General features: G+C 46.0%; 1 protein-coding gene and 1 long non-coding RNA gene across 2 annotated transcripts; both read left to right on the top strand.

Annotated features, from left to right (window-relative positions):
* Window positions 1–10,000: 10,000 nt before the first annotated feature.
* On the top strand, window positions 10,001–45,768 carry LOC109742272 (O-fucosyltransferase 1). The gene is made up of 9 exons (XM_020301362.4): window positions 10,001–10,152; window positions 10,230–10,365; window positions 15,006–15,087; window positions 15,186–15,262; window positions 15,553–15,641; window positions 30,685–30,808; window positions 30,880–31,163; window positions 32,285–32,414; window positions 44,871–45,768. The coding sequence occupies exons 1-9, from the start codon at window positions 10,145–10,147 to the stop codon at window positions 45,501–45,503; spliced, it is 1,563 nt and encodes a 520-aa protein (XP_020156951.1). The 5' UTR covers window positions 10,001–10,144; the 3' UTR covers window positions 45,504–45,768.
* Window positions 45,769–49,431: 3,663 nt separating this feature from the next.
* On the top strand, window positions 49,432–53,179 carry LOC141021251 (uncharacterized). Its single transcript, XR_012181662.1, has 3 exons — window positions 49,432–49,940; window positions 51,298–51,375; window positions 52,890–53,179. It is a non-coding gene; the product is annotated as an uncharacterized lncRNA (long non-coding RNA).
* The last annotated feature ends 18,910 nt before the right edge of the window (window positions 53,180–72,089 follow it).

Genomic DNA, 72,089 nt, shown 5'->3' on the forward strand with positions numbered 1-72,089 from the left:
TGGTGGCTTTTTTGAGGAAGGTATATGGTGGGTGTATGATACCGGCGAAAGGCGCGCGGTATTAGAGAGGCTAGCAATGGTGGAAGGGTGAGAGTGCGTATAATCCGTGGACTCAACATTAGTCATAAAGAACTCACATACTTATTGCAAAAATCTATTAGTTATTGAAACAAAGTACTACACGCATGCTCCTAGGGGGATAGATTGGTAGGAAAAGACCATCGCTCGTCCCCGACCGCCACTCATAAGGAAGACAATCAATAAACAAATCATGCTCTGACTTCATCACATAACGGTTCACCATATGTGCATGCTACGGGAATCACAAACTTTAGAACAGGTATTTCTCAAATTCACAACTACTCAACTAGCATGACTCTAATATCACCATCTTCATATCTCAAAACAATCATAAAGAATCAAACTTCTCATAGCATTCGATGCACTTTATATGATAGTTTTTATTATACCTATCTTGGATGTTCATCATATTAGGACTGACTTTATAGCCAAAGCAAATTACCATGTTGTTCTAAAGGACTCTCAAAATAATATAAGTGAAGCATGAGAGATCAATAATTTCTATAAAATAAAACCACCACCGTGCTCTAAAAGATATAAGTGAAGCACTAGAGCAAAAATTATTTAGCTCAAAAGATATAAGTGAAGCACATAGAGTATTCTAATAAATTACGATTCATGTGTGTCTCTCCAAAAGGTGTGTACAGCAAGGATGATTGTGGTAAACTAAAAATCAAAGACTCAAATCATACAAGTCGCTCCAATCAAAACACATATCATGTGGTGAATAAAAATATAGGCTCAAGTAAAGTTACCGATAGACGAAGACGAAAGAGGGGATGCCTTCCGGGGCATCCCCAAGCTTAGGTTTTTGGTTGTCCTTGAATTTTACCTTTGGGGTGCCGTGGGCATCCCCAAGCTTAGGCTCTTGCCACTCCTTATTCCATAATCCATCAAATCTTTACCCAAAAACTTGAAAACTTCACAACACGAAACTCAACAGAAAATCTCATGAGCTTCGTTAGCGAAATAGAACAAACCACCACAATAAGGTACTGTAATGAACTCATTCTTTATTTATATTGGTGTTGAACCTACTGTATTCCAACTTCTCTATGGTTCATACCCCCCGATACTAGCCATGGATTCATTAAAATAAGCAAACAACACACGAAAAACAGAATCTGTCAAAAACAGAACAGTCTATAGCAATCTAAATTGTTCGAATACTTTTGGAACTCCAAAAATTCTGAAAAACTAGGACAACCTGGATAATTTGTTTCTGCAAAAAGAATTGGTATTTTATCACGTTCTGGTGAATTTTAATAATTATTTTCGTGAGCGCAAAGTTTCTGTCTTTTTCAGCAAGATCAAATAATTATCACCCAAGAAGATCCTATTGGTTCTACTTGGCACAAACACTAATTAAAACATAAAAACACATCTAACAGAGGCTAGATGAATTATTTATTACTAAACAGAAGCAAAAAGCAAGAAACAAAAATAAATTGGGTTGCCTCCCAACAAGCGCTATCGTTTAACGCCCCTAGCTAGGCATAAAAGCAAGAATAGATCTAGGTATTATCATCTTTGGTATGCAATCCATAAGTGGCTCTCATAATATATTCATAAGGTAATTTAATTTTCTTCCTAGGAAAGTGTTCCATACCTTTCCTGAATGGAATTGGAATCTAATATTTCCTTCTTTCATATCAATAATTGCACCAATCGTTCTAAGGAAAGGTCTACCAAGAATAATAAGACATGTAGGATTGCAATCTATATCAAGAACAATGAAATCTACGGGCACATAATTCCTATTTGCAACAATAAGAACATCATTAATCCTTCCCATAGGTTTCCTAATGGTGGAATCCGCAAGATGCAAATTTAAAGAACAATCATCAAATTCACTGAAACCTAACACATCACACAAAGTTTTTGGAATCATGGAAACACTAGCACCCAAATCACATAAAGCATAGCATTCATGATCTATAATCTTAATTTTAATAGTAGGTTCCCACTCATCATAAAGTTTTCTAGGGATAGAGACTTCTAATTCAAGCTTTTCTTCATAAGATTGCATTAAAGCATCAACGATATGTTTAGTAAAAGCTTTATTTTGATCATAAGCATGAGGAGAATTTAACACGGATTGCAACAAAGAAATACAATCTATCAAAGAACAATTATCATAATTGAATTCCTTGAAATCCAAAATAGTGGGTTTGTTGCTATGTAAAGTTTTGACCTCTTCAATCCCACTTTTACCAATTTTTGCATCAAGATCTAAAAACTCCGAATCATTGGGACGCTTTTAACTAAAATTGACTCATATCCAGTCCCATCATTATCAAGATTCATATTGCAAAACAAGGATTTAATAGGTGACACATCAATCACTTTTAGATCTTCATCCTTATTGTCATGAAAACTAGAAGAACACGCTTTCATAAAGCAATCTTTTTTAGCACGCATCCTAGCGGTTCTTTCTTTGCACTCATCAATGGAAATTCTCATAGATTTGAGAGACTCATTGATATCATGCTTAGGTGGAATAGATCTAAGTTTCAAAGAATCAACATCAAGAGAAATTCTATCCACGTTCCTAGCCAACTCATTAATCTTAGGCAATTTTTCTTCAAACAAAGCATTGGAATTCTTTTGCAAAATCATAAATTCTTTAACACTAGTCTCAAAATCAGAGGGCATCTTATTAAAATTTCCATAAGAGTTGTTGTAGGAATTACCATAATTATTAGAGGAATTACTAGGAAACGGCCTAGAATTAAAGTTTTCTCTATATGCGTTGTTACCAAAATTGTTCCTACCAACAAAATTCACATCCATAGATTCATTATTATTCTCAATCAAAGTAGACAAAGGTGTTAGAGTTATATTGGTGATGACCTTTGGCCTTTTGTATCCTAGCCTTTTGGCATCCTCTTGTACATATGATGGCTTTGGCCTCCCTAGTAATACAAGTTGCATATCTTCCTAACATGGTATCGAGCTTAGGTCCTTTTTTCTGCATGATTGCAACTCGTGCTGGATCCATCTAGTACTACCGCTGCCGCTGTCTTCTTTCAGGCCGGATGAACTTCTCCGATCTTCTCCGGCTTGGCCGCGACGCCCTGGCTGCCATCGCTTCCCAGGCTGCCAGTTCCCCTTCTCTGACCTCCCCGTCTTGATCTCTGGTCTGGCAGCCTGTACCTGGTCCGCTACTTCCTTCTGGCCATCGCAAGATTCTCAACCGACTGGACCTCCTCCACCTGCTGCACATCCCGCTGCACCACCTCCACCTGCTGCACATCCCGCTGCCACCCCTGCTATCTCTGGCCGCCGCTGCCTCTACCTACCGGCTGCTGAAGTCCGGCGCGGATCCGCCTCCCCTACAAGCTCCGGTCACGGTGACCCTCCGTCCTCCGCATCCACCGCATGATTATCCGGCCGCTGCTACTCCAGATCGAGCTGGCCATCCAGAGTCAATCCTACAGGACGTTGCCGCCTCGTCGGTTCCTCTCCTGTGGGTCAAGGGTCCACCCGTTTCCTCACGGGTGTATATGCTACGTGCCTGTTCGCATGGATTGCTAGCTGCTGCCTGCGTGTCTACTTGATTGGGTTGCTCGTGGGCCAACGTGCTATTTGGCTGAATTGGCCTGGCTGTGGACTGACTTGTTAGTCTGTTGTTGCCAAAAAAAGAGAAGAAAAAAGAGGGAAAAAAGAGAGAGCGAGAAAAAAAAAGGAGCACCATGTCTTTGATGTCATCGAGCTATGTCGCCATCCCATACCGCCACGTGATATTCGACGGGGTTCCCTACATGGACCCAGTCTCGCGCATACGTCGTCGCTCGGTGCTTGGTGCTCGTCCGTTTGTGATGTTGTCTTCTATGACGTCTTCAGCAAGTTGTGCCGGTCGCTATTCGCTGACTCCTCTCGCGGCTTCCACGTGCAGCGGTGACCACTCTACGTCGACTCCCCCAGTGGCTTCCATGGGTGATGGCGACTGCTCATCGACGGCAGGTGTTACTACCTCGACCTCTTCTGTCGTGTCCTTGTCTGCACATGAGATTGCGCAGCTATGATGCCTGCTTGCTGCTTGGGATTCTCCACCAACAGGCTCTGCAGTTTCCATGACTGACTCTTCTGGCACTGAGAAACCACCGCCTACTCATTCAGGTACATCCCCATGGATTCTTGATACTGGAGCTTCTTTTCATATGACTTATGATTCTTCCACTTTGACCTCCGTTCGACCTGTTGAGTCTCCTGATCGTGTTCTTACGGCTGATGGCACTCCCCTCCCTGTAGCTAGTCGAGGCACTCTTAGCACTTCTTCATTTCATGTCCCCTCTGTCGCTCATGTTCCTCGACTTACCATGCAGCTCATATCTGGTGGTCAGATTGTTGACTCTAGTTGTAGGGTCATTCTCGACTTTGATTCGTGTTCTGTTCAGGATCGTCGCACGGGCGCTCTGCTTGGTGCTGGCCCTCGACGCCCTGATGGTCTCTGGGAGCTTGACTGGCTTCGTCTTCCCTCCGCTGCCACTGTCGCTAGTCTCACAGCCCCTGTTGCTGCATCCACCAGCTCTTTTCAACAGTGGCATCATCGTCTTGGCCATTTATGTGGTTCACGTCTCTCATCCTTGGTTCATAGCGGTGTTCTAGGGTCTGTCTCCGGTAATGATTCATTGGATTGTTTGGGTTGTAGGCTTGGTAAGCATATTCAGCTACCATATCCTCACAGTGAGTCCATGTCCGAGCGCCCTTTTGATCTCGTTCACTCTGATGTTTGGGGTCTAGCTCCCTTCGCTTCGAAAGGGGGACATCGCTACTATATTATCTTTATAGATGATTTTTCTCGGTATACTTGGATCTATTTCATGTCCTCTCGTAGTGAGGTCATATCTATATACAAAAAATTTGCTGCCATGGTTCATACCCAGTTTTCCACTCCTATTCGTGTGTTTCGCGCAGATTCAGCTGGTGAGTATATCTCCCATGCGCTACGAGGATTCCTTGCTGAGCAAGGTACTCTTCCTCAGTTCTCTTGCCCTGGTGCTCATGCTCAGAATGGTGTGGCTGAGCACAAGCACCGTCACCTTCTTGAGAAGACACGCGCAATGATGATCGCCGCCTCTCTTCCACCCCACTTCTGGGCTGAGGTTGTTACCACTTCCACCTATCTCATCAACATTCAGCCATCTGCTGCTCTACATGGTGGTATTCCTCTCGAGCGTCTTTTTGGTCATTCTCCTGATTATTCGGCACTTTGTTCGTTTGGTTGCGTTTGCTATGTTTTGCTTGCCCCTCGTGAATGCACCAAACTGACCGCTCAGTTTGTTGAGTGTGTCTTCTTGGATACAGTGATGAGCATAAGGGCTATCAGTGTTGGGATCCTGTTGGCCGTCGGATGCGTATTTCCCGGGATGTGACTTTTGATGAGTCTCATCCCTTCTACCCACGTCCATCATCCTCGGCCTTTTCCACAGAGGACATCTTCTTTCTTATGTTTCCTGATACACCTCCCTCTGTACCCAGTATTTCTACTCGTCCCGTTGTTGCAGTTCCGACACCGTCCTCTCCTATGATTTCTTCACCTCCCTCATCGCATGACTCTCCACCTTCATCACCGATACCTCCCCCTTCTCCACCTTCATCACCGATACATTCCCCGTCTCCACCTCCAGTGATTCCACCTCTTCCCTCCTTTCCTTTCCTTTCCATTACACTCGTCGTCGACGTGTTGTGGATGAGTCTACTGATGTACCCTCTACCTCTGGTGTGTTGTCTCCCTCTTGTCAGCCGACTTATGGTCTTTGTTCTCATCCTTGTCCACCCCCTGATCGATATTCTCCTTCTCGCTATGGTCTTTCGACCGTTCTTGAGCCGACTTCTTATCGCGATGCCATTGTTCATCCTGAATGGCAGCTTGCGATGGCAGAGGAGATTGCTGCCCTTGAGCGCAACGGCACATGGGATCTGGTTTATCTTCCTCCACGTGTTTGTCCCATCACTTGTAAGTGGGTCTATAAGATTAAGACTCGCTCTGATGGTTCTCTTGAGTGTTATAAAGCTCGTCTTGTGGCTCGTGGCTTTCAACGGGAGCATGGTCGTGATTACGACGAGACTTTTGCTCCTGTGGCCCATATGACCACTATCCGCACACTTCTCGCCGTGGCATCTGTTCTCCATTGGTCTGTGTCTCATCTTGATGTGAAGAATGCCTTTCTAAATGGTGAGTTGCGCGAGGAGGTTTATATGCATCCACCACTTGGGTATTCTGTTCCTGATGGCATGGTTTGTCGTCTTCGTTGCTCTCTCTATGGCCTTAAGCAAGCCCCTCGTGCTTGGTTTGAGCGCTTCGCCTCTATGGTGACTGCCGCTGGTTTTTCGCCTAGTGCTCATGATCCAGCGTTGTTTGTCCACCTTTCTGCTCATGGTAGGACTCTTCTTCTTCTATATGTTGATGACATGATCATCACCGACGACGACTCTGAGTACAGTGCCTTCGTCAAAGCACGTCTTAATGAACAGTTTCTTATGTCTGATCTTGGTCCTCTGCGCTACTTTCTTGGGATTGAGATTTCCTCCACCTCTGATGCCTTTTTTATTCCAAGAAAAGTACATCCGGGATCTTCTTTCTTGTGCGGCTCTTAGTGATGACCACACCGTTGAGACTCCTATGGAGCTTAATGTTCACCTTCGTGCTTCTGATGGTGAGCCCTTGTCTGATCCGACGCATTATCGTCATCTTGTTGGGAGCCTTGGCTATCTTGCTGTTACTCGTCCAGATATCTCCTATCCTTTCCATATTCTGAGTAAGTTTGTTTCCGCTCCCACTTCAGTTCACTATAGTCACCTTCTTCGTGTTCTACGATATCTTCGTGGCACGATCTCTCATCATCTGTTTTTCCCCGTTCCAGCTCGCTACAGCTTCAGGCCTATTCGGATGCTACGTGGGCTAGTGATCCTTCGGATCGCCGTTCACTTTCTGCTTACTATATTTTTCTTGGTGGTTCTCTCATTGCCTGGAAGACAAAGAAACAGATTGCAGTGTCCCGTTCGAGTGCAGAGGCCGAGTTGAGAGCTATGGCTCTTCTGACGGCAGAGGTAACTTGGCTACGATGGTTACTGGAGGACTTTGGTGTTTCTGTTACTACATCTACCACCCTCTTGTCCGACAGTACAAGCGCTATCAGTATTGCGCGGGACCCCGTGAAGCATGAGCTTACCAAGCATATTGGTGTTGATACTTTTTATGTGAGTGCTGCCATGCAGAATCATGTTGTTGCTCTTCAGTACGTGCCTTTCGAGTTACAGTTAGCGGACTTCTTCACGAAGGCCCAGACTAGAGCGCAACATAGATTTCACCTCTCCAAACTCTGTGTTGTAGATCCACCATGAGTTTGAGGGGGGGTGTTAGAGTTATATTGGTGATGACCTTTGGCCTTTTGTATCCTAGCCTTTTGGCATCCTCTTGTACATATATATGATGGCTTTGGCCTCCCTAGTAATACAAGTTGCATATCTCCTAACAAAAGGCATATCATTAGGATTAGAAGAAACACTCTTATTAGCAAACAATTTCATAAGTTCATCCATCTTTCCACTTAAAACATTAATTTCTTCTATTCATGAACCTTTTTACTAGTAGATCTTTCGGTGTGCCATTGAGAATAATTAACCATAATATTATCTAGGAGTTTAGTAGCTTCTCCTAAAGTGATTTCCATAAAAGTGCCTCCCGCGGCCGAATCTAAAAGATTTGTAGAAGCAAAATTCAATCCAGCATAATTTTTTTGTATGATCAGCCATAAATTCAATCCATGAGTAGGGCAATTACGTATCATTAATTTCATCCTCTCCCAAGCTTGTGCAACATGCTCATGATCAAGTTGCTTAAAATTCATAATATCGTTTCTAAGAGAGATGCTCTTAGCGGGAGAAAAATACTTAGAGATAAAAGTATCTTTGCACTTATTCCATGAATCAATACTATTTTTAAGCAAAGACGAAAACTAAGTTTTAGCACGATCTCTAAGTGAAAACGTAAATAGCTTCAATTTAATAATATCATTATCCACATCTTTCTTGTTTTGCATATCACACAAATCAACAAAGTTGTTTAGATGTGTAGCAGCATCTTCACTAGGAAGGCCAGAGAATTGATTTTTCATGACAAGATTCAGCAAAGCAGCATTAATTTCACAAGATTCAACATCGGTAATAGGAGCAATCGGAGTGCTAAGAAAATCATTGTTGTTGCTATTGGAAAAATCACACAATTTAGTATTGTCTTGAGCCATCGTGACAAATAATCCAACACACAAGCACACAAGAAGCAAGTAAAAAGAGGCGAATGAAAAAGAGGGCGAATAAAACGGCAAAGGTGAAGTGGAGGAGAGAAAAACGAGAGGCAAATGGCAAATAATGTAATGCAAGGGATAGGAGTTTGTGATGGGTACTTGGTATGTCTTGACTTGTGCGTAGATCTCCCCGGCAACGGAGCCAGAAATCCTTCTTGCTACCTCTTGATCATGCGTTGGTTTTCCCTTGAAGAGGAAAGGGTGATGCAGCAAAGTAGCGTAAGTATTTCCCTCAGTTTTTGAGAACCAAGGTATCAATCCAGTAGGAGACTACACACAAGTCCCTCGTACCTGCACAAACAATTAAGAACATTGCAACCAACGCGGTAAAGGGGTTGTTAGTCCCTTCACGGTCACTTGCAAAAGTGAGATCTGTTAAAGATAATAAGATAAATATTTTTGGTATTTTTTTGTATAAATTGAAAAGTAAAGATTGCAAAATAAAAAGCGGCAGGAATAACACGTTGGCGGGAGATTAATATGATGGAAGATAGACCCGGGGGCCATATGTTTCACTAGTGGTTTCTCTCAAGATAGCATAATTTACGGTGGGTGAACAAATTACTGTCGAGCAATTGATAGAAAAGCGCATAGTTATGAGAATATCTAGGCATGTGTATATAGGCATCGCGTCCGTGACAAGTAGACCGAAACGATTTTGCATCTACTACTATTACCTCACACATCAACCGCTATCCAGCATGCATCTAGAGTATTAAGTTCATAAGAATAGAGTAACGCATTAGGCAAGATGACATGAAGTAGAGGGATAAACTCAAGCAATATGATATAAACCCCATGTTTTTATCCTCGATGGCAAAAATACAATACGTGCCTTGCTGCCCCTGCTGTCACTGGGAAAATACACCGCAAGATTGAACCCAAAGCTAAGCACTTCTCCCATTGCAAGAAAGATCAATCTAGTAGGCCAAACCAAACTGATAATTCGAAAAGACTTGCAAAGATATTAAATCATGCATAAAAGAATTCAGAGAAGAATAAAATATTGTTCATAGATAATCTTGATTATAAACCCATAATTCATCGGATCTCGACAAACACACCGCAAAAAAATTACATCAAATAGATCTACAAAAGAATTGAGGAGAACTTTGTATTGAGATTCAAAGAGAGAGAAGCAACCATACTAATAACTATTGATCTCCACGTAGGACTGCGAAATACTGAAATAGACAAAAAAATAGCAAATTGCACTAGGACTTCGGTTAATAGGTTAGTCCCAAAAATAATATAAAAGTGCATAACAAAGCCCATTAAACATCCAAAACAGATAATATAATAGCATGGAACAATAAAAAATTATAAATACATTGGAGACGTATCACACGCCACACACACGAGCTGTCCTACGTGGCACACAAAATCAGCCTTTTCGTGCCAAGATTCGTGCAAAAGGCACTGGACGGCGGTCGAGGCGTGTGGGCGAGTTGGCTAACGCCCATAGTGTTTCCGACGAAAAAAGAAAAAAACTCGTAGGTTGCGACAAGTGGCGCACATGCAACTCCACTAGTGATCGGCTTTGGAAAAAAAATGCCGCTTTTCCATTTCAGGAAAAAAAATGAAAAAAAGTGAAAAGGGCCGCTAAACAAAACCTCACATCCCACGTTTCACCTACCCGCGCGCGCAGGACACAGGCTCAATTCCCACTCCCTCCCAGGCCCCCGATTCCCAGATCTTACCGCATATCGTGCCCAATCTCCCATCTGTTTCCGAAACCTAACCCCGCCCCAATGCGCAGGTGAGCACCGCTTTCCCTCGCCATATCCCCTTATCGTTTCAATTTTTTGCTGAATTTTTCGGTGATCTCTCCGGTAGGGGTCCTGGAGAGGCGTCCCTCCGCCGCCGCCGCGCGCCGGCGCGACTGTTGGTCGCCGTGGCGGCGCTCGTCACTTGCACTATCTGGCTCTGGTCCTCCTCCACCGACCTCACCCTTACCTCCTACAAGGCCCAGGTTCGTTCTCTGGACCGTGCTTGCTTACCGGTGTGTAGCTGAGCTGTATTGTTTGATCTGCTTGGCTATTTCTATGGCAATGGAAGCACACGATATGCTTGTGCTGTTTGCGGGCCAACTGGGGATGTAACTGCTGCATTAGTTAGATGATGTTACGGAATTTCTCCCCATCTTCTCTTCAACAGGGTATTTGTTCAAGTTATTTTTCGTGTTGTTTATTTATTTATTAGATGAAAGGCATACGCCCGACTTTATAAATAAAGCCACCAGGCAGAGTAGCACAACCAGCAAACCAAGCAACCACAGACACATGACAGACGAAAGCAAAGAAGTTCTGATACATGGCTATCAAGCCAAACATGGCACACAGGCTAGAGATAGGAAGAGTAGAAGGTGTCGCCAGGGTCTAAGAAGCTTCACGTTGTCTGCGCGCCAGGGAAGAAGCCGTAGCCCGAATCTTGGACGACATAATATTGAAGGCCTCGTGATCAGCATCCCTAGTCAATGATCTCCACTGCTGCAAGAATACGCCAGTTTTAAATAAGCAATCAACAAGATTAGCCGGGAAGATGTGGTCAATGGTAAACTTGTTTCTAGTGGTCCACAACGACCAACAAATCGCTGCAAACCCCACCCAGAAAACCCGTTTTGAACTCCAAGAGATGCCGTTGACTAGGGCCCTAAGCTCCTCGAAAGAAGAAGGGTTCCAAGACACATGGAGCCAGGAGCGGATGCAACACCAAACAAATTTAGCCAAGGAACAGCGAAAGAAAATGTGCTCCGTATTTTCAAGCTCCCCACACAAGGCGCATCTGTCCGATCCAGGGCCGTTCCTTCTTCGGATTTGGTCGGCCGCGGGAAGCTTCCCACGAAAAGCTTGCCACAGAAATTTTTTGATCTTAGGAGGGACATGGGCACTCCATATGCACTTGAACTTGGAAGTAGGTGAGCCCGAACTCATTTTAGCCTATAGGGATTTAACCGAAAAGCAACCAGAGGCAGAGTGGGGCCAGACCACTGAGTCCTCTTCCTTCGAGAGCAAAGGGAAGCAAGCAGTAAGACGGTGCCAATCTTCCAACTCTACAGGAGAGAGCGTCCTACGAAGGTCCAGATCCCAATTATTCACAGAGAGCTCGAAGATTGAGATCTCCGGGTCAGGACAGTAAGAAAATAAAACCAGGAATGTCACTGCAAGAGTGGCTTCCCCACACCACCAATCTAACCAAAAGCGAGTAAATTTACCATTCCGGATTACAAATTTGACCAGGGATTGGAATAACGGGCGAACTTTGACAGAGGTCTTGCCAGAACTGGGAGCCGCCCGAGGCCGGCGCAAACATGGGGCTAGACTCAGGGTAGTATTTAGCTTTGAGCATGCTAAGCCACAGTGGGGACTCCGAAGAGGACATGATTTTCCACCACCACTTGATGATGAGGCATTTGTTCATGACGGCAGTGTTAATAATGCCCAACCCCCCAAGGTTTTTAGGTCTGCAAATAAGCTTCCATTTGACCATCCTATATTTACGCTTGTTGTCCGCCGAGTTCCAATAGAAGGCACCCTTGTGTTTGTCAAACCCAGCGTGGATCCCTCCCGAAAGGAGGTAGAAGCCCATCAGGAACATGGGGAGGGAGGAAAGGCAGGCGTTGATTAAGGCAACCTTGCCAGCTTGGGTGTTGTAGCGGCCTCTCCACGGCATCACCCGGTTGCCCACCTTCGAGACCACCGGGGCGAAATCTTTAGCCAACAGTTTGTGAGGGGAGATCGGGAGGCCAAGGTATTTGAAAGGGAAAGAGCCCAGGGAGCAATTTAATAAATGAGCAACTCTAAGAGCCTCAGAGTACGAGACCCCAGTAACAATGACTTCGCTCTTGGCAAAATTTATCTTGAGACCAGAGAGCGCTTCGGAGCAGAGGAGAAGAAACTTCAGGTGAGCCACACTTTCATCGTTAAGTTCAACTATAATGATGGCATCGTTCGTGTATTGGAGGTGGGATATGCCATTAGGAGCAAGATGGGAGCTGACAGGGGTTATATGTCCAGCAGCCGCCGCCCGAGTCAAGATGTGGGAGAGCGAGTCAGCACGAAATTAAAGAGAAGGGGGATGCCGGGTCACCCTGCCTCAGGCCCCTGCCGTTGGCGAAGAAGTTGCTGATGGTCCCACTCACCGAGACCGCAGTATGGCCATCCGTGACCAACTGCATAAGCCTGTGTACCACAGCCCCATCGAAGCCCTTGGCCAGGAGCACCTGACGAAGAAAATTCCAACTAACCGAATCGTAAGCTTTCTCGAAATCTAGCTTTAGAATCACCGCTTTAGTGCCACGAACACGCAAGTCATGAGTGATGGTATTTTCTTAATATTTTTTATTGCTTTGGGGAAAGACCAATAGATGGTGGTGGGGCATTTCTCTGAGGCTTGGGGGTCAAAGAACTCCAAGCCGCTGCAAAAGAAAAGTATGTGAACGATCGTTGTTACGATGGGAGGGACCGGTGGAGGGGGATAGTGTGTTTACCAGAACTTTACCCAAAAAGGCTTTCGCCCCGCTTTATAAATAAAGCAAACCGCCACAGAGCAACCATACAAGGACTAGTCCACAACTCACACACCCAAGTCTCACGACGATAAGTACAAAAGGTTCTGCTGAGGGCACAACTCAACAAGCCCAAACAAAAAGAAGAAGAACGGTCGGGGGAGGCCGGAGAGCGCGCTCGGCCCTTAATCCGGCTCGGGGGGTGGCGGAGGAGGCGGCGGCGACAGACAAAAAGCCATCGAGCGGAGGTCGGCGATGAAGGCAGAGATGGCGTCCCGGTCCTAGTGGCGGCTAAGCGGCCGCCAAAGCTGCAAGTAACCAGAGAGTTTGAAGAGGGCGTCAGTAGCACGTCGAAGCGGGATGCGCTGAATCACAAGCCTATTGCCGATCGTCCAGAGCGTCCAAGCGAGGGCCCCAATCTCCAACCACCTAATGTGGCGAGAATGCAGGGGGGAGTTCTGTAGTTCGGCGAACAGGTCGGTGAAATTGGTGTGGCACCAACTGCCACCAACCACCTCTCTGAAGCAGCTCCAAATAAATTGAGCGGACACACAAGAGAAGATGTGATTCGAGTCTTCGGGGACACCACAGAGCGGGCATAGGCCACTACCAAGGCCATTACGCTTGCGAACCTCCACCCCGGACGGGGTCCGCCCGCGAATCCATTGCCACATGAAGATCCGAATCTTCAGAGGCAGGCGGATGGACCAAACCGCCGTAAGGGGAGGGGGGGGGGGGGAGGAGGGGGCAATGGCCCGGTAGAGGGATTTGGCGGAGAATTGGCCTGACGGCTCTAGGCGCCACTGGACCTGATCCGTGCCAGCGTCCACCACAGGCTCGTGTAGGGCGACGCAGTCGAGCAACTCATGCCAAGCGGCAGAATCCGGAGGCCCAAATGGCCTCCGGAAGGCGAGGCGCCCTAAGTTAATAAGGACCCTCTCAACAGAGATCCAAGGGTCAACGGCGATAGAGAAGAGGTCGGGGAAGCGTGCGGCGAAGGGGGAGTCTCCCGCCCACCGGTCGAACCAAAACAGAGTCGCCGCCCCAGATCCAACTAAAATGGAGGTCCCAATGCGAAGAACCGGGAGTAGTTGGATGACCGACTGCCAGAACTGGGAGCCGCCAGATCTATGACAGAAGGCGAGGGGTTGCCCACGCAGGTATTTGTTCCGAATGATGTCTAACCAGAGGCCACCTTGCCCTTGCGAAATGCGCCATAGCCAGCGGGATAGAAGGGTGATGTTCATGCGCTTAGAGCACATGATCCCGAGGCCTCCTTGCTCCCTCGGCTTGCAGATGTCCGGCCAGCTGACCATATGGTATTTCTGCTTATTGTTGTCACCCGCCCAGTAGAAACGAGACTGGACTTTGGCGATCTCATGATGCAGAGTCTCGTGCAGGCTATAGAAGCTCAGGAGGAACAAGAGGAGGCTGGATTGGGAGGAGTTGATGAGAATCGTCCGGGCCGCCTTCGACAACCACCTACCCTGCCAAGGCTCAATGCTCGTCTGCAGCTTGGCCATGGTCGGACGCAAGTCGGTGACGGTGAGCCGAGAGTCACTAATGGGCGTCCCCAAGTAGGTCGTGGGGAAGGAGCCCAAGCGGCAGTTAAGACGGTTGGCAATGCCCAGGCATTCCTCCGGCAGTTAAGACGGTTTATCAGAACTTTCATTATTTTGTGTAGTTGATCTATATGGTTGGTGATCCGCAAGAAAAGATATATATGGTTGCTGCTATTAGTTTATTGTGGATTTGGATGATATAATTGGAGACAATGCAAATGCATTTAAATTGGTTAGCAAGAATTACTACCTTCTCTGTGGAAATCATTGGGACACTTTGATTGCTCACGAGGATGTATTTCCTAGTGGTGAACTGGATGACTATGCATTTTAAAATATTCTATTCTAATGATAAACAATAGTATCAGAAATAAATATTGTTTAGTGGCAATATGCCTTTTGAAATGCATCATTTTAGTTTGTGGGCTGATAAGCTGATTTTAACTAATTGCATGTGGACTATTACAATGACAATATGTGCATTGTGTATTTGAATTCTCAATGAAATGATTTCTTATACTAACATCGATGCTATTATTCAAGGATGTTGATGTAAATAAGTTGTGGAGAACTGCAAATTCAAATGGCTGGAGAGCTTCTTCTGCACCACGATCATATTGGCCTCGTATGTTTGTCTCTGTAACCTCTCTGGAAGTTGACGGTCATATTCTTAGCAAATGATGGTAAAAGTGGATATGCTGAAGTTAATTAATGTACCTGCAGCCCCACCAACTGAGTCTGAGACTAATGGGTACTTGCGTGTCCGATGCAATGGTGGCTTGAACCAACAACGTACCGCGGTGATTAATGAATAAGCTCTCCCTTTATCTCTAAGAAGCATGTTTGATCACAATACTTGCTATTTTTTGAACCCGGTTCCACATTTTCCGTAACTTCCATAACAGAAAGTAAAAAAAAGAAAGTGAAAACGAGAATACGGGTTCAACGCACTAGTGGGAAACCCACTGTCCAACACCATTCTTGGAGACGAACTATGGGACGAAAACCACCAGCACTAAATCGCTGGAGTTACTATGATTATATGATTGATGGTAACAAAATTAAGGTTGCTATTGTCCTGTTTTTGTAGATATGTAATGCTGTTGTTGCTGCACGAATAATGAATGCTACACTAGTGCTGCCAGAATTAGATACAAACTCTTTCTGGCGTGACGAGAGGTATCACTTTTATCCGAAATGGCATCTCATGCAGTAACAATGTATGCATTTAGATAAAAACCTTGTGTTCTTTGTGAAAATTGTTGATTTTTGCAGAAAACTTAATAAGTTTTAAAACAATCATATTTCCATTGTGTTCATATTCTATAGTTGGTTTTAGTTGCTTATATAATTTCATCCTCTTCTTTTTGTGCCTGATTATGTGACATTAACATGAGAATGATTGACCCAAATATTTCCATCCAGTGAACTATCTCGGTCAACTCCCTAGTCCCTACAAGCATTTGAAGCAAGATATTTAGCACTTAGTAGATGAAATACTGGACAGTAGAATAGTTCCAGAGTTCTGAAAAGTGCCTATAAATTTATGCATGCAAGGCCACAACACGTGTGTATATTTGGAGGGATATAAGAAGTTTTTTTTTTCATTTTGAACAAATTAAAATTTAGTTCAGGTCCTTTATATAGAATTTCATGAATAGTGACCGGTCCATGCTCACACCAGTATCCTACTTGAAAATATTCTCAAATTATGTGTTGATTGTGTAGTTGCAAATCATTGTTCCTTTTGTAGATTATTGTATCGTTTATATTGTCGATAATAGGCAACGGAAAGTTTGGCGGTGGACTCGATAGTATTAATGTACCAAGAAGTATGATGCAATTGAAAATTATCCAGCAAATAATTCATAAGATATTGAAACCAAGTCATTGTTCTGGCACATGGATAGCTAACTTTCACACACCCCTGTCCATGGCTAAATCTTTGGTGATATTCCAGTCCTTTATATCTCCGATCTCTCTTTACGGACCCCTTCCATGTCAAGTTTGGTCTACCCTGATCTCTCATGACATCATCAGCATGCCTTAACCATCCGCTATGCACTGGCGCTTCTGGAGGCCTGCGCTATATATGCCCAAACCATCTCAGGCACGGTGCCACCCCAACTCTATCAAGTATATCATCATTTTGAACCCGAATCTTCTTGTGTGGCCACATATCAATGTTAACATGCGCATCCCTGCTACACCTAGCTGTTGGACATGCCGCCTTTTAGTTGGCCACTATTCAACGCTAGACAACCATCGCAGGTTGAACCGCCATCCTATAAACCTGCCTTTTAACTTGTGTGGCTCTCTTATCACAGAGAACTCCAGAAGCTTGGCACCACTTCATACTTACTTACTTATGAAGCCTGTTATCCCAAACAAGTTGGGGTAGGCTAGATATGAAACCCTTTCACGAGGACTTCCCAGGAGGTCACCCATCCTAGTACTACTCTCGCCCAAATGGGTTTCATACCCAAAAGACTGGTTAGTTTTTACGTTGGCTCGCCAAGCCTATCACAACCCTTAGATATGAAACCCTTTCACGAGGACTTCCCAGGAGGTCACCCATCCTAGTACTACTCTCGCTCAAATGGGTTTCATACCTATGGGACTGGCTAGTTTTTACGTTGGCTCGCCAAGCCTATCACAACCCTCCTCCTTTACCCGGGCTTGGGACCGGCTATGCCTAGAAGGCATAGGCGGAGTTTGGCACCACTTCATCCATCCAGCTTTTATTTGATGGCTCACATCTTCATTAATATCACCATCCTTCTACAACCTTGACCCCAAATATTGAAATGTGTCCTTCCGAGGTACCACGTGCCCGTTCAGGCTAACTTCCTCCTGCTCGTGCCTAGTAGAACTGAAATCGCACCTCATGTAGTCAATTTTACGTCTACTAAGCCTACAACTTTGTGATTTTGAAGTCTGTCTCCACATCTCTAACTTTCTATTAACCCTCGTCCGGCTATTTCTGACTAGCACCACATCATTCGCAAAGAGCATTACACCATGGGATATCTCCTGATATTATCCCTTCTGACCTCATCCATCACCAAAGCAAAAGGATAAGGGCTTAAAGCTGACCCTTGGTGCCGTCTTATTCTAATTGAAAGTCATCAGTGTCCCCATCACTTGTTCAAACACTTGTCACAACATTATCGTACATTTACTTGATGAGGGTAATGTACTTTGTTGGGACTTTGTGTTTCTCCAAGACCCATCATATGACATTCTGCAGTATCTTATCGCAGGTCTTCTCCAAGTCAATGAACACCATATACAGGTCCTTCTTCTGCTCCTTGTATCTCTCCATAAGTTGTCGAACCAAGAAAATGGCTTCCAGGATCGACCTCCTAGGCATGAAACCATAATGTTTTTTGGTCACGCTTGTCAATCTTCTTAAGCAATGCTCAATGACTCTCCCATAGCTTCCTTGTATGGCTTCATCAGCTTAATTCTGTTAGTTATATTGATGATGGCCTTTGGCCTTTTGTATTCTAGCTTCCTGGCATTCTCTTGTACTTGTATATATGATGGCTTTGGCCTCCTAATAATATCAAGTTGCATATTCCTGACATGGTATCAGAGCCTAGGTTCTTTTTTTCCGCACGTTTGCAACTCGTGCTGAATCAATCGGCGGCCATCTCATCCCCAACTTCGGTTGCCACCGCCCTTCGGTCGCTGATCTGGTAGTCGCCGTTCTCAGGACTGTCCTCGAGTGGGTGTGCGGGGCGCTGCCTTCTCAGGCCCCTGCTGGTCCAGATCGACGAAGGGCTCGCCTCCCCGTCTAGATCGAAGAGGCTGGGTCTGGCAGCTTGTATGCTTGATCGCTGCTCCCTCCTGGCGCCGCAGCTCCTCCACCGGCTGCACCTCCTGCCGCCGCCCTGCTAGCTCCGGCCGCCGTTTGCTCTTCGGGCCGGCCACTGAAGTCCGGCGCGGATCCGCCTCAACTACAAGCTTCGGTCGCAGTGCTCCTCCGTCCTTCAACCCCACTGCCTCTGCCGTGGATCCCTGGCTTCTGCCGTCGTCGCTGATCTTCTTGCCGGCTGTCGCACCAGCTCCGCCATTTCCGCTACCTTCCGTGCGCCGCCGCCATCTCGCGTTGGTCTGCTGTCGCGGAGGCTGAATTGCGTTGTGTGGTTTGGCCTTTCCGCGAAGCAGGCTGGCTTGGCCCTTGGCTGATTAGAATTGGCCCGTTTCTTTCAATAAAAAAATTTAATAAAAAGAAAAGAAAGGAGTACTATGTCATTGTCTTCATCCGCTGGTTGTCCTTCGGTCATCAGCTCACAGAGGCAGCTTCCATCTTTGCTCGGTGCCCCTCCTCGGGCGTTGTTGTCTGTTACTCCGAATTTCTCGGATGGCAGTGGCCGCTTCGCATCGACTCCTCTTATGGCTTCCGGACACGGTTGTAGCCGCTCTTCATCGACTTCCTTTGCGGCCTTCGCACGGTATGGCGCCTGCTCTACGTCTTTTCTCGCGGCTTCCGCATGCGGTGGTGGTCGCTCGAAGCCGACTCCTCCCGCGGCTTCCGCGCGCGGTGGTGGTCGCTCTACGTCGACTCCTCCCGCGGCTTCCGTGCGCGATGGTGGTCGCTTTACGTCGACTCCTCCCGCCGCTTCCGCGCGCGGTGGTGGTCGCTCTACGTTGACACCTCTCGCGGCTTCCGCGCGCGGTGACCGCTCTACGCCGACTCTCGCGGCTTCCACGCACGACGGTGATCGCTCTATGTCGGCTCTCCCAGTGGCTTCCACATCCGGCTCTACGTCGACTCGCTATTCTCGGTTGACTCTACACACGGCTTCCACGGGTGGTGGAGTCTGCTTATTATCGACAGGTGTTTCTACCTCGACCCCTTCCGCCATGTCCCTGTCTCCTCGTGAGATTGCGCAGCTGCAGTCTCTGCTTGCTACTTGGGATTCCTCACCGACAAGTTCTGCAGGTTCCGTGACTGACTCTTCTGGCAATAAGAAACCACCTTCTACTCATTCAGGTACATCCCCATGGATTCTTGATACTGGAGCATCTTTTCATATGACCTACGATTCTTCCACTTTGACCTCCGTTCGACCTGTTGAGTCTCATCTTCGTGTTCTTACGGCTGATGGCACTCCCCTTCCTGTAGCTAGTCGAGGCACTCTTAGCACTTCTTCATTTCATGTTCCCTCTGTCGCTCATGTTCCTCGACTTACCATGCAGCTCATATCTGGTGGTCAGATTGTTGATTCTAATTGTAGGGTCATCCTCGACTTTGATTCGTGTTCTGTCCAGGATCGTCGCACGGGTGCTCTACTTGGTGCTGGCCCTCGACGCTCTGATGGTCTCTGGGAGCTTGACTGGCTACGTCTTCCTTTCGCTGCCCCCGCTGCCAGTCTCGTAACCCCTGTTGCTGCATCTACCAGCTCTTTTCAGTAGTGGCATCATCGTCTTGGCCATTTATGTGGTTCTCGTCTCTCGTCTTTGGTTCATCGCGGTGTTCTGGGGCCTGTCTCCGGTAACGCTTCGTTGGATTGTCTGGGTTGTATAGGCTAGGTAAGCAGATTCAGCTACCCTATCCTCACAGTGAGTCGGTGTCTGAGCGCCCTTTTGACCTTGTTCACTCTGATGTTTGGGGTCCGGCTCCCTTTGCTTCAAAAGGGGGTCATCGCTACTATATTATCTTTATAGATGATTTTTCGCGTTTCACTTGGATCTATTTCATGTCTTCTCGTAGTGAGGTCTTATCTATATACAAAAAATTTGCTGTCATGGTTCAAACCCAGTTTTCCACTCCTATTCGTGTTTTTCGCGCAGATTCAGCTGGTGAGTATATCTCACATGCGTTGCGAGGATTCCTTGCTGAGCAAGGTACTCTTCCTCAGTTCTCTTGCCCTGGTGCTCATGCTCAGAATGGTGTGGCTGAGCGCAAGCATCGTCACCTTCTTGAGACGGCACGTGCGATGATGATCGCCGCCTCACTTCTAGGCTGACGCTGTTACCACTTCCACATATCTTATTAACATTCAGCCATCTGCTGCTCTACAGGGTGGCATTCCTCTCGAGTGTCTTTCAGGTCGCTCTCCTGATTATTCGGTGCTTCGCTTGTTTGGTTGCGTTTGCTATGTTTTGCTTGCCCCTCGTGAACGCACCAAACTGACCGCTCAGTCTGTTGAGTGTGTCTTTCTCGGATACAGTGATGAGCATAAGGGCTATCAGTGTTGGGATCCCATCGGTCGTCGGATGCGTATTTCTCGGGATGTGACCTTTGATGAGTCTCGTCCCTTCTACCCGCGTCCATCCTCCTCGTCCTTTTCCACAGAGGATATCTCTTTTCTTACATTTCTAGATACACCTCCCCCTGTGCCCAGTATTCCTACTCCTCGTCCCGCTGTTGCAGATTCGACACCGTCCTCTCCTACGGTTTCTTCTCCTCCCTCATCACATGACTCTCCACCTTCATCATCGACACCTTCACCTTCTCCACCTTCATTTGCGATACCTTCCCCTTCTCCACCTTTATCGATACATTCCCCGTCTCCATCTTCAGTGATTCCACCTCTTCCCTCCTTTCCTTTTCATTATACTCGACGTCCACGTACTGTGGACAAGTCTACTGATGTGCCCTCTACTTCTAGTGTGTCGTCTTCCTCCTCTCAGCCGACTTATGGTCTTCGTTCTCGGCCTTGTCTGCCCCCTGATCGATATTCTCCTTCTCGCTATGGTCTTTCGACCGTTCTTGAGCCGACTTCTTATCGAGATGCTATTGTGCATCCTGAATGGCAGTTTGCCATGGCAGAGGAGATTGCTGCTCTTGAGCGCACCGGCACATGGGATCTGGTTTCTCTTCCTCCCGGTGTTCGTCCCATCACTTGTAAGTGGGTCTATAAGATAAAGACTCGCTCTGATGGTTCTCTTGAGCGTTATAAAGCTCGTCTTGTGGCTTTCAACAACAGCATGGTCGCGATTACGATGAGACTTTTGCTCCCGTGGCCCATATGACCACTGTCCGTACACTTCTTGCCGTGGCCTCTGTTCGCCATTGGTCCGTGTCTCAGCTTGATGTGAAGAATGCCTTTCTAAATGGTGAGTTGCGCGAGGAGGTTTATATGCAACCGCCACCTGGGTATTCTGTTCCTGATGGCATGGTTTGTCGTCTTCGCCGCTCTCTTTATGGCCTTAAGCAAGCCCCCCGTGCCTGGTTTGAGCGCTTCGCTTCTGTGGTGACTGCCGCTGGTTTTTTGCCCAATGCTCATGATCCAACATTGTTTGTCCACCTTTCTGCTCATGGTAGGACTCTTCTTCTTCTATATGTTGATGACATGATCATCACTGGCGACGATTCTGAGTACATTGCCTTTGTCAAGGCCCGCCTCAGTGAGCAGTTCCTTATGTCTGATCTTGGTCCTCTTCGTTACTTTCTTGGGATTGAGGTTTCATCCACCTCTGATGGCTTTTATATTTTCCAAGAAAAGTATATCCAAGATCTTCTTACTCGTGCGGCTCTTAGTGATGAGCGCACTGTTGAGACTCTTATGGAGCTCAATCTTCACCTTCATGCTTCTGATGGCGAGCCCTTGTCTGATCCGACACATTATCGTCATCTTGTTGGGAGTCTTGTCTATCTTGCTGTCACACGTCCGGATATCTCGTATCTTGTCCATATTCTGAGTCAGTTTGTTTCTGCTCCCACTTCTGTTCACTATAGTCACCTTCTTCGTGTTCTATGCTATCTTCGTGGCACGATCTCTTGTCGTCTCTTTTTTCCCCATTCCAGCTCGTTACAGCTCCGGGCCTATTCGGATGCTACGTGGGCTAGTGATCCTTTGGACCGCCGTTCACTTTCTGCTTACTGTGTTTTCCTTGGTGGTTCTCTTATTGCCTGGAAGACGAAGAAACAGACTGCAGTTTCTCGTTCGAGTGCAGAGGCCGAGTTACGAGCTATGGCTCTTCTGACGACAGAGGTGACTTGGTTACGATGGTTACTAGAGGATTTTTGTGTTTCTGTTACTACACCTACCACCCTCTTGTCAGACAGTACAGGTGCTATCAGTATTGCGCGGGACCCGGTGAAGCATGAGCTTACCAAGCATATTGGTGTGGATGCCTTTTTTGTGCGCGCTGCTGTGCAGGATCATGTTATTGGTCTTCAACATGTGCCTTCCGAGTTACAGCTAGCAGACTTCTTCACGAAGGCCCAGACTAGAGCGCAGCATGGATTTCATCTCTCCAAACTCAGTGTTGTGGATCCACCATGAGTTTGAGGGAGGGGGGGGGGGGGGGTGTTAGAGTTATATTGATGATGGCCTTTGGCCTTTTGTATTCTAGCTTCTTGGCATTCTCTTGTACTTGTATATATGATGACTTTGGCCTCCTAATAATATCAAGTTGCATATTCCTGACAAATTCCACGGTAATTAGTACAACTTTGAACACCCAATTCAAAATTGTCCATTCACTAGTATGGTATATAAAACTAAATTAAATCAAGAATCAAAGTTCATGCACGAACGTGTTAGGATGAATCCAAGGCTTTTATAAAAATGAATATGAACAATAAATCATGTTTCTATTGGTTAGCACTGATGTGCGTCTTTTGGGGGGCTATGCCCCCCCCGCCTTGATATCATTACTAAGGAAAAAATATTTTGGGATCTTAAATACAAGTGTAGTAATTAGCCCCCCAAGCATGCATGTTTTCTCTTTAGCCCCCCCTGACATCTTTGTCAAGCTCCGCCACTGCTGCCATAGGGCCACTACTGGACACCTGTGGCGTATCTACATGCACGCTAGCATGCAGCCTACCTTGCCCCTTTCATTCGTGTAGTTGTGCAATACCATAACGCTATGGTTTGGCTTAGCGTCGTCGCGTTATCGCTGTCTGCAGTGCGGTGCATTGCTTAGCCAATGCCCTTCTCTTTTGTGCTTGTCATATGGTCCTAGTGTTAGGTATAGTATTCAAAGTAACAGACTACGATGTCACATTGAAACGTAGGTGTCAATCATTCAGTTATCGTTTTGCTAGATCAAATAGCCTCCACTATCTATGTTCCTTCGATGGCCTTGATTGCCCCGTGCTTGATTACTACTGTAACAACATAGTCATTTTTACCGCGTATTATTCCTGACCCCGCTACCTATATAACCAGTTGGGTTGTGGCTAGGGTTCATCATTCCATGTTTCCCAATTTTGCCTCTGTGACAAGACATATTACTCTATATTCATACATAAATCTGCCAGCTTCATCCGGCCTTGTTGGGAAACATAGTAGAAAAAGCAAAAAAAATTCGCCCTACGATCACCCAGGAACAATATGAAGATGCATAACGGGTTGTGATCAACGATCGTTACTGACCCCGGGAGTGCAGCGAAAGTAGACGAGTCGGTGTAGATTGTACCTGGAGTCTCTTGAACGTTGATGACGATTCCGCGAACCGCCTCGAACGATCCCTTGAACAGAAGACCGAAAGCACGGCCTCTCTACTTGGTTGCAAGCATACGGTCTTCACGATCTGGCAGCGCTTCGCTGTCCAGAGCTAATCGTCGACGGAGAATTAGAGGGAGGAGTTTAGAACCACACGGGGCTTCTAATTATGAGGATTAGAGGTGGCTAGGGCTCGCTCTAATTAGTCAACTAGGATCAACTAGAACGTGCACTAGATCAACTAGAGGAGGCTCCAAAACTTGTGTCCCAATAGGGAGAAATTCTCTAGTATATATAGGTTAGGAGGGGAGGAGAGGGCAGCCACAAAGGGAGGAAAGCCTCCCTTGGTGCGCTAGCCATGGGGGGAGTCCAACTCCCACCCCAACTAGGATTCGTATTTGGGGGGGGGGGGGGCGCCACCTCCACTTGGGCCTTCATAGCCCAAGTTTCCTTCCACCTATTGTCTTTATTAGGCCCATTGATATTAAATTAAATATATATTTGTTCTAAACATTTTCAGACCATTATATATAAAATTTAACATCCCCGGAAACATTTCCCACCTATATATATTAATCGGTAATACCTGGTATTACCCGATATTCACCGAAACCCTTCCGGTGACCCCGAAACGCTTCCGGAACCTCTCGGAACTATTCTGCGCTTCCGGAACCTCTTGGAACTATTCTGGATACTAATGAAACAGTTCCATAAATATATTCTCATCACTCCCGTCCTATTAACACTCAGCAGATTGTGATTACTTTAAGCTTCTGAACCCGTAGGTTCGGTAAACCATAGACATGAACGAAACCCTTCATTCAATGGCCGATAGCGGAACCGTGGACATCCATATCGGTCCCTATGATTACATGAATGATATTCGAGTGAACCTTTGGTTATCATGTAATGTTCCCTTTGCTTCGCGATACTTTACAAAACCCGGTGTGCATCAGTATCCTCCCGAGTCAACACCATGCTCACTAAACCGTTGCTCCCGTTACCGGTTTTGTTCTTCTTTCTTGTTGACGTGTTCCGACATCCCCGTGATGTAGTCACCTGTGTCTGCCAGACGACGATGGATGCCGTCACACCGAGAGGGCCCTAAGAATATCTCTCCATCGTCGGAGGAGCAAATCCCACTCTCGAGCTGTCCGGTCACTTGTCAAACTTTTCGGTGTGCCTGAAAGTTGTTGTTATGATCACCTTGTTACAGATGACGTTTGAGCAACCCCAAAGCCCACAGTCGAAGTGACCGAGACACTTATGGTCTGAGGAACTAAAACTCATGCTAACAATTCGTGTTATAACAGATGATTTTAGACGATATAATCACATAGTATAACAGACAAGTATTGGGTCGATTCAATATGATCGTTCTTCTAACGTCATACCCTCAATGTTGTTTTAGGACTATCATTACACTTAACGATATCCCAAGATCCGGAAAACGTGATCACCACCAACACTTGAGCCAGTCTTAGAGGCGAGACCCGGAACCTATTGTTACCGTTTATCATTCCACACGTGCATATGAGTTTTTCACTGAATCGCATATTCCAGGATCATAGCAGTTATAGCATGAAATATAAACTCTTAACTATGAATATGGAAATATAATAATACAATATTGTTGCCTCTAGGGCATATTTCCAACAGTCTCCCACTTGCACTAGAGTTAATAATCTTGTTAGCACTTTTAACTTTTACACCAATGGCATTCTGGTGTCAGTCCATGCTTTGCTTGTGGTATAGACGTCGTCTATCGAATCTGATAACTTCATCCACGTGTATCATTTGCATTTCTATGCATCTATCATGCTTCCATATGAATTCATAATTTGTGTGAAACCGGCTTTATATATATTGAATCACTGGTAGAACCTTTGATTCATTAGACTGAGTTATGGAAGCACTATTAAGAATAGTGTTCCAGTGATACAATCATCTAGAAACCATACCAAGCTCATGAATGAACTTCCGATTCATCACCCTTCATTTTTGCTTCTAAAGCAATAATATACTTAGCCTTCTGTTATAGAATTCACCATAGTAACTTTTTGGACCAATTCCAACTTACTATGCCACCATAAATCACTTTTAATTTGAAATAAAAAAATCACTTGGAGCACAGATGAAGATTTTATCGATATACTATTTACAACGAGCCTTCATTGATGTAACTCCTTACAACGATCTCTTCATTTTCTTCGTGTGTGAGAAAATGTCATTAATCCTTAACGACATTTTTCATTTTTGTCCTATGATCAACAATTTGACCATACTAGTAACTTTTACTTACAATTAACTTGGGAGTATTGGAAATATTTGATTGTTTACATACATGGAATACAAGTGTAGTTGAAATCATATTTTGCTCATTAGTATTTCAGGATACCGACTCCTTCCATGTGACATTGACAAGAAACTCTTCTTGACATTTTACATACTAAGCCGCTTTAGTATTCTGTCAATATGTATCTTGGCTAAGTCTGATTAGACACTATTATCTCCATAGGTCATTATGTCTAATACCAAGACTATTCATGGCCTAAGTATTTTACTGAAAAACTAGTTTCAGTAAAGTCAATCTGTGTCAAGAAATTTACATATCTTCCAATCAACAATATGTCATATACATATAATGTTTTGAAATATTATCATGCTCCCACTTACTTTCTTGTAAATACAAGCATCTTCGCTTTACTCGATGAAATCAATTTATTTGACCATTTCATCAGTACGAAGATTCCAACTCCACTCTGCTTGCTTCAGATCATTATAGGACCTCTTGAAGTTTGCATACTTACTAGCATCCTTTGGATCGACAAAATTACCTTGGATCGTATCAAACATGCAACCTTGGTTCTATTTTCATCTCATGGGTATCATTTTGACATCCATCTGTTTTATCTCATAATTGAACTATTTAATAATTGCTAGTTTAACCCGAACTGACTTTAAGCATTACAGTATTACTATGATGAGACAATCTCGTCATAGTCAATTCTTTGATCTTGTCATAAACTATTTGTAGCAGGTCAAGTATTGTAAAACATCTTTATCTTTGTCAGTTTATAGATCCATTAGTATTCTTTAGACTCTAAGTCTTTCGAAGGGTTCATCAAGTTCTAAGCTTGAATTATATGAATGGATACTATCTCGGATTATGTTGGCATATAGCCAATTTTCGGAGTCAGGGCCCATCAACGCTTCTTTGTGATTTATAGGTTCATTGTTTGCCCAACAATATTTCGTCTGCATACCACAAAGGTCTGCATGAATTTTCCCAACCTATATAGTTCAGCTGCAAGTTCGACCGTAGTCTCTATATCTCATGTAGAGGCTTTCGTATCCGTCGCAGTAAGAAATTATAGAATTACTTCCAGTGTTTCTTTTCTTTGAGCTGATTACGAAGATTCCATAATCTTGTCGAGTTGCACTGTCCCCCATTCACTCTTTTGTAGAAAACATTTTCTTCAAAACTTTCGCACTCTGTGGCAACACTTTGCCTCGGCGTAGTGATAGAGGAATACCCAACTATTTGGGATAACCTACAAAGTAGCACTTATTTCAATAAATTTGATGGCGCTCCTTTTTCAGTGTAAAAGCCACAGTCTCTAAAGCATCACTTTGAATCATCTTTGATCTCACCATGTCATACATAGTTTGATTGCATCTACTCAAAACAATCTACTCTCAGTAGTGTTTCTAGGAGGTGCAACCTATACAATTCGTTTATAGCTCATCAGACATTTGCTAAATTTGTAACTTAAATATTCTTTTCTGCAATCCAATTGTAGAAACATAATTTTCTTGTTACAATAATTTCTACTTCATTCTGAAAACCTTTTGAAACACTTCAAAAGATCCAGATTTATGTCTCAGTAAATATAAATATCTACTTGAGTCATCTTGAAGATAGATAAATCCACTGCTTGCAACAACACTTATTGGATTACATACATCGATATGCATATCTCCAATTATTTTTGTTGCTCGTTCTTTATGGCCTGCGAACAACATTTTAGTTTACTTCATTAATTGGACGAAACTTGCAAGTGTCAGATGATTCTCAATCAGTTGACTTCAAAATTCATCACTATGAAATTTCTCCATGCTGGTTTCTCCAATGTGACTAAATGCAGTGCCACACAGATATGGTATTCTTTTAGTCTTGCGACATTTAGCGTCTGTGTTATGGATGTTCAATTTTATTATCGATATTCATAATATACATCTTATTCACAATAAGAGTATGCCCTTTTGTTCATAATATCGAACAACTATTGTTCTGTCATCAACAACCTCCTTCATAACATCGAACAACTATTGTTCTGTCATGAACAACCTCCTTGCAACTTCTATGCAATGGGCTAGAGTGTACAAAAACTCTAAAATGAATTATGATAATAAATACAGAGGAAATACACTGATAGAAATACTGTAACCTTTTACAATCCATCAAAATATTTTAACCTCATTATATGTTGGTCATTTAGGCCGTTCGGAGTTTCTTTGCAATGATTGGCAATAATATGCAATCGAGTCGATATCCTTGTGATTAACCTTTTAACCACAATACCGAAGAATTAGTGATCAACAAATTGATCATATTTCCAAAGAATTACACTTTACTTGACCAACCACCTTTACATCTCATAACTTGTATGACATTCATACCTGAGCTGGACATTCCGGTCTTCTTTTCTTTCTGCCTTTTACTTATAGTTTTACTTCAATATTTCTTTTACTCTCAGAAGAAACAACAACTTTAAGAGTGGCATGAGCCCTGAACTTCCCTAGGCGTGTGAGTCTCATTACATCCTTTGGTTCTGTTCTTTCTCTACAAGTTTTCACCGTCAACACATGACTGGCTTTCTTCCGGATCTTACACATTTCAGTCTTAAACATAGTTGAACACTTCTCTAGAATTTGCAAACAGAACACTCCTTTAGATATCGCATATCTTTCTAGCCTTTGTTTTTGAAAACAATTTTCAGTTCCAAGAATATCACATAACTATCCCAAACATTATGAAGTTCGGGTTTCTCGGAAGCAAGCAGACCGTAATGCAATTCTAGCTTTTGGACCGAAGGACGTGAGTCTCGTCACGAGTAGTAGGGCTTATGGGAGCCAATCAAGCAGGCATACTATGGGAGTTACAGGTCGGCAATGAGAATAGCATAATAGACGATGCTGCGCACCACTCTGCTGGTGCAGTGCCAGGCTATGTAGTCACAATTCACAACAATGTGCCCGTCGACTGCTTCGTGTGGCAAATGCCGTCGAATCACACCTCGATCACTGCCTAACCTTACGTAGTTACTCCTGGGCTGCTGCCTTGTCGCTTAGCCACACTGGCTCGCACACGTTGACACTGTGACCTTTGCCATATGTGGGTGCCTTGCCTAGTTTGTGCCACCATTTTATGGAGTCTTGAGTCCTGAGCGGTTCATGCACTCTGCTGCCATATCACATGTGCGTCTGTTGTTGCCCAACTCATCAATGTGGCTATCAATGCAATTGTGCTGTTTGGTCCTTGTTGCGAGCTCTGTTGCAGCATCTTTGGGGCCATTGTCCATACATGCTTGGGCTGGAGATTACCCCCCTGTAAAATGAGAAAATCTAAAATTTAACTCAGTCAAAACCTTCTTGGCCTCGGCTAGTTGGCATTTTGACCAGGTTTTACAAATGCTGCTTCATAATTATAAAAGGTGTTCTAAATGTGCAATTTCCGACCAAGTTTTACAAATGAGGTCTTATGCAAGTAATGGAATCATTGGCATATTCAGTACAAGCCATTTAAAAGTAACTCTTAGCATTTCGGGTTGGACAAATGGCACAAAACCAATTGCCCCGCATTACACTATAAAATTGTGTAATAGCTGTACATGTGGCATTTACATTTACTTTTCATTGCTTAGACCTTCTACCTGTAGCTATGCAGTAATGCCAGAATTAAGTTGTTTCTATGACATAAGTTCCTCTTTGTGCTGCAATCTAATGCCAGGCAAATCCTTTTATCGTCGTTTTTCTTTCCGGGCTCATTCGGTTTGGAGGAAATTTTGGAGGATTCCTATGGGATTTTCTTCATATGTTTAGCATTCGTTTCATAGGAATAGAAGTACTTGATTCCTTAGGATTGTGTCCGTCCATATTGACCTGATTCCTTAGGATTCTTAGTATTTGGTAAGACCTCATTGAAAATTCCGAAGGATTAGAGAGCACGGTAATCCTGATGAGTAGGATCCAGAGGAACTCAGGCAGAAGTACTGCGTCCTTGATTGGGTCGCACATGTCAACTGGTTTTTCAGAGACCTAAAAGGGCGAAGCCCTGGGTAGGGCATCTTAATCCTTTACTTTTTCTATTCCTCTGATTTGCTTGTAAAACTGAATTAGCCCTTCATCTGTAAAAACAGATTATTTCCATTTCTTAAGCAAAAGACACTTCTGCATATTCTCAAAATTAAGTACTGTTTGTTCGATTTTCGAGTTCCAGCTACGTGGTACTCCCTCCGTAACTTAATACAAGACGTTTTTTGACACCGTGACAGTGTGAAAAAACGTCTTATATTAAGTTACAGAGGGAGTATCTTTCTGTTATAGGAATCAAGTAAGATAATAGGCTTCACAAATGATTTACATGTAGTGTGCTTCATTCCTCGTAGGAACATTTAAATTCAGCTTTGCTGTTCTATATATTTGAAACTGCCTTTTTGTCAGCATTTTTGGTTTGTTCTGAATGATCTTGGCATGATGGTTCCTGTTTGATGTTTTTACTTATGGTTTCTATTTATACATGCAACCAGTGGTTTCATAGGTATTTATGATGTTCCCCACTTCATCAAGACATTAAAATATGATGTCCGTATTGCTACGAGCGTTCCAGATATCATTACAAACGGAAAAACTAAGAAGCTGAAAGCCTACCAGGTGAAAGAAAAGCTCACTAGTTTCAGTTATACGAGTGAATAACTCCAGAGACTAATATGTGTTGCTAACAGATCCGGCCACCTCGAGATGCACCGGTAACTTGGTACACGACAGTTGCTTTAGAGAAGATGAAGAGTTATGGGGCTATCTATTTAACTCCATTTTCACATCGCTTGGCAGAAGATATAAATGATCCAGAGATCCAGAGACTTCGATGCCGGGTGAATTATCATGCATTACGATTCAAGCCAAACATCATGAAAACAAGCAGTGAGATAGTGAATAAGCTCCGCTCAGAAGGCCATTTCATGTCGATTCATCTTCGGTTTGAGATGGATATGCTTGCTTTTGCTGGGTAGAACATTGACTAACCACACTGTGTGATTACACAATTCAGTCATTCACATTTATAATAGTCAGTTTGTTATTCACTTGTCATCATATATGCTTTGCTATGCATCCAGAAATGGAGAAACGCATCCATGTATTCTTTATTGCAGTTCATTGTAGGCTACAGAAAAGCTAACAAGAGCATTGTAGAGCCTTAGATATCATAACATTACTCAACTTTTCATCAAATTTTTGAAATGATGTCATTAACCAAACTAGCAAAGTACCTGTGGCTTGCACTGGACTCATAATAAATCAATGTGCTCGCAAATCTTAAAAACAGTTAAATAGGTTATACCATCTAACTTAGGCTTCATCCTGATTTGGGTTGTATAACAATCCTCTCAAAATAAAATAAAAACACAGCACTTCGATTGTGGGCTAGTTCAATAAATACCGTTTGATTTCTTTGTTATACCCTTTGTGTATGGATTAGATGGTAAGAAGCTAGAACCCTCTTGATAAGGTGCCAAGTTTGACTCCGCTGCTGCCTCAATTGTTTATTTCTGCCTTTTTTTGGCAAAAAGATCCCACATGTGAGAGTAGAGAAGGGTGGGTGAATCTGCCACCAACTCAAAACCTTTAGAAGTAAGATGGGAAATGATAAACTCACACCATTGATATTCTGTATCATGGTCATTTGTGCTCTCTTGTACTAGAACTTTGGGATACATTTATATTGCATTTTTATAGTTCTACAGATGATCAGCTTGTTTTTTTACTAGAGACAAGCTATGCTACACAGGGATGTGGTTACCGGGAGAAAAAACCGGTTACCGTGAATCTTGGTACCCCATGAGAAATCGCCTTACCGGGTGAAAAATCCCGAATTTCAAACTCAATAAATTTTGAATGAATTTTGTTTGGATCCAAAATTCATTAAAAAAGGCCTCCGGTAACGGCCTGTTTTTTCTGGTTACCGCGGTAACCAGAAATCTCGGTGCCCCATGAGATTTTTTAGCATTTGGAATCCAAAACCTTGATGCTACATCGCTGATAACAAAGATTTGATAAATGCAGTGGTTATTTTGCATATCTTAGTTTTACATTGCTGGCCATGGCTTATTTTCTACATGAAAAATGCAGGTGCATTGATATATTTACACCTCAGGAACAGAAAATTCTGATCAAGTACCGCAAGGAAAATTTTGCAGAAAAAGAACTTGTCTATAGGGAAAGACGGCTCATTGGAAAGTGCCCTTTAACTCCAGAAGAGGTAATGAATCTTTTTAGATACATTGCTCTGGATATTTCTGTAGTGGTACTTATTCAACTATGTTCTGAAATTAGGAGTTACTCCCTCCATTCCAAAATTAGTGTTGTGCTTTTAGTTCAAATTTGAACTAAAACCGCGACACTTATTTTGGAACGGAGGGAGTACTTGTAAACTGGAATACCAAATTGAAGGCCAACTGAGTAAATTTTATCCTTCATGGCATAACGATTGTTCTGGACCAGAAGTCTATCCAGAACTATGAGTAAATTTAGTGATTTCGATACTACCCGTCTAGTATATCCAAAGCTACAACCAAATATTATTGCTATTTAGTGCACATACCTTACCTGCCAGAGTGCCACTTTCTGGCTACAACCAAATATTGCAGTTTGTTTACTTCGCTAATTATTATTTTGAACGTTGAATGTTCTTTTTTAAAAGTCCACTTCAGCTTTCAGCCCTCAACTACATTCTGAGTTGGAAACTTGAACTGTATAAATTGTCCTCTGTACAACCTTAGGTGGTTTTACGATTAGTTTTTTGTTTTGTTTTGAAAAGGTGTATTACTTAGGAAGAAATAATTTGGTATAAAATCGTGCAACACTGCCGTGGAGACGCAGGTTGGGACAGAGCCTTGCAGAACACCCCCACACGACACACTACACCCATATTGAGCAAGCTCATGGGCAGTCCTGTTATAGACAGGAGGAACTGTTGGAATTGTGTCGAATAATTGTACAAGGCAGGTTACAGTTAGACTTGGATTCAAGCTCTGTGTACATAGGGTACAGAGACATGTTCTAGTAGGACACTTGTATCCTAGGCCTCTTATATAATGTCGTGGTAGACACATATATAATCTATGCCAACATACTAGCACAGGCATGCAGGGGGAGCCGGCGGCATGTGACGGCGCCCGGGTGGCCGGTGTGTGGTCTTGTAGCCGTGGGAGGAGTTTTCATAGTCAGACCCTAGGGATGTAGCCGATGTTCGGTGAACATCATTAACAAATCGGCCGTGCCTCGTGCGATTGCTTGGTCCTCGGTAGATCGACTACACGCCTTCGATTATTCTAACAAGTGGTATCATGAGGAAGGTTCAAGGAGGTCACGGATTGTTGATCTAGAGGAAGAGTGCCAATTTCGTATGATTCACATGGCAGCAGGAGCGAAGATCAGATCGGGTTCAGAGGCGATGAGTTTGAGACTGCACGCGATGTGGCTATCAAGGTATGGGCACGATGAAGCAATTGGAATGCGAAGACATGCAGCAGCAGAGGCCCTCATCGTGGGTGATCTCGGCGAGATTGATTCGATTGGCAGAACTCAGTGGTGGCTGCGGACGATTTTACGTGGCATGTGGCAGGGGCACGTGCACGTGCGCATGCGCGTGGGTAGCAGTAGAAGACCTAGCGTACAGCTACTGGAGGCTTGAGTGAGGCGGGTTGGCCTCAAGAGGGGCTGGCTGGTGCGCTGTGGGATGGCGGAAGCAGCTGTTGACGGAAGCCTAGGTAGAGAGCTGCTATGAAGGTCAAAACCTAGGTGGGGAGTGGTGCTGCCACGGCAAGCTGCCCAGTATGAGATTTGGTTAAGAAATAAAAATCGGTTCTGGAAGGTGTTGCAGCGCGTTGGAACATGGGGTTCGCTGGCTGCTAGCATGTTTATCTCGAGCGTGGAAAAAAAGAGAACAAGAAAATTAGTCAGGAAGTCACGGGGTGCTACAGGTGTGGAGCTGATATAGTAATGGAATTGCTTGGACTACTGTTTTTTTGCTTCGTACGCCAAGGAGATGGCGGCATGGCAGCAGTGGTGTTGTTCGGCTAGCAGTCAAACGGGAACCGAGGATGGCGAATCGTGTGTATAAGGCTCAGAGGAGTCTGGAGCGCGTTGTGGCAGGAATGCAGGATCATGCACAGTGGCGGAGCTTCAGCCACTTCTCTGGGCGGGCCAAAACAGGTCTGGTTAGGAAATACCATTGAAATTTCGCTTTCAGGGCCCAGATACAGTACCAGTCTTCATTGAATTCCTGCTGGGCTGGGTGGGCCATGGCCTGGTTTGGCCCAGCCGTAGCTCTGCCCTTGATCATGCATACACAGAGGGCTTGTGCGGCTTCCAGGAGACTTGACCGGGAGCATGGTTGACATGACGTAGGGTGGAGCACGGTTGCAGTCGCCAGTCGGTTAAGTTCAGCTGGGTTGGATTATACAGTCTGATGGATCGACGTGAGTCGGTCAGTATAGAAAACGGCGGTGATTTCAGCGACGATGACATATGAGCGTGATGCTGATAGTGACCGACTTATGGGGTGTGGAAACACGTGGTGCGGACCTGAGGGCTTGTGCTGCTTCGACAAGACTATGGCTATGACACAGGGTTGATTGAAGACAGCGTACAGATGGGAACTTAAAGTCGACGGGGCACGGGGTAGCACGGCCAGCTACATGGAGTCATGCTGAAGGTGGAGCTGGAGTGATGGAAGACTTCATTTGGTGATGATGGAGGGGCTACGGTGTAAGGATATCGAGAATCGAAGCCTATTTTAGCGGGTAAAGCGAGATACGTGGTTCGGACTAGGGCCCAGTGGTCTGATGAAAATGTGGTACTCAAAATTTGTTGGTGATCATCGGTGGTTCTCTGTAGTGGTGGTTGAGGTGGTGTGGGCTAGCTACCCAGGAGAGACATGGTATAATGTTAAATCAAATGTACATGGAGGTTCGACGCATGGAAGAATCCAAGATGGCGGAGAACATTTGCCACGGTGGATTTTGCTGGAATTGTGTCAAATACTTGTACAAGGTAGGTTACAGTTGGACTTGGATTCAAACCGTGTGTAGATAAGGTACGGCGACGTGTTCGAGTAGGGCTTATTCTAGGCCTCTTATATAATGTGGGGATAGCCTGGGTTGCCGGTGTGCGGTATTGTAGCGGTATCATGGGGAGGAGCGCTCATAGTCAGGCCCTAGGAATGTAGCCGATGTTCGGTGAACCTTGTTAACAAATCTCGGTATTGTGTCTTGTGTGATTGCTTGGGTCCTCGGTAGATTCTACACGCCTCAGATTATTCTAAGAGGAACCAACGCCGTACTTGCCGCAGTAGAACGACATTGTTGAATGCGGAACCAAACAATGGTCGGGATGGCGTGCAACATGATGAAGGCGAACGGCATGCCGGACTACTAGAGGAAGACAATGACCACCATGTACATCTTCAACCATGCGCACACTCGGAGCGTCGAGGCGATAACGCTCTACGAGGCCTGGCACGACAAGAAGCCTGAGGTCGAACACCTGTGCGTCTTTGGCTGCGTCGCGCATGTCAAGATGGTGCGGCCAAATCTCAAGAAGCTGGACAACCGAAGAATGCCCATGGTGTTCATCGGGTATGAGCCGGGGTCCAAAGCTTATCGGGTGTACCACCCCACCAGCCACTGTCTACACGTCTTTTGTGGCGTGGTTTTCGACGAGGATGTGAGCTGGAGCTGGGGTTAGGAGGCGGACCACCTTGGTGGCACCTTTACCATCGACCTCATCGTGCATGTAGGGGCGACGGCAGCGTCAGGCGGAAATGCGGCCATGGCAGCACCAGGACCATCTGCGGCAGCGGGCGAAAACCCTGCCATGGCAGCCACCCCAGCGGTCCTTCCTCAACACCTAGGAACGCTGCCATGGCAGCCAACACCCTAGAGCTTGCCGGCATGCAGGAAGTGGAGTTCGCGCCACTATAGATGCTCAATGATGCCAACGACCCCGACGCCGTGCACTGGTGTCGCCGCGTCATCGATCTGCTTGATCAGGGTGCGACTAACCCGGGAGAGGCGGAGCGCTGCCTTTTGATGTCGGAGGGCGAGCTGGCGAATTTTCCCGACGCGGAGCCCTATGTTGCTTGGCGGGCCACGGTGATGGACGAGATGGCGCCCATTGAATCTAATAGGACTTGGTCCCTCTCTGATCTTCCCGCAGGTCAGCGACCCATTGGTCTGAAGTGGGTGTTCAAGGAGAAAAAGAACACCGTCGGCGAGATGATCAAGCACAAGGCTCGGCTCGTCGCAAAGGGCTGCGTGCAGCGCGCCGACATCGACTTCAAGGTGTTTGCACCAGTAGCTCGCCTCGACTCTGTGCGCGTGCTGCTCGCTGTCGCTGCCTAGGAGGCCTGGGATGTGCAGCACCATGACGTCAAGTCGGGTTCCTCAAGAGTGACCTTGATGAGGTGTACGTGGTGCAGCCTCCTGGATTCGTGTGCGATGGTGCCGAGAGCAAGGTGCTTAGCCTGCACAAAGCCCTCAACAGTCTTTGTCAGCCACCACACGCCTGGAACGTGGAGCTTGACAGCAGCCTCGCTGCGTTCGGCTTTGACAAGTGCCCATCAGAGCATGCGGTGTACATGCGCAGCGCTGTAGGCGAGCGCCTTCTCGTTGGAGTGTACGTCGACGACTTGATCGTCACCGGCGGAGATCAATGGCTTCAAGTGGGAGATCTGGCGGGCGACGTCGACAATCGGAAGAGCACAAGCGGCACCATCTTCATCCTCGGAAGGTGCCCCGTGTCCTTGAAATTGGCAAATCACAACATAGTGGTGCTCTCGTCTTGTGAGGTAGAGAGGTGGAGTATGTTGCCATGGTGGGCGTGGCATGCCAGGGTATCTGATAGGTGAGCTGCTCGGGCGCCAGGACGGTGCCGTCTGTTAGGAATATGCAACTTGTATTCCCATGAGGCCATAGGCCGATATATATACATGTACATGTGTGGAACATATGCAGGAAACCCCTTATACAACGGGATAAATACAAAGGGGTACATGACTTATATTATAACTCTAACACCCCCTCTCAAACTCATGGTGGATGAACAACACTGAGTTTGGAGAGATAAAAGCCATGTTGTGCTCTAGTCTGGGCCTTCGTCAGGAAATCTGCCAACTGTAACTCGGAAGGCACATACTGAAGAGCAATAACCTGATCCTGCACAGCAGCGCGCACATAGAAAGCATCAACACCAATATGCTTGGTGAGCTCATGCTTCACAGGATCGCGCGCAATGCTAATAGCACCTGTACTGTCAGATAAGAGCAGAGTCGGTGTAGTGACAGAAACACCAAAATCCTGAAGTAACCACCGTAACCAAGTCACCTCTGCCGTCAAAAGAGCCCTGGCTCGCAACTCAGCCTCAGCACTCGAACGGGAAACTGCAATCTGTTTCTTCGTCTTCCAGGCAATGAGAGAACCACCAAGAAAAACACAGTAAGCAGAAAGTGAACGGCGATCAGAAGGATCACTAGCCCACGTAGCATCCGAATAGGCCTGAAGCTGTAAAGAACTGGAGCTAGGAAAGAATAGACGGTGAGAGATCGTGCCCCTAAGATATCGGAGAACACGAAGGAGATGACTATAGTGAACCGATGTGGGAGCAGAGACAAACTGACTCAGAATATGAACCGGATAAGAGATGTCCGGACGAGTGACAGCTAGATAGACAAGACTGCCAACAAGATGACGATAACGCGTCGGGTCAGGGAGAGGATCACCATCAGTAGCACGGAGGTGAACATTGAGCTCCATAGGAGTCTCAACAATGCGCTCGTCAGTAAGAGCAGCACGAGCAAGAAGATCCTGGATATACTTTTCCTGGGATATAAAAAAGCCATCAGAGGTAGAAGAGACTTCAATCCCAAGAAAGTAGCGAAGAGGTCCAAGATCAGACATAAGAAACTGCTCATTAAGACGGGCCTTTACAAAGGCAATATACTCGGGGTCATCCCCAGTGATGACCATGTCATCAACATAGAGAAGAAGAGTCCGACCACGAGGAGAAAGGTGAATAAACAAGGCTGGATCATGAGCACTTGCTGAAAAACCAGCAGTAGTGACCACAGAGGCAAAACGCTCAAACCAGGCGCGAGGGGCTTGCTTAAGGCCATAGAGAGAGCGACGAAGACGACATACCATGCCATCAGGAACAGAATACCCAGGGGGTGGCTGCATGTACACCTCCTCACGCAGCTCACCATTAAGAAAGGCATTCTTAACATCAAGCTGAGATATAGACCAGTGGCGTGCAGAGGCAACAGCAAGAAGTGTACGAATAGTGGTCATATGGGCCACAGGAGCAAAAGTCTCGTCATAATCACGACCATGCTCCTGCTGAAAACCACGAGCCACAAGACGAGCTTTGTGACGCTCAAGAGAACCATCGGAGCGAGTCTTAACCTTGTAGACCCACTTACAAGTGATGGGACGGACTCCGGGAGGAAGAGAAACAAGATCCCAGGTACCAGTGCGTTCAAGAGCAGCAATCTCCTCTGCCATCGCAAACTGCCATTCAGGATGAACAACAGCCTGACGGTAAGAAGTCGGCTCAAGAACAGCAGCACCAGCGGTGGGAAATCCAAAGCGATCAACAGGCGGACGAGGACGAGAACGCAAGCCATAAGTAGGCTGAGAGGAAGAGGACGACTCATCCAAGGAAACATCCACAGGTCGTGAACGACGAGTGTAATGCTGAGGAAAAGAGGGAACAATAGGAGGAATCGCCAAGGTAGAATCGGGGGGTGGCGACGAAGAAGTCACCGGAGATGAAGGTGTAGAATCCGGTGACATGCTAGGTGAGGAGACCGGGGAAGATGGTGGCTGTAAATCGACGAGGGGTGGAGAAGCAGAGGGAGTGGAACGAATAGGCACAGGCGCGACGGGGGTGATAGGTGAGTCAGGAAAAGTGAGGAAAGAGATATCTTCCACGGAAAATATCGAGGAAGATGGGCGTGGGTAGAAAGGACGAGACTCATCAAAAGTCACGTCTCGAGAGATACGCATCCGACGACCGATAGGATCCCAACAACGATAGCCCTTATGTTCATCACTGTAGCCTAAGAAGACACACTCAACAGACTGAGCGGTCAGTTTGGTGGGTTCGCGAGGGGCAAGAAGAACATAGCAAACACAACCAAACAGGCGAAGCATCGAATAATCGGGAGAACGATCAAAAAGACGCTCAAAAGGAACACCACCCTGCAAAGCAGCGGACGGCTGAAGGTTGATGAGATAGGCGGAAGTGGAGATAGCCTCGGCCCAAAAATGAGGGGGAAGAGAGGCAGCGATCATCATCGCACGAGCCGTCTCAAGAAGGTGACGATGCTTGCGCTCAGACACGCCATTCTGAGCATGAGCACCAGGACAAGAGAACTGGGCAAGAGTACCCTGCTCAGCAAGGACTCCACGCAACATCTTGGAGATATACTCTCCAGCAGAGTCAGCACGGAAAACACGAATAGGAGTAGAGAACTGAGTGTGAACCATGGCAGCAAAACGCTTATAGATAGATAACACCTCACTACGAGAAGACATAAAATATATCCAGGTGTATCGAGAGAAATCATCTATAAAAATAATATAGTAGCGATGACCTCCTTTCGAGGCAAAAGGAGCTGGACCCCAGACATCGGAGTGAACAAGGTCAAAAGGACGCTGAGACATAGTGTCACTATGAGGATAAGGTAACTGAACCTGTTTACCAAGCCGACAACCCTGACAGTCTAAAGACACACCGCCGGAGACAAATCCAAGAAGACCGCGTCGAACTAAGGATGAGAGACGAGAGCCACACAAGTGACCAAGGCGATGATGCCACTGCTGAAAAGAGCTGGTAGACAAGGCAATAGAGGGGGAAAGACTGGCGGCGGTGGCAGCGGAGGGAAGGTGAAGCCAGTCAAGCTCCCAGAGACCCTGAGAGTCACGGTGTCGGGGGCCAGCACCAAGGAGAGCACCAGTGTGATGGTCCAGAACAGAACAAGAGTCAAAGTCTAGAATCACCCGACAACCGGAGTCAACAATCTGACCACCAGAAAGGAGCTGCATGGTAAGTCGAGGAACATGAGCAACATTAGGAACATGAAAAGATGAGGTGCTAAGAATGCCTCGACCATTAACCGGGAGGGAGGTACCATCAGCAGTAAGAACATGAATAGGAGAATCAAGAGCACGAATAGAAGACAAGGTGGATGAATCATGAGTCATATGAAAAGATGCTCCAGTATCAAGAATCCATGGAGATGTACCTGACTGTATTGAAGGTGGTCTCACAATGCCAGAGGAGTCAGTAGCAGAACCAGCAGAACCCATCGGTGAAGAACCAGAGCATGCAACGAGCAAGCACCGAAGGCGCGTAATCTCCTGCTCAGTCAGGAGCTCAACTGAAGAGGTCGACGTAGATGCACCCGGCAATGAAGAGCCGGAGGCGGTCAGCAGACCACGAAGTCCCACAATCTCCTGCTCGGTGAAGTACATAGCTGAAGTAGACGACGCAGTAGCACTGGGAGAGGAGCGGCCACCAGGCCCACCACCACCTGTGGAAGCCGCCAGAGGAGGCGACATAGCATAACCAACATCATCCGTAGAGGCCGGTGAAGGAGACGAGGGCACATGCAGACAAGCCCCAAGCGCCAAAGGAAGACGCGGGTCAATAGAGTCATATGCATCAACACATCCGATGGGGGCCGTGAGAGGAGCCGGTGTAGAACGATAATCACCGATGAAAGTCGCAGGAGGAGTCGATGTAGAGCGACAATCACCACGTGCGAGAGTCGCCACAGGGGACGATAGCACAGACGGACGAGCACCAAGCACTGAAGAAAGGCACATGTGCGAGACGGGGTCAGTATAGCAAACACTGAAAACACCGTCAGGAATCACCTCAGAGCAGGCGAGAGACACCATGTTTTTTTTTTTTTTTTTAGTAATCAGCCGAATCAGTGGAAAATCCACACACAACGGCCAGGTCAAAGGACCCGAGCCTGATCGGATCAGGCAACACAGAGGGTCCCGATGCAGTGGTAGCAGTTAGCGCTCGCGGAACAAGACCTCCCGATGCAGACGGCCGCAGCCAACGCGCGGGTAACGAATCCAGCCGGAGATGGCGGGATCTGGCGAGGGACGGCGAAGGCCAGCAAGGGGCGGCCGGATCCGGCGAGGGACGGCGAAGACCAGCAAGGGTCGGCCAGATCCAGCGAAGACCAGCGATGGCGGCCGGATCGGGTGAGAGGCGGCGAAAAACCAACGGTGTTGACCGGGGCAGCCTCAACCCGCCGATCGATCTGCAGCAGGTAGTTCACGAGCGGGAAGAGCTCCTGCGGCTGGGAAGATGAGGCGGGCAGGTGGGAGAGAAGCAGGAACACGGCCGGGGAAGAAGACAACTGCGGCGGCGTTGCGAGAGATTTGATCGGGAGAGCACCAGTTGCTAGTGCGGAAAAAAAAACCTAGGCTCTAATACCATGTTAGGAATATGCAACTTGTATTCCCATGAGGCCATAGGCCGATATATATACATGTACAGGTGTGGAACATATGCAGGAAACCCCTTATACAACGGGATAAATACAAAGGGGTACATGACTTATATTGTAACTCTAACACCGTCGAGCTCTGCATCGACAACAAGTCAGCCAGTGAGCTGAGCAAGAATAATGTCTTCCACGACAGGAGCAAACATATCAAGCTCCGCTACCATTTCCTTTTCCAGTGCGTCGATGACAGGCAACATTGACATTCAGTATGTGCGCACTGGCGATCAGCTCGCCGACGTTCTGATGAAGGCTCTCAGACGTGCCCATTTTCAGGAGCTGTGCGACCGCATCGGCATTGTCAGAGTGCTGAATAAGTAGATTAGGGGGAGTTTGTTGGCTAATCTTGTTATTTCTTCAGCTTGTTAGTTTTAGCCGTAGCTAGTTTTCAGCTAAATTAGTCTTTGCACGACATGCACTTGTAAACCGATCGCCTGGGATGTGGGATGGCATGGCTCGTGTAGGGCATCGTGGGCACAAGCCACGATCGTTTTCGGTTGAATAAAAGCAGAAGAACGATGACAGAAAAGCTGCAAGTTCACAGCACACAACTCTCTCTCGCTCGCTGTGTTCATTGCCACTATCGGCTACATGTATAAGGTCTTTTAACTCAGACAGTCTGGAGCGGCCCCTCAGACTAGAGACCTTTAGGTTCCTCCCTCGAATGCACCGATACGGATACGGGTATCAGTATCGGACCAATACGGATACGTAAATTCGTCATTTTGAAAAAGTGCCAATACGGATACGTTTTACTATTTATTTATTTTTCAAAAAAAAAAGGATTCAGAATGCCAACTGTGACGTTTTTACATGCATGGATTCCATGGTTCCCTGTCTTCTTTAGCAAATGAGCAGAAACTCTAGAGTAGCTACTCAAAGCTTCATGACCACAGTAGTCGCATTTCCATTTAGTGTTGCCCCCCTCCAGGTGATTTCTCTATGATTTGAACATGGCTCCACAATGGTGCGCTTAGATTTGTAGGTACAGTAGGAGGTTCAGCAGGAGGAGCCATCTGATGAGAAAAATGAGATCTTCACATATCAGAGGAGAAAGAAGAGGGGATGAGCTTGGCTGGGCAGGAGAAAAGGAGAAGAGAAGTGTACATGCTTGTTTGCTGCGTGACAGGAGGCGTTAGTGAGGAGTAGCAGCTCGTCGCCGGCCCTGGGTGAGTAGCTGCTAGGTACGCAGCCACCAGCCGCCGCCTGGTGTGAGCTCGGGAGAGAGGAACGAAAACTGGGAGGGAAAGGAAGGGAGCACTGGGGTACTAGGGTTGCTGTCTGCCTCTTAACTGGGCTCAGTGGTCTCTTAAATGGGCTGGGCCGTATCCAAAATGAACTGAAAAAGTATCCTTCAAGTATCTGAATTGTTTTAAATCGTTTATTCATGGATACTCCTTGCATACGTATCAGGGGCGTATCAGAGGAGTATCGGTATCGGATACGGTATCCGATACCGATTCGCTAGTTGCCTGAAGTATCGGTGCATTCGAGTTCCTCCGAATCCAGTTATCTCTCCATATACGGATCTTCTCTCCTGTGTGCACATGCTAAATGACACCTTGCTTTAGCAGCTCCAAATCGTGAACGATCCCTTGCCAACAAGCCGAAGCATTCTGACTAAAAGAAGAATCAACAAGATCGCCTGAAGGGTAACAGTTCGCTTTGAGTAGCTGAGCACACAAACTTTCAGGGTATGCAATAAGGCGTCAGGCTTGTCTCGCAAGAAGTGCTTGATTAAACAGTCTCAGGTCCCTAAAGCCCATGCCACCTTCAAGTTTTGGTCAAACAATTTTGTCCCAAGCCATCTAATGTACCTTCCTTTTATCTGTCTCCTCAACCCACCAGAATTTCCGGGTAATTTGCGATCACACAGCCCTGCCGAAAACTTGAAAATACTGTTGCATAAGTTGGGATTGTTTACACCATGGATTGATAAGAACTTCCTTAGCACCATCAGAGAGGTACTTCTCACTCCAATCCAAACATCTTTTGCTAAACTTGTCCTTGATGTACCGGAGGGCCCAAGTATTTCTCTTCGAAACCCACTGTTGTGATATCAAGACTTGGCTGATGTCAGACTGTTGATGCCATTTGTTTGCCACATCATCAAACAGGGAAAGATATAGATAGATGGTGAAATATGGCACGGGTGAAGGTGAGAGCTTACTGTGGTAACACAAACCTTACCCGTTCCGTCAGCATGAAGTGGTTTGTTTGATGACATGACATGACAGGCATGCACTATCCATGTCAGCCAAAATCACTTGTATAGCTACCCGAGAATGCGAAGTAGACGGTTTTGATACTTTGAGGTTGCCACTCCTATGGTTTTAGGGTTCAGGGTTGAAAAGTGGACCATTTTTTAGTCTAATATATAGCTGGCTTGACAGAAAGCTTGGTGCACAACTGCTATTCTGTACCTCCACCTTAATCTTCGTGGAGTTTATCCTTCCTCTGAAAGCAAGATCCATATACTCTGATCTACACCACTGTTTGACTGTTCTAGTCTATCTTGGAATATCAAATCTGGGTCCCCACTGTACACCCGTGTTCAGTTTGGTGGGGAATGGATGCCCGTGGTAATCTAGGTAAAAAAGTTACAAAATTCCTATGTATAGGAAAAAGAAATTTGGATGGACCGTATTTTCCTCGCCACGGATACAACGGCCACCCATTCCCCAAGAAACTGAATACTGGTGTACAATGGGCACCCAGGTTTGATATCCCAAAATTTCAGATTTTTTTTGAAATTTTCTGATTTTTTTTAATGCTATATTCATATAGGGGGGTGTGGCACCCGAGAGCTGCGATGCATTTTTGATGCCATATACTATCATGTTGTAAATGGGACATCTTGATGGACTAAGATTAATTATACTCTGTCCCAAAATAAGTGTCTAAAGCTTAGTACAATTTTGTACAAGTTAGTACAAAGTTGAGACACTTATTTTGGGACGGAGGGAGTAGGAATCAAAGTTTGAAGCATATGCAGGAAAACAGTATATGCTTGGTAAACATTTCAAAATTGTTCACAGACATTAAAATATGTACATTTCATAGCTGAACTTCTTGGTTGAAGAAAACTTCACATGGCTAATTCAAATAAACATTAATGTTGTTGTGCAGGTAGGTCTTATCCTTCGTGCACTGGGCTTTGATAATACAACACACATTTACCTTGCTTCTGGAGAGCTCTTTGGTGGGAAACGCTTCATGAGGCCCTTCAAGGCTATGTTTCCGCGCCTAGAAAACCATAGCTCCGTTGGACCTGGAAAGCTGGAAGAAAATACCCGTGGGCTGGCAGGTTCTGCAGTTGATTACATGGTCTGTCTCCTATCAGACATTTTTATGCCCACATATGACGGTCCAAGCAACTTTGCAAACAACCTCATTGGTCACCGCCTATACTATGGTTTCCGTACCACCATCACACCAAATAGGAAGGCCCTTGCTCCGATATTCATGGACAGGGAAGTAGGCTCGACAGCTGGTTTTGAGGAGCGAGTGAGGCAGGTCATGATGAAGACATATGTTGGTGGCCCCCACAAGCGCATTCATCCGGAACCTTTCTATACAAACTCATGGCCAGAGTGCTTTTGCCAGGAGAACCCTAGGAATCATGCAGACAAATGCCCACCAGACAATATATACGAGGTTCTGGAGAATCAATTTCGGAGTGAAGAGAATGAAGAAAGTATAGAAGTGAAAGCCACTAGTCAGACTGTTTCAATCAGCCAAACCGAAGAGACTGTGATTTAACTGAGGAACCAAACTGTTATTGTCTTAGAGGACGAGACTGGATCATTTATGCCCGTAGCAGATTATTGCTTTTTCGAATGGATTGACTATCGAGGGTACGGTCGGGCCTAATAAACTGGGATGGAGGTAGTATTTCATCACAAAAAAATCACAAAAAATTACACATGTAGTGTACATCCATATGTGCATCTAGTTTTTTTGGAACTTCAGAATACCATTTTGGCACTATTGAAAATATAGTGCTCACTGGAGCGGGTGCACCAAAGTGTTCTTTTGTTGGCTCCCCGTTTCTCGTTTCTGTGATGATTACTAGCTTGGTGTTTTGTTGGAGACACATGATGGAACAAGAACCCAACTTTACATTACGAATGAAAGCACACCGCCAACCCTCTGGCCAGTGGTGAAAGATTGCAAGCTACGTTTCGTGGGATGATGCCCCAACCATCGGTTTCATTAGTCACTAGGTCTCGTTAGGTGATGCCTCAACCATAGGTTTCTTGAGCTGTTTCTAGCGGCACGCCATTGTGGTCTTCAAAGTTGGTACGGCGAGGGCATTTGCAGATGTCTCTTTCACTTGCTATCTGTTAAGTGCAATTTTCAAGTTTCAGCAAGCGCCGCATAATGGGAGTGTTAGAGAATATTTGGTATTTAGAGATGGACTGTGCTAACTTTTGAACAGTCGGAAGGTAGCTACACATCCGAACGACTTGATCAAGTAGTATATCTATTAGGTGTACGCGGTGCTCCTTTTTTTTTTCCTAAACCAAACTCATACAGTATTATTTTCCCCTAATGGTTGCATACATGCATGTAAGACAAAATTGTTGATGTCAGCAGAGATTTCATCGAATTCAAAATTTTTAAATGTTTTGTAACTCAAATCGTTGCTTTGATTAAAAAACTGTTTTCTCATAAAAGAGTCGTGGCGACTGAGATCTTCGAAACTAGATCCCATGTTGATACATTCTGATGACTTTTTTTAATAAAAAATTACCATCATGCATATGGTGCACAAGTTATCATGTTGTTTACACAGAAATTACCGGGGCACAAAAAAAGTTCCTCCAACCTTCTCTTCACAAGCACATGCGTGCATGCATTAGAGAGAAAATGTTTAATGTCATCCTAGTCCTCCGTGTTCGAGACTTCAAAATATTTTATAGCTCAAAATCGTTGGTCCAATAGAAAAATTGTTTTCACATATAAAATCCATTGCGATGAGACCTTCGAAACTAAATCTCATACTGACATGTTCTGACGACTTTTTTTCATGCAAATAGTTAGCAGGGCTGGGCTAAGTAAGTTATCAGGTCTGATGTGTGTCTATTATCATGCTATTTACACATAAGTTATCGTGGTACATTTTCAACAACTATTTTTCCATGACAAAGTTACCGCGATGTTTGTGCGTGAGTTAACATGCCTGTGGTTTGTATATTACCATGCTATTTACGCATAATTTATCGAAGGTATGTTTTCAATGAGTTAATTGCAAGAAGGTACCACAATTAGGATAGTGCGTGCAGATTGGTACAACTTTTCATAATTTTTACATGCCAGTACCATATTTGAGGCAGTCTGTTACAAAATAGTCTAAACCACGTATAATAGTGTATTGACGGTGTATCTGACCGTTGGGGCCCGCCGGTCAGGTGCTGCTTTTTGCAAAAAGGCCCTTACTTTTTATTTAATCACGCATTCATCCCTTGTTTGCCTAAAAGAGGGTCCTGCCACGGGATTTAAATAAAAAAAAGAAACCGCGCGTGCCTGGATTTGAACCCGCGCCTTCAGGTTCGCAGCTAGACATCGCTGCCACTGCAACACAAGATTCTTCGCGTATCCTCTGTTATAGTTTGGCACACTTGTTTTTTTTTTTTGCTGTACTCGTTTTCTTCGTGTCTCTTTTATCTTTTCTCAGATTTTGGGTATTCTTCGGGCCGTACGCAGTGAAAATATATGTAGATGATGAACATTTTTTATAATAGGGAAAAAGTTCATCGTATATTTAAATGTTCATCTTATATTTAAATAAGATCATTGTATATTAAAAGTATTCAATATATATTTAAATGTTCATTTTTATATATAGTAATGCTATTCATCACCCATGGTGCAAAATACGTTATTCTTCACCTGAGGTAATTTTACTATCGTTTCATAAATAAATTACATTTGAAATAGTAATAGTTACATTCATATTGATTCACTACGTACAATTTGACATAAGAAAACAAAATTATATGTCATAAGACCAGAAAATTGCATTTTATTTATATTTTACACTATGTTTTTACTTTGTAATTTTATGTAACATAAATATATTTTTACGGCGATCATATATTTTCTTACAATCTCTTTTTACATATGAAATAAGCTAAAATTTACGGAATGTAAAAATTACTGTGCATTAATATTAAAATAGAGGGAGGGTGAAGAATAACTATTCCTCACCCAGGGTGAATAGTGCTTTTTACGGAATAGAGAGAGGGTGAAGAATAAACCTAAAATAGCGCTATTTTAATATCAATGCACCGTAATATCAATGCACCGTGATATATAGGGATTGACTATTCATCACCCTGGGTGAGGAATAGTTATTCTTCACCCTCTCTCTATTCTGGGTGAGGAATAGTTATTCTTCACCCTTCCTCTATTTTAATATTAAAGCACCGTAATTTTACATTCTGTCACCCTGGGTGAGGAATAACTATTTTTCACCCTAATTTTATATTTAGGGATTGACTATTCGTCACCCTGGGTGAGGAATAACCCAGGATGACGAATAACGCTATTTTAGGTTTATTCTTCACCGTTTCTCTATTCCTCACCCAGGGTGACGAATAGAGCTATTTTAAAATAGCGCTATTACGGTGCATTGATAGTTGTCAAAATTTACGGAATGTAAAACTACGGTGCATTGATATTAAAATAGCGCTATTCGTCACCTTGGGTGAGGAATAGTTATTCTTCACCCCCTCTCTATTCTGAGGTCAATGCATCGTATTTTTAGGTTTCATAAATTTTGTCTTATTTTATACGTAAAAAAAGAATGTAAGAAAATATATACTCGCCGTAAAGAATATTTTATGTTACGTAAAATTATGAACGTAAAAACATAGTGTAAAACATACATAAAATGCGATATTTTTGGTCTTATAATCTACTTTTTTATTTTTTATATCAAATTTTACGTAGTGAATCAATATGAATGTAACTATTTGTATTCCAAACGTAATTTATTTATGAAGCGATCGTAAGGTTACCTCGGGTGAAGAATAACTTATTCTGCACCCTGGGTGATGAATATATATATAGAATACACTTTTGTAATATATGATGCAATGAACATATTTTTAATTATATGATGCGATGAACATTTTTTTAATATCATATACCATTTTCAGTATCGTGTAACATTTTTATAAATAGTGAAACACGAACAACCATATATACGGTGAACTTTTTGTAAATAGGGAAACACGAACAAACATATATACGATGAACATTCTTACAAAAAATATCGCATAGTAAATGTTAATCATAAATTTAAAAATTATATAATATAAGTTTTTCAATATACGTATTTCTTTATACTATAATGTTAACTGTGACTTTTTTCAATATAGTATAAGTATTTCAATATACGTATTGTATTATATAATTATAGTCACTGCCCATAATGTTGACAATATACATATTGTATATTATCTATATAAAGAAACATCGTATATTGTATATTAGATCATTAGACAATATATACTGCACGAAAAAAAATTATACAATATATAGGCGGTGTATAATTTTTTGAATGCAGTTGTGACGCCCGATAATCAAGGTACAGTAATCCCCACTAATGATGCCATGTTATCATTTTTACTGTTGCTAGATCCCACGTTGATTCAAACTAATTCTAAATTCAAATTTAAAATAAAGTCAAACAATTAAAGTTTTCAAATGTCAAAACTAAAAAGTTCATGTGATGGCAAATAATCCATAGTTAATTATGGTGGAGAAAAACTAGGTCACTTGTTTGCTTATTCAAAAGTTATCACCCAAAAGGAGTGACTAAAACATCCACTTTAGTTCCTTTGCATTTATTCGAAAATCAAATGACTTAAAATATTACCCCAACCATTTTATGGCAGTGCCAAATATTGCCGGGCATTTATATGGCCAATTTTCATATTTTAAAAAATCTTTTGATAGCTTAAATAGATACAAGCAGTATCTTTTACAAAACAAAAATAGAAAATAGAAAATAGTAAATGAAGAAGGAACCTAACTACTGTGCACTTTGGCCCATCATACATAGTACAGGCCCAGCCCACCTCCGCCTCATCCCCTCCTCTGTACGGGAGAGGAGACAGGGAGGGCGTGACACGCATCCACGGCGCCATGGCCATGGATGGCCGCCACGAGCCCCCCTCGGCCTATAAGGTAGCATCCCTGAAACCCTAGCTCGCCCTCTCCCATTCCCCCTGGATCCCCATCGTCCCCCTCTCTCCTGTGGGTCGATTTTGAGCTCGCAAGCTCACGCGGTCACCGCTTCCTCGCCGTCGTTGACGCGTCCACCGACCTCTCCGGTGGGCGGGAGCACGTCCTGGACGTCCTGGACGTTTGTCGCGTTCGTCCGCGTCTGTTCCGGGCATCGGAGCTAGGAGCGGAGCTGCGTAGCCATCGCCATCAACCTCGTCTCCTCTGCTTCGGCCACCACACGTCGTCGTCGTCGATCTACACCACCGCGACCTCACCGGCCTCCTCGAGCGCGCCATCAGACCCGCAATGAGCCTCTTCTCCGGTTCCCCCTTCCCATCCTCGATCTATCCTCGTAGACGCCGTAGGCCGCCGCCGTCGACCTTGCGCTCACCATGTGCTGTCTGCGCCCCGCGGACCTCTCTGGACGCGCCCCCTGCCCGTGGCCGCGCCCTGGGCTCCTCTAGCTGCGCCTTGCCCCGCGCCCAGCCTGCGTGCCGGCCGCTCCCTGCGCGCGCCCGCGCCCGCGTGCCTCCTGCAGGAACTGCTGTTGCGTTCTGCTGCTCCTCATCGCTTGCTGCGCGCGCCTGCTGCTTTGCTGCTGCTTATGCCGCCACTACTGCTGCTCCCTGCTTCTAATCCCTGTCGCTGCTGCTCTTAATCCCTACCGCTGTTGCTCTTGGCTACTGCTTGCTGCTGCCGCCGTAGGCCATGGCCGCTGTGCACTCCCGTGCATGCGTGCCTACCATGTTCGTCCAACATGCTAGTGCCCAGCATGATTAGTCTAGCAATAGTTTGGTTAATTAAATTACTTGATTAGAATATGTGTAGATGACATGTGGGCCCCTTTCAATTAGATTAGTTTTATTTTATTGTTTAGGTACAACCTATGACATGTGGGCCACACCCTGCCATTTTGACTAGTCAAAGTTGACTTGGTCAACTCGGATTAAAACAAATTAATATAAAACCAAATTTTTTAGAATTGATTAAAACTATAGAAAATCATATAAAATAATCCGTAACTCGGATGAAAACGTTTTGTAGATGAAAGTTGCTCAGAACGACGAGACGAATCGAAATACGACCTCCGTTCTTCTATCACAAGCCCTTAGCGTAGCAAACATGCAACCTTCCCCATTCGTTTCATCTGTCCAAAAATGCCAAACTTCAGGAAAACTTTCCCGGATGTTATCCCCCTTCGCCGGTATCGTGTAGCACTGCGTTAGAACACCCCTAGCGCTGCTTTTTACTTGTCATGCATAGTATTGCACTTGTTTGCTTTGTATTTATTGTTTATTCCCCCTCTTCTATCCGGCAGACCCCGAGACCGCTGCCGATGCCCCTGTGATCGACTACGTCCACGACGACCCTTCTTCCCTTTCAGCGGAGCTTCCAGGCAAGCCCTCCCCTTTGATCATCCTGATATCGCCCATTCCATTCTCCCATGCTTGCATTAGATTTTGCTACAGTATTTGATTGCTCCTATTCTGATGCATAGCCTGCTTTTGTACCTGCTATTGTTACCTACCTGCTTATCCTAAACTGCTTACTATAGGTTGGTTAGTGATCCATCAGTGACCCCCACCTTGTCCTTGTTGCCCCTGCTTCATCATGACGACCCGATCAACGTGATCGACGACCAGAGCCTGACACCTCACATCACATGACACCCCTTTTGTTGCTCGACTCTGCAGGGTTACCATCGAGTGCCGAGGGTGGAACCTCATACATCACTCCTGATGAGATCTCTGTAGTGTAGCTATTCGGTCGTGGTCATCGAGGGTGATTTCCTCCTTAATCACTTCTGATACGGCTCTGTCGTGCAACACCTCAAGTGTGAACCTCGAGGGTGGTCCCTCTTACGTTCACCTTGATGATTACATTGAGTGGAATCCATCGGGGTGATTCCTTGGGTTTTCCCCTTGATGCATGGACACACAGTTACCTTGACTTTACTTGAGACCATTGTGAAAGCCGGGCGGGCCCGGAGAGCACCCGTGCGATGTGACGGTGGCGGCTGGCTGTTTAGCGGTATCACCCAGGAGGGGTGATAGCTCCGGACTTGTCCCGACTGCCGTCACTACTTTAATTGTTAATGCACTAACAGGTTTGGGTATTTGTTCTGAATTGGCCTTTGGCCTTTACGCACTAACCACCACGCGAGAATAGTTATGGGCCTCGACGTCGCAGTATCAGCCGAAGCTTTGTCAGACGTCCAGTTCAGCATGGCGGCACTGTCTGATCGTGCTGGCGATCTGAGGCGGTGCTGGTATCCACCCTGCGCGCAACGACCCGGAGTGCAACGGGCGATGGGCCCAAGACCCCGGGGCGCTTAGGATGTAGACCGGCGGGGACCTCTCTGCTGAGCCTAGGTAGGGCTGCGACGTGTTGATCTTCCGAGGCCGGGCATTGACCCCAGAAAGGTGTGTCCGGCCAGAGTGATCGAGCGTGTTGGGTAATGTGGTGCACCCCTGCAGGGAAGATATATATTCGAATACCGTGTCCACGGTAATGGACGTTCAGACTTGTATCCTGATCTTATACAACTAGAAATGGATACTTGATATATGTGATGGATATGTGGCTCCGGGATTGCTTTCTCGCAGGGAGTCGAGGAAGGATCTCTGGGCATTAATTCTACAACATGCTTGTTAATTATAAACTGCTATTCTTTACTCTTCTACATGCTGCAAGATGCTTGGAGCTGCTTGAAGATGCTAGTCTTCGATAGGCTAGGCCTTCCCCTCTATTCTGGCATTCTGCAGTTCAGTCCACATACACAACCCTTCCATTTGATACCAATGCATACTTAGTTTAGATCTGATGCTTGCGAGTACTTTGGATGAGTACTCACGGTTGCTTTGCTACCCCCTTTTCCCCTTCTTCCTTCTTTCTGGTTGATGCAACCAGCTGGTGGATCCCTGGAGTCAGATGCCATCGCCGACGGATGCTACTACGTGGAGACCGCCGACGACCAGGAGTAGTTAGGAGGTCCCAGGCAGGAGGCCTTGCCTCTTCGATCGTTGTTGCTTTTGTGTTTGCCTTCTTAAGGCAGTCTTGTCTAACTTATGTCTGTACTCAGATATTGTTGCTTCTGCTGACTCTTGTGTATCGAGCTATGTATTCGAGCCCTCGAGGCCCCTGGCTTGTAATATGAAGCTTGTATTATTTCAATTTGTGTCTAGAATTGTGTTGTGATATCTTCCCGTGAGTCCCTGATCTTGATCGTACACATTTGCGTGTATGATTAGTGTACGGTCGAACCGGGGGTGTCACAAGTTGGTATCAGAGCCGACTGCCTGTAGGATCCCCCTTTCCAACTCCTTGGCCGAAGTTGAGTCTAGTCTTTGAAAAACGGGTTTACTAACATGGCTGCGTGGCTTATGGGTCCACGTCGCCAATTGGGTGGTATTAGGATCTTTTATTCCTCGTCTATACTGTGGGACTCTAATCTCTCTTCTATTCGGGTTAAATGATTTTGCTAACTCTATCCTAGGTTCTCATGATCACATTCATCCGGAGTTTGGTAATATGCCTTTCTTGAATTGAGAGCCAAGTTCTGCTTCATAATATTCACTGACCGTAGATCCTCCTATCGAGGGCACCCTGCGTCGTCACTTGCTAATCCCTCGCTTCAGAGGTTTTCGCCGACGCTGATGTAGCCTTTGTTATGTCCCGCTATTGTATCCCTCCCTCGCATGCATACGTGACGCCTAGTATGTCTAGGATGATTCTCTTGTCCGAACTCATACTAACAACGTGCAAATGGCTCTGTATATGTATATGTATGTCTTAATGACTACTGTTTTGTACATACCGTGCCTTTGCTCATGTTCAAATTACATCATGAATGACTCAATACACTTGCTCCGCCCCTTTCTAAACTACACCATCTTGCATCTAAGCAGGATAGTTAGACCCGCTGATCGTGGCCGTGGTGGCGACAATCCACCACCTCCCGAATACATGGCCGGTATGATACAACAGTTTGATGCTGAATCACTAGTTCATGGTAGGAGTCGTGGCTTAGTTTTCGCGTCCCAATATGAATCCGCAACTAGCCCCAGTGACTCTGCAATGCTTTGCGCGTCTCAACCCTGTCATCTACCACGGCTCAACTCAGCCACTGGATGCTGATGACTAGCTCCGTCACATCACTCTCGAGTTGGAGTCTGCTGATGTAGCCCCTGCCAACTATGTCAACTTCGCGGCTTATTACCTGAAAGGCCCTGCTGCTCAATGGTGGGACCGCCACACGTGTTCCTTACCTGCTGCAACCGCCATCACTTGGCCAGAATTCCAAGCCGCATTCTGCAGGCCAATATCAGACCACCATGGTTAGTCACAACGTCCCCGTGGAAATTGAATTGTTGGAATTCCATGTTTCCTCGATTGTTTTGAAGTCACCCAATATTGAACTCATTCTGGGCATGGAATGGTTGAATACACATACCGCTTCTATCATTTGCGCCACTAAAACCGTCCATCTACTACATCCTTCGAGTGAGATAGTAAGCTACCATGCTCATCTTGTTCATAATGCCAAAGCCCGGATTTATTCCTTGAATGCGTGAAATGCTTCTCCTCTTGTGAGAATTGAAACCACTCCAGTCGTTTGTGGATTCTGAGGTATCTTTCTAGAAGAACTACCCAGTCCATGACCTTGAACTTGCTGCAGTTAAATTTGCACTAAAGTTGTGGCGATATTTCCTTCTTAGTACTCGTTGCGAGATCTTCACCGATCATCAAAGTCTGAAGTATTTGTTTACTCAGCTAGATCTGGATCTCCGTCAACAACGATGTATGGAAACAATTTCAGACTATGACTACGGTAATTCTTATACCCCTGGCAAGGCTAATGACATGGCCGATGCCTTGAGTCACAAGTCTTATTGGAACAACCCCATGGCTTATAAATCTCAACCCATGCCAAATGATCTCACTTACAAAGAGCATCCGACCTGCGTTCTCGTTCAAGCTGAATGTCGCACCCTCTGAGGACTATCAAATTTCTAAAAGTTCAGTGGTCAAATCCTTCTGAAGATGAAGCCACTTGGGAACTCGAGGAACGTCTTCGCGATGAATACCCCGCTTTGTTTCCTTCTACCTCCTAAAATCTCGGGACGAGATTTCTTGTAGTGGAGGAGAATTGTGATGCCCAGATAATCAAGCTACAGTAATCCCCTGCTAATGATGCCATGTCATCATTTTTACTGTTGCTAGATCCCACGTTGATTCAAACTAATTCTAAATTCAAATTTAAAATAAAGTCAAACAATTAAAGTTTTCAAATGTCAAAACTAAAAAGTTCATGTGATGGCAAATAATCCATAGTTAATTATGGTGGAGAAAAACTAGGTCACTTGTTTGCTTATCCAAAAGTTATCACCCAAAAGGAGTGACTAAAACATCCACTTTAGTTCCTTTGCATTTATTCAAAAATCAAATGACTTAAAATATTACCCCAACCATTTTATGGCAGTGCCAAATATTGCGGGGCATTTATATGGCCAAGTTCCATATTTTGCAAAATCTTTTAATAGCTTAAATAAATACAAGCAGTGTCTTTTATAAAACAAAAATAGAAAACAGAAAATAGTAAATGAAGAAGGAACCTAACTACTGTGCACTTTGGCCCATCATACATAGTACAGGCCCAGCCCACCTCCGCCTCATCCCCTCCTCTGTACAGGAGACAGGGAGGGCGTGGCACGCATCCACGACGCCATGGCCATGGATGGCCGCCACGAGCCCCCCTCGGCCTATAAGGTAGCATCCCTGAAACCCTAGCTCGCCCTCTCCCATTCCCCCTGGATCCCCATCGCCCCCCTCTCTCATGTGGGTCGATTTTGAGCTCGCAAGCTCACGCGGTCACCGCTTCCTCGCCGTCGTTGACGCGTCCACCGACCTCTCCGGCGGGCGGGAGCACGTCCTGGACATTCGTCGCGTTCGTCCGCGTCTGTTCCGGGCATCGGAGTTAGGAGCGGAGCTGCGTAGCCATCGCCATCAACCTCGTCTCCTCTGCTTCGGCCACCGCACGTCGTCGTCGTCGATCTACACCACCGCGACCTCACCGGCCTCCTCGAGCGCGCCATCGGACCCGCAGTGAGCCTCTTCTCCGGTTCCCCCCTTCCCGTCCTCGATCTATCCTCGTAGACGCCGTAGGCCGTCGTCGTCGACCTTGCGCTCACCATGTGCTGTCTGCGCCCCGCGGACCTCCTTGGGCGCGCCCCCTGCCCGTGGCCGCGCACTGGGCTCCCCTAGCTGCGCCTTGCCCCGCGCCCAGCCCGCGTGCCGGCCGCTCCCTGCGCGCGCCCGCACCCGCGCCCGCGTGCCTCCTGCAGGAACTGCTGTTGCGTTCTGCTGCTCCTCATCGCTTGCTGCGCGCGCCTGCTGCTTTGCTGCTGCTTATGCCGCCACTACTGCTGCTCCCTGCTTCTAATCCCTGTCGCTGCTGCTCTTAATCCCTACCGCTGTTGCTCTTGGCTACTGCTTGCTGCCGCCGCCGTAGGCCATGGCCGCTGTGCACTCCCGTGCATGCGTGCCTACCATGTTCGTCCAACATGCTAGTGCCCAGCATGATTAGTCTAGCAATAGTTTGGTTAATTAAATTACTTGATTAGAATATGTGTAGATGACATGTGGGCCCCTTTCAATTAGATTAGTTTTATTTTATTGTTTAGGTACAACCTATGACATGTGGGCCACACCCTGCCATTTTGACTAGTCAAAGTTGACTTGGTCAACTCGGATTAAAACAAATTAATATAAAACCAAATTTTTTAGAATTGATTAAAACTATAGAAAATCATATAAAATAATCCATAACTCGGATGAAAACGTTTTGTAGATGAAAGTTGCTCAGAACGACGAGACGAATCGGAATACGACCTCCGTTCTTCTGTCACACGCCCTTAGCGTAGCAAACATGCAACCTTCCCCATTCGTTTCATCTGTCCAAAAATGCCAAACTTCAGGAAAACTTTCCCGGATGTTATCCCCCTTCGCCGGTATCGTGTAGCACTGCGTTAGAACACCCCTAGCGCTGGTTTTGACTTGTCATGCATAGTATTGCACTTGTTTGCTTTGTATTTATTGTTTATTCCCCCTCTTCTATCCGGTAGACCCCGAGACCGCTGCCGATGCCCCTGTGACCGACTACGTCCACGACGACCCTTCTTCCCTTTCAGCGGAGCTTCTAGGCAAGCCCTCCCCTTTGATCATCCCGATATCGCCCATTCCATTCTCTCATGCTTGCATTAGATTTTGCTATAGTATTTGATTGCTCCTATTCTGATGCATAGCCTGCTTTTGTACCTGCTATTGTTACCTACCTGCTTATCCTAAACTGCTTACTATAGGTTGGTTAGTGATCCATCAGTGACCCCCACCTTGTCCTTGTTGCCCCTGCTTCATCATCGACGACCTGATCAACGTGATCGACGACCAGAGCCTGACACCTCACATCACATGACGCCCCTTTTGTTGCTCGACTCTGCAGGGTTACCATCGAGTGCCGAGGGTGGAACCTCATACATCACTCCTGATGAGATCTCTGTAGTGTAGCTATTCGGCCGTGGTCATCGAGGGTGATTTCCTCCTTAATCACTTCTGATACGGCTTTGTCGTGCAACACCTCAAGTGTGAACCTCGAGGGTGGTCCCTCTTACGTTCACCTTGATGATTACATTGAGTGGAATCCATCGGTGGTGATTCCTCGGGTTTTCCCCTTGATGTCTGGACACACAGTTACCTTGAATTTTCTTGAGACCGTTGTGAAAGCCGGGCGGGCCCGGAGAGCACCCATGTGATGTGACGGTGGCGGCTGGCTGTTTAGTGGTATAGCCCAGGAGGGATGATAGCTCCGGGCTTGTCCCGACAACCGTCACTACTTTAATTGTTAATGCACTAACATGTTTGGGTATTTGTTCTGAATTGGCCTTTGGCCTGTATGCACTAACCACCACGCGAGAATAGTTATGGGCCTCGATGTCGCAGTATCAGCCAAAGCTTTGTCAGACGTCCAGTTCAGCATGGCGGCACGGTCGGATCGTGCTGGCCATCCGAGGCGGTGCTGGTATCCAGCCTGCACGCAACGACCCGGAGTGCAACGGGCGATGGGCCCAAGACCCCGGGGCGCTTAGGATGTAGACCGGCAGGAACCTCTCTGCTGAGCCTAGGTAGGGCTGCGACGTGTTGATCTTCCGAGGCCGGGCATTGACCCGAGAAAGGTGTGTCCGACCAGAGTGATCGAGCGTGTTGGGTAATGTGGTGCACCCCTGCAGGGAAGATATATATTCGAATACCGTGTCCACGGTAATGGACGTTCAGAATTGTATCCTGATCTTATACAACTAGAAATGGATACTTGATATATGTGATGGATATGTGGCTCCGGGATTGCTTTCTCGCAGGGAGTCGAGGAAGGATCTCTGGGCATTAATTCTACAACATGCTTGTGAATTATAAACTGCTATTCTTTACTCTTCTACATGCTGCAAGATGCTTGGAGCTGCTTGAAGATGCTAGTCTTCGATAGGCTAGGCCTTCCCCTCTATTCTGGCATTCTGCAGTTCAGTCCACAGACACAACCCTTCCATTTGATACCAATGCATACTTAGTTTAGATCTGATGCTTGCGAGTACTTTGGATGAGTACTCACGGTTGCTTTGCTACCCCCTTTTCCCCTTCTTCCTTCTTTCCGGTTGATGTGACCAGATGGTGGATCCCTGGAGTCAGATGCCATCGCCGACGGATGCTACTACGTGGAGACCGCCGACGACCAGGAGTAGTTAGGAGGTCCCAGGCAGGAGGCCTTGCCTCTTCGATCGTTGTTGCTTTTGTGTTTGCCTTCTTAAGGCAGTCTTGTCTAACTTATGTCTGTACTCAGATATTGTTGCTTCTGCTGACTCTTGCGTATCGAGCTATGTATTCGAGCCCTCGAGGCCCCTGGCTTGTAATAGGAAGCTTGTATTATTTCAATTTGTGTCTAGAATTGTGTTGTGATATCTTCCCGTGAGTCCCTAATCTTGATCGTACACATTTGCGTGTATGATTAGTGTACGGTCGAACCGGGGGCGTCACAGCAGTGACTATAGTTTTTGAGTAGTACGCAGTGACTATAATATTTCTACAAGGTATATTATAAAATTATGGTCACTGTGTATAATGTGTATAAGTTTTTAATATACAATACGCACACTGCATACAAGACGAAGAATACTAAAATCTGAAAATAGATAAAAGAAATCGAAAAAAGACATATAAACAAAAGGAACGGTCATAATGGCTAGGACATGTCGATAGTACTAGTATAAAGACGTATGTGCCTGCTACTTTACCGACACCGCCCCATAGTGCACGGCCATGGTTCGAATCCTGGTCGCTGGCGTGTCTTTTTGTTCTAGCATGACGAAACAAGCCAAACTATAAAAAACCGTCTGCAGTATGAGGTGAAGGGTGTCTAAACCATGTATTGACGGTGTATCAAAAATTAATCATGTTGATAACTATAGTACATCTAGCCCGATAACTGCATAGTAATCATATTGGTAACTATAGTACATCTAGCCCGATAACTACAAAATAACCATGTTGGTAATTATAGTACATTTAGCCCGATAACCACAAAATAGCTATGTTGATAACTATAGTACATCTAGCCCGATAACTTCAAGAAGCTACCGCCGTTTCGTCTTCCCGAGCGAGACACAAACCCCATCAAAACTTAAAGCCACAAAAAAAATGAAGCCCTCCCGCCGGCAAGCGCCGGGATCCACCGCGCACCCATGGCGCTAAGGCCACAGGCGACATGGTAGATCGACGGCGCCGCCGACGGGAGGCAGAAACCCTACCCGCCTTTTCTTGGAGGAGAGACTACCTTGTATCTGGATAATTAATTGTGTCAATTGCTTGGTATGTGGTACGTAAGTTACCACGACACTTGCACAAAACTTATAAGGGTATGTTTGGACAGTTTTTTCATTGGCTTATAAGTTACCATGGTATTTATATGTAAGTTATCAGGTCCGCGATACGTATATTATCATATCATTTACACAGAAGTTACTCATGATGTTTTTAATAGTTTTTTCAGGTAAAAAGAAGCTACTGCGATGTTTGTACGCAAGCTATCATGTTTGTGGTGCGTAAATTATCAGGACCATTACAGAGAATTTATTAGCAATGTTTCAAAACAAACTCTTTTTTGATGACACATGAGAAAAAGATCGTTGCTCGAATTTTATAGGGTGTGGAACATTTATTTCTCTAGAAAATGTTCATCATATAAAAAAGGAAAAGTATAACACGATGCATCAATTCATTAAAAAACTTGGATCAGATGGTTTTCTCCACTCGTCAAAGTAGGCACGGTTGATTTTCTTTTCGACTCATCTAATAAGGTATAAAATCCATATAATCTATATAGAAAAACATAACAAAAACTTAGCTTAAGTGTTAGCGCATTGTGGCCTCAACCGGTAGGTTGTGTGTTCAATTCTCTAGTAGAGCCCCCTTTTTTTTCACGCGAGACTGAAAAAGAGAGGATCGAGCGGTTTGTCGCGTGAGAGAAGCGGATCGAGTGTTTTTCTTTTGCATTCACTTAATAAGGTATAAAAATACATCTAATTTGCATAAAAAACTAGAACAGTAAGTTAGCTTAGTTGTAATGTGCTATGGCCTCAACCAACAGGTCGTGTGTTTGATTCTTAGTAGCACCTTTTTTTTTTCTTTTCACGCGGGAGATTGAAAAAAGAGGATCGGGCGGTTGTCGCGCGAGAGAAGCGGATCGAGCGGTTGCCGGGCCGTTCGGACCTGTCGTTACCTTACGATCATTTGGAAGTTAGCTTTCTCGTTTAGAGATTGTTCGGGATTAGATAGGAATTGCTTCCATCTTATCTCTAGGAGGTGTCTTTGTCGGTGCACTAAGAACGGGGTCCTTAGTACCCCAGACTTATGCACGAATGGTGGCAGCACTCCCGACAAAAGGTCTTGACGGAGGCTGGACCATGATCGAGGAGCGCAAGAAGACCAAGGAGAAGACAAGACAATCACCAGTACAGAAGCATCCCTTGCCGGCAAGAAGAAGAAGGCCCGGCAAGCCCCGAGGCTGGCAAATCCCCGCCAACTACTAGCGCTCCACCTCACCAGCCAGGTGGTCGCCCATCGGTGAGGTGTCGAGCCTGCCAGCAGCGAGATGGCGTTTGCCAGCATGTGTCGGCACGCTAGAGAGAATATTACCTTTATCGACACCCATCCAAATGGCGTGTCAAGCTAATAGGAGTTAGCTGGGTAGGCGGTGCTGCATTCTTGCCGGGGCTCGTCCTCCTCGTGACACCTAGCGATACATTAAATGCTTTTTGTCCTAACTAGCAGAGTTAGGTATGATAGCATTGTACACTATCTAATCATTATGTAATGACCCTTTTGTCACTATGGTAACCCCTTGAGCTATAAAAGGAGGGCCGGGGCAACCTTTACAAGGGTTCAAACCCATTCCAACTCTATGCACGCCTACCCGTTTAGCTGCTTTCTCCTTGCACCTTGTCGGGGAAGAGCGCTCCGTGTACTTGTGCTCCACAACATCATCAATACACCAAAGGCAGGAGTAGGGTATTACACCTCAAAGGTGGCCCAAACCTGGGTAAATCCTGGCGTCTTCTATTACACCTGGTCTTTGATTTTTTTGCAACCCCTCGCCGAACCACAAGGGGATCAAATCACCCAATAGATAGTCAATCCACACCGACATCTTTGGCGCGCCAGGCAGGGGGATCGCACTGGCGTAAACTTGGATAGCAGATGACGCGTCAACTTCATCTAGTTCTTCTTCATCATTTTCTTCATCCATGGCGCCCAGGAAGAAGGGCTCCATGGCGACGAAGCCCTCTACGTCGAAGCTCCCTTAGAACGCACCCGCGGGCACCGCCGCCGCGGATGTTGCGAACATCGCGGTGGGTATGACTAGCGCAGTCGGCGCGGTCGCCGTGCTTACTGCGGCGAGGACGGGCGCTGGCGGTGGTCAACTTCTACGACCCTCCGGCGGAGACAACAACAATGGCACACGCGATGCGGACGTGCGGCCCCCGCCTTCCCAGCACGACGACAAATGCGACTATCGAAGCAACCTCGCTTGGTCAGACACAAGCCGGAAGCTTACCCATTGCAGCAACTCCAGTTGTGGCAACATCAGCGGCCACCACAAGTATGATGAACTGTTGAGCCCGAAGAAACATCGATGATTGCTCCAGGTCCGTGACTATGGTGGAATCAATGACAATTGTTGCTGGGCGAGCGAACAAGGAAGTACTCGCACCACCTTTGAACAAATGCCGAGAATGAGAGGCTACCCCGACAACACGGTGCGCGTGATTAACCCAGTCGGCGACAGGTTCGCGCCCAGTGTTGACGGGTGACCACCTTATAAGGCTGGCCACCCGGTCGCGTTGCGAGCTGCGGCTAGTCCATTGGGTATGCGCCCGGGCGATAGGTCTGAATCGTTAAGGGAATACCAGGATAAAGTGTATCCCTTCCCCCGGCAGGGTGATGTTTGCTTGAACTACGTTGGTATTTCCCAAAGAGGAAGGGATGATGCAGCACATCAATGGTAGGTATTTCTCTCAGTGACGAGACCAAGGATATCGAACCAGTAGAACCACGCAACACCACGTAAGCAGCTCCTGCACACAAAGAACAAATACTTGCAACCCGACGTAAGAGAGGGGTTGTGCCGTAGGGTGAAACCCTAGAGGGGATCTTTTCTCTCTTGGAGGGGGAAAGAGCAAGAACACACAAAATCACAAGGAGGAAATCACTCTAACAAACCCAAATAACACATCCACTAGAGTAGCATACAAGAGATCCACAAGCATGCATGAACAATTCAAGGAAAATAGCACTAGGGTAAAAGTTCTTCCCACTAGATGAGGTCTTGATATCCAAGAGGATCTTCTCCAAGAGGAGGGCTTGATCTCCAAGAGGAGCTTCTCCAAAGGGAGGTCTAGATCTCCTAGAGGAGGAAGATGAGCAAAGCTCTCTCTTTGTCTATGTAATACTTTTCTAACCTCTCAAATGAGCTAGGGAAGGAGTTTATATAGCCTAGGGATGAAATAGAAGGGGGAGAGGGATACAAGGGTCAAAACCCCAATTGCATGCATGCATTCTCGGAGGGGTCTGGGCACCCGGGGTAAAGGGGCTCAGGCACCCGGAGGTGGTGCGGCAGTAGGTGGCTGGGCAACCGGGGGCTAAGGGCCCGGGCACCTGGACCGGTCAGGGGCGCCGTGGCCTTGGCGCTGGGGAGGTCGGGCACCCGGGGTGGGTGCTGGTGCAGCCCAGGCGGGAGGCCGGGTAGCCGGGGGCGAGCTGGGCGCGACCTAGGTGGAGGCCGGGCACCCGTGGCCAGGGGGCCGGGCACCCGGGGTGGGCTGGGACGAGGCCCAGGCTGCAGCCGGGCACCTGGGGCCGAGATGGCCGGGCACTTGAGGTGTCCAGGAGATTTGGCCCTCCCCGTAGCTTCGAGTCCGGGCACCCGGGGTCCTTTTGTCTAGGTACCCAGGGTGTCCAGGAGCTCCTTTCCTTCGTTCTTCTCGTCCTCCTCTTCCTTCTCTTGCTCCGTGGATGCTCGAGTCTCCACCCTCTCCTTCTCACGATCATCTCCTTGGTATCTAAGAATGCATAACATGTCTTTATGAGGTAGATGAAGGAAATATGCCCTAGAGGCAATAATAAAGTATTATATATTTCCTTATATCATGATAAATGTTTATTATTCATGCTAGAATTGTATTAACCGGAAAACTAATACATGTGTGAATACATAGACAAACAGAGTGTCACTAGTATGCCTCTACTTGACTAGCTCGTTAATCAAAGATGGTTATGTTTCCTAGCCATAGACATGAGTTGTCATTTGATTAACGAGATCACCTCATTAGGAGAATGACGTGATTGACTTGACCCATTTTGTTAGCTAAGCACCCGATCGTTTAGTATGTTGCTATTGCTTTCTTCATGACTTATACATGTTCCTATGACTATGAGATTATGCAACTCCCGTTTACCGGAGGAACACTTTGTGTGCTACCAAACGTCACAACGTAAATGGGTGATTATAAAGGTGCTCTACAGGTGTCTCCAAAGGTACTTGTTGGGTTGGCGTATTTCGAGATTAGGATTTGTCACTCCGATTGTCGGAGAGGTATCTCTGGGCCCACTCGGTAATGCACATCACTATAAGCCTTGCAAGCATTGTGACTAATGAGTTAGTTGCGGGATGATGTATTACGGAACGAGTAAAGAGACTTGCCGGTAACGAGATTGAACTAGGTATCGAGATACCGACGATCGAATCTCGGGCAAGTAACATACCGATGACAAAGGGAACAACGTATGTTGTTATGCGGTCTGACCGATAAAGATCTTCGTAGAATATGTGGGAGCCAATATGGGCATCCAGGTCCCGCTATTGGTTATTGACCGGAGAGGTGTCTCGGTCATGTCTACATAGTTCTCGAACCCGTAGGGTCCGCACGCTTAACGTTACGATGACAGTTTTATTGAGTTTTGATGTACCGAAGGAGTTTGGAGTCCCGGATTAGATCGGGGACATGACGAGGAGTCTCGAAATGGCCGAGACGTAAAAATCGATATATTGGACGACTATATTCGGACTTCGGAAAGGTTCCGAGTGATTCGGGTATTTTTCGGAGTACCGGAGAGTTACGGGAATTCGTATTGGGCCTTAATGGGCCATACGGGAAAGGAGAAAAAGGCCTCAAAAGGTGGCCGCGCCCCACCCCATGATCTGGTCCGAATTGGACTAGGGAAGGGGGGCGCCCCCTTCCTTCTTTCTCCTTCTCCCTTCCCTTCTCCTATTCCAACAAGGAAAGGAGGAGTCCTACTCCCGGTGGGAGTAGGACTCCCCCTTCTGGCGCGCCTCTCCTCCCTAGGCCGGCGGCCTCCCCCTTGCTCCTTTATATACGGGGTCAGGGGGGCACCCCATGGGCACAATTGATCTATTGATCTCTTAGCCGTGTGCGGTGCCCCCTCCACCAAATTACCCCTCGATAATACCGTTGCGGAGCTTAGGCGAAGCCCTGCGTCGGTGGAACATCATCATCGTCACCACGCTGTCGTGCTGACGAAACTCTCCCTCAACACTCGGCTGGATCGCAGTTCGAGGGACGTCATCGAGCTGAACGTGTGTAGAACTCGGAGATGCCGTGCGTTCGGTACTTGATCGGTCGGATCGTGAAGACGTACGACTACATCAACCGCGTTGTGATAACGCTTCCGCTGTCGGTCTACGAGGGTACGTGGACAACACTCTCCCCTCTCGTTGCTATGCATCACCATGATCTTGCGTGTGCGTAGGAATTTTTTTGAAATTACTACGTTACCCAACAGTAGAACCAAATTCTCACGTGAATCCGAACGAAACTCGAAGAGGAAAGAATCGACCATGTTCTCCATGGTGCGTGCACGTGCTCTTGTCATTGGACCTCTTGGTGCTTGTGGTGGTGATGGAGTATCCGTGTGAGTGGACGAGGGATGCTCCACATCATCTCCCCCCTTGGGAGAGATCCGTCCACGGATTGTGATCTTCATCACCATGGTACTTGGCGAAGTCTTTGACATTGAAGATGTTGCTTACGTTGTACTTGTCACGTGGAATGTAGATCTTGTAGGCGTTGTCATTGTAGCGTGCGAGCACCTTGAATGGTTCATCGGCTCTCGGAAGTAGCTTGGACTTGCGCTCCTTGGGGAAGCGGTCCTTGCAGATATGTAACCATACTAGATCGCCCGGTTGGAACACCATCGATGACTTGTTGATGTTGAGCTTCGAGGCGAGACCGTGTACTTGACGCTCGATCGTGGCCCTTGTTTCTTCATGCATCTTCTTGAGGCAGGTGGCTCTTGCGCTAGCATCCGTGTTCGCTCGTTCTTGTAGCGGTAGAGGAAGGATGTCCAACGGCGACAAAGGGTTGAAGCCGTAGACAACCTCGAAGGGGGACTTGCCGGTAGTAGAGTTTGTTGCGCTGTTGTCGGCATACTCGGCAATGGGTAAGCACTCCTCCCACTCCTTGATGTTCTTCTTGATCAACACGCATAGGAGAGGGGCGAGCGTCCGGTTGGTGACTTCCGTTTGGCCATCGGTTTGAGGATGATATGCCATGCGGAAGAGTAGCTTGATTCCGAGCTTGGCGCATAACGTCTTCCAAAAGTAGCTTAAGAACTTGACGCCTCGGTCCGACACAATTGTCTTTGGCACTCCATCTAACCTCAAGATTTCCCTACAAAAAAGATTTGCAACATGTGAAGCATCGTCTATCTTATTGCATGGGATAAAATGAGCCATTTTAGAGAATCGGTCCACAACAACAAATACGAAATCCTTGCCATTTTGAGTCCTAGGTAATCCAAGCACAAAATCCATGCTAATATCTTCCCATGGTTGATGTGGAATAGGAAGTGGCATATGTAAACCATGAGATTGAGATTGTGACTTAGCTTTGCGGCATGTAGAGCACCGATTGGTGAAGCATGAGACATCGCGGAACATCTTGGGCCAAAGGTAGTTTTTGGAGAGCATGGCAAAAGTCTTGTCGCATCCGAAGTGTCCCATGAGTCCGCCTCCATGAGCCTCTTGCAAAAGTAACAAATGAAGAGAGGACTCGGGGATGCATAGTTTGTTAGCTCTCATTAGATAACCATCTTTGATATAATATCGTTCCCAAGATGTATGCGTCACACACTTAGCAAAAGGAGTAGCAAAAGTCACATCGTGCTCATACAAATCTTTGATATGTTCAAATCCAACAACATTCAATTCAAGTTGAGTAATTAACATGCATTTGCAGGAAAGAGCATCTGCCACAACATTCTCTTTGCCCTTAATGTACTTGATCACACAGGGGAAAGATTCGATAAATTCACTCCATTTAGCATGCCGTTTATTCAACTTGATTTGGCCTTTAAGGTACTTAAGTGTCTCATGTCGGTATGTATGACAAATTCATGTGGGCGAAGATAATGCTCCCAAACATGCAACATGCGCACTAAAGCATACAATTCTTTGTCATAGATGGGATAGTTAAGTTAAGCGCCGGAAAGTTTTTCACTAAAATATGCAATGGCTTGCTTTTCTTGCATAAAAACTCCACCAATGCCATTACCACTAGCATCACAATGGACCTCAAAAGTTTTGTCAAAGTTGGGCAAAGCAAGAATCAGAGCATGAGTAAGCAAGGATTTGAGCTCATCAAATGGGGTAGATTGCAAAGGTCCCCAAAGAAAAGGTGCATTTTTCTTACTCAAAGCATGCAACCGTGCGGCAATAGTGCTAAAGTCTTTCACAAAGCAACGATAGAAACCCGCTAGACCAAGGAAACTATGCACTTGTTGCAAATTAGTTGGTTGTGGCCAAGTTTTAGTTGCTTTGATTTTGGACTCGTCAACATGGACACCCTTGGAAGAAACAACGAAACCCAAGAACATAAGCTTGTCAACACCAAAAGTGCATTTTTCCATGTTGGCATAAAGATGTTCCTTGCAAAGAGTTTGCAAAACGGCCCTAACATAATTTACATGATCTTTGATGGATTTGCTAAATACAAGTATGTCGTCAAAGTAGACCACAACAAACACTCCAATGTAAGGACGAAGCACGAAATGCGTAAGGCGCATGAAAGTACCTGGAGCTTCTAATAAACCCATAGGCATAACTAACCACTCATACAAGCCAAATTTAGTTTTAAAAGAGGTTTTCCATTCATCACCTTCTTGTATGCGGATTTGATAGTAACCACTTTTGAGATCAATTTTTGAGAAATTAGTGGCACCGCTAAGCTCATCTAGCATATCATCAAGGCGAGGTATGGGATGCCTATATTGAACGGTGATAGCATTACGGGTCTACAATCGGAACACATGTAAAAACTACTGTGTTTCTTAGGCACTAGGATAACCGGAATGGCACAAGGGCTTAAGCTTTCACGTACATGACCATTGTCGATGAGTTGTTGTACTTGCCGTTGGATGTCCTTAGTTTCTTTGGGGTTGACACGATATGGAGCCTTGTTAGGAAGAGGTACGCCGGGGATGAGGTCAATCCAATGTTCAATGCCACATAGAGGAGGAAGACCGGGAGGTAGTTCATCAGGAAAGACATCCGCGAATTCCTGCAACAAGTTAGAGAACACTAGAGGAAGAGGATTAGGAGTGTTAGTTTTTGCCACCTCGTCTTTGCGTAGGAGAACATAGTGGATGACACTCGATGGGTTCTCACACACTTCTTTCATCTCTCTTTTTGTGGCTAGGAGGACTAAGTTTTTCTCTCTTGGCGAAGAGTCACTCAATTTGGGCTTGTGGTGCTCACTTTCTTTGTGGTGGTTCACTCTCTCACTAGTATCTCCATGATGTGTGGATGCTTTCTTGTCGGCGATCACTTGGCTCAGTGACATAGGTCGTAGCACGTACTCCTTGCCCTTCATCTTGAAGCTATAGTGGTTAGTTCTTCCATTGTGGATGATGCCGCAGTCGAATTGCCAAGGTCTTCCAAAGAGAAGATAGCACACGGACATAGGAACCACGTCGCACTCCAAGGTGTCCTCGTAGGCGCCGATCTTGAAGGGAACTTGCACCGTATGCTCCACATGAATAGTGCCGGAGTCGCTCAGCCATTGCACCTTGTAGGGACGAGGATGCTTCTTCTTGACTAATTGCAGCTAGGAACATACCTCTTCACTTGCCAAGCTGTGACAACTTCCTCCGTCGATGATGACTTTCACGGAACGCCCGTTGATCCCGGCCTTGGTGTGGAAGATGTGACACTGTTGGTCTTCTTCTTGGTGGTGTTGGATCGTCAAGACCTTGGAGACCACGAGAGAGGGACTTGAAAAGTTGTCACAAAAGACTTGATCATCTTCATCTTTGTACACGTGCCGGTGCATGGCCATGTGCTCAAGGGATTCCATTTCTTCTTCACTCATGGAGTCGTATGTGCCATCATAGTTGAAGATCATGGTTTGCTTGTTGGTGCATTCGAAGGACTTGTGTCCTCGGCCACCACATGTGAAGCACTTGATAGAACTTGTCTTGACGGGGTCATTTGGTTGCGCCGAAGATGAGGGAGTCTTGGATTTGTAGGTGCTTGCCGAAGGACGAGTCGAGGAAGGCGTAACTTGCTTGGAACTTGACTTGTCGCCGGTACTTGGTGATGCTCTAGTTGAGGTAGGAGGTGCCGAAGTCGCGGGAGCTTGAGAGTAGGAGTCGTAGGTCTTGGACGAGTACTTGGCGTATTTGAAGTCATCTTGCACTTGTCGCTCGGCCTTGGTCGCTTGATGAACTAGCTCGAGAAGGTTGGAGTATGGTTGGAAGTCGGCAATCCGCTTGATTGGGTGGTTGAGGCCGTTCAAGAAGCGTGCCATAGTTTGCTCGTCATCTTCCTTGACATTGGCTCTTATCATGGCAACCTCCATTTCTTGGTAGTATTCTTCCACCGTCTTCCCGCCTTGCTTGAGGAGTTGCAACTTCTTGAAGAGATCACGGGTGTAGTGTGTAGGCACGAAACGAGCTCTCATGACATCCTTCATTTGCGTCCGAGTTGTGATTGGTGGTTCGCCTCTTGCTTGTCGTCACTCGATCACTTGTTCCCACCAAATGAGGATGTAGTCTTGAAACCCGAGGGAGGCCATGGCGATCTTCTTTTCCTCATCATAGTTGTGAAGACGGAATATCTTGTCCATCTTCAAGGCCCATGAGAGATATTCTTTGGGATCATTGCTTCCGCAGAACTTGGGCATGGTGAACTTGAGCTTGTCGTAGCGGAGTTCTTCGTCGTAGTGGCGGTTTTGATGTTGCTCTTGATGAGGCGGAAGGTCCTCAAATGCTCGTTCCTCGTGATGTCACTCTTGTCGTGGCGGTGGACAAGGCATGTGCGCTTGGTTTCTTCTTTCTTGTTGCTCTTCAAGTTGAGCGGCTTCTTCTTGTCGTGCTTGGCGAAGTGCTTCTTCTTGTTCACGGACTTGGCAGTTGCGCTCTTCGACGGCTCTAGTGGCCTCGTTGATTGTGCGTTGAGCTTCACATTCGAGGGCTTGTGCTTCACGGCGCTCTTGTGCTTGTTGAATTGCACCACCGTCTTGAGGTGGTTGACGTTGCACTTGTGGAGGTATTTGCTCTTGCTCCATTGCTTCTTGCGCTTGTTGTTGCGCCCTTTCATGTGCTCGGACTCGGTCTTGTAAACCATTGCCTTGGAATGGATTTTCTTGAGCTTGGCGATCTTGGGGTCATCATGTCGAGGAAAACGAGCTCGTTGAGGACTTGCATCGTAAGAGGAGTAGTCCGAGGATTGCTGACTTGAGCGGCGGCTTGAGTGGCGCTGTCTTGACGAAGATGTCGAGGAGGATGGGCGTCTCACTATCATGTTGCAGAATTCTTCCATTTGTGTGGTGAACTAGGCGTCGATGTAGTCGCGGTTCCTTGCTTCCGGTTGACGAAGGTCGGTGGCGAGTTGCTCACGGCGTTCACCCAAGGCTTCACTTTCTTGATGGAGAGCTCGTTGCGTGTTGAAGAAGTGGCTCTTGGTGATGTAGTCGCGATCATCACCTTGCTCCTCGAAAAGTGGGTTCACCGAATAACTTGGCCTATCCATCATAAACAAGTGGGGTGAGTGGGAAAATGAGAGAACAATACCGAAGTTACCTTTTCCGAGGATTGTGGATGTATCAAGTGTCACTCAATGTAATGCCACAATAGGAGAATTGGTACCGGGTTTGTTTCTCACACCTAGACAAGTAAAGCTTATGGAGTAGCTCGGTTAGGATGGTGGCAAAAATTTCAAGCAAATGTTAGTCAAGATATCGATAAGGTTGAGAAGGTTCACAAAAATTGCAAGTAAAGCAAATAGATCAAACCCAAGAATATCACTAGGAACACACACACGGACGATAAATGGGATCCGCACAACCAAGGAGTGAGCTCAAAAAGTGTGACCACGGTAAATTCTCTTGTTGTACGGATGCTAGAGAGACGCTAGCTCGATTGCTCAAATGGGCAAGATACGCTTGTGCACCAACCTATGAGATAAATGTGCCGTCTTCAATCCCAACACTGCGATGTATGAGGTGACCAGGATGATATGTCGATGCAAAATGGCTCAATGCTATTGCTTACAAGCTCTTTGTTTCTCCTCTTTTGCTTTAAATCTTTTCTTTCTCGCTTTTTTTCACTATGCTTGATGCTCGAGCCAAATATGATATGAGACAAGTATGTAAGATATGCACGGGAGAGACTTATGGCACAATGATGATATCAAGATCACTACGGTGCACAATAGCATGGCCTGACAATTCTCAACTCGCTAGTCTCGATGGGTAAGTGATGCAAAATGGCTCGGGTTATCAATGCGAAAGCAAGGGAATGAACTAAGTGTCGTCGAGGTTACCGTCCTTTCTTACGATTAGCAGTGTCAACGGTGAAGATCGTTGGCGAAGATGACTCCGAGGTGATGATGAATGGCGGTGATGTCGATGTCACACGTTCCTAAGTAGCCGAAACACCTTAGGAAACAGAAACCGCAACTCAAAATCGGTCAAATGCGGAAGGTGTGTGCTTTTATGATGAATTTTTGATGGAGGCTAATGGTGGTGGTAATGATATATGTGGATGGGGGAATGAGCTAAAGAACACGAAAAACAGACTTGGGAGTTGGAAGTTATGGCCAAACGGAGGTGGAGTTGGGCTGATTCCGGGGGGGGGGGGGGGGGAAGGGTGCGGGCACCTGGGGTTGGGAGGTGCGGGTGCCCGGGGTGGTCTGGGGCAAACAACCCGGGGGTGCGGGTGCCCCGGGGGTTCAAGGTGTGGGCACCCGGGGGTGTTGGATTTGGGCGAATTTTTTTGGGAGATGGCGAAATTCCGTGCATTTCGTGGTGGGAAGGGTGGGGATTGATGGGTAGGGGCTAGATCCACTTGCCAAACAACAAATTCATGGACCAAAACAATCAAATCTCACAAGATCCAACAAATTGCAATAAAACATTTTGGGGCTATTTTGTGGGGATTTTTGAATTAGGACGAAAAACAACAAAATTAAGCTAGCAAATGGGGGGATGG

The sequence above is a fragment of the Aegilops tauschii genome, chromosome 4, assembly GCF_002575655.3.
Source record: "Aegilops tauschii subsp. strangulata cultivar AL8/78 chromosome 4, Aet v6.0, whole genome shotgun sequence".
Lineage (NCBI taxonomy): Eukaryota > Viridiplantae > Streptophyta > Magnoliopsida > Poales > Poaceae > Aegilops > Aegilops tauschii.

Excerpts from the sequence above, each read along its gene's own strand:
- LOC109742272 (XM_020301362.4), top strand. Across the intron at positions 10,366-15,005 it reads TTACCTCCTACAAGGCCCAG|GATGTTGATGTAAATAAGTT; the intron begins GTTCGTTCTCTG and ends CTATTATTCAAG. Across the intron at positions 31,164-32,284 it reads GATATGCTTGCTTTTGCTGG|GTGCATTGATATATTTACAC; the intron begins GTAGAACATTGA and ends TGAAAAATGCAG.